We start from the raw sequence: 72,089 nt of genomic DNA, 5'->3' as shown, positions 1-72,089 counted from the left end.
TCAATCAACATAAAATAGAAAAGATGTAGAGTTTTGACACAAAGATTTTCTTAATTTTGATAAGGAATTGTATTTGACCTCAAATCTTCAAAGTCCTCAGAGTCAAAACCACATTTATATTTATGCAATGGGAAATCATTGTCCAGTTAATGAGGCAGAATATCTCCAAACTAAAACTAATTATCTCCTCCCAGTTAAGGTGGGATTTCAATACCAAATGCCTTAACCCAAGGGAAGTTCACTGAATGAGTTGAAAGGCTCAAACTCCATTCCTACAAACAATATTTTGTGAACAAATGTCTGTATTCAATTCCAGCTCTAACATATGACAACAGGAGTGCCTTAAAACAAAGATTTATCCTAAGTTTCTAGAAAGTCAGAAACATAAAATGGGTCTCTTTGGGCTACAATTAAGAGGTCTTCAGGGCTGCGATCCTTCTGGACACACCAGAGGAGAATTCACTCCCTTTCCTATTTCAGTTTTCAGTGGCTACCTGCCTTTCTTGTCTCATGGCCCTCCTTCAATCTTCAAGCCTGCAGCACAGAATCTGAAAATGTCTCTCAGATTCCAATTCTTTGTCCTCCCTCTTCCACATTTAGAGAACCATTGTTATAACATTAGTCCTTCTGGATAATCCAGGCTAATCTTTTTATATCGAGATCAGTGATTAGCAGCCTTATTCCACCTACTAGCTGCATTCTCCTTGCTTTATAAACAAAAGTGTTCAAAAATTCTTTGGATTAGGATGTGGACATCTTTTGGAAGTCCTTATTCTGCCTACTACAAAGTTTTCTTCTCATATAATTTATTTGATGTCATTCAAGATCCCTTATATAAAAGACTTGAACAGGGAATTTATCAACACCTATAGAGTTATGTGGAAACCTTTTCATCCAAAATTACAAACACAGAACATTCCTGGTGGAGAAGAACAAAAACTACCTACATGTGACTCTAACACAGGAACACAACCTTGCTCTCAAACTGTGCCCCTTACACCAAGACCTGCAGCATCAACACCACATGGGAGCTTCTTAGAAATGCAGAGTCCCTGGGCCCATATGAGACCTGATGAATCAGAATTTTCATTTTAACTACAAACTTTTGTGATTTGTATTTGCCGTGAAGGTAGAGAAATGCTGGTCTAGAATCATATTTCTCACCTTCTCACTGTTGATATTTGGGGCTGGATAAATATTTATATTGGGTGCTGTCTCAGGGATTATAAATGTTAAGCAGCATCCCTCCAGACATGGCCAAATATCCCCAGGGGCAAAATCATGTCTTGTTGAGAACCACTGTGCCAGAGTTTGAGAACTAGATGCACTGTGACAGAATTCCAATCAAAGCTTCTTTCAGTACTACAGTTATAAATGTGATACTGTGATTTACAGTTAAAATATATATATATAATATATGCATATTATATATACATACATACACACATTTGGTCTTCAGCTCCATTTCTGGCACAGAGCTTCTAAATGTCAAATTTCCTAAGTGATGAAAGCCATAAAAATGTTTTTTCTAAGTTAGGGGGGTGAATTTGGGAAAGTATCTATGGAGAAGGGCGGCTTGCCAGGAGGACCAGCCATGTGATTAGAGAACTGGAACTTTACTTCCCACAACCTGACCTCCTGGGATGGGAGAGGGGCTGGAGATGGATTCTAATCACCAATGGCCAATGATTTAATTAATCATGTCTATATCATGAAGCTTCCATGAAACCCAAAACGATGGAGAGCTTTCAGGTTGGTGAACTGGTAGAGTGGCATACCTGGAGAAGGCATTGAAGATCCACACCCTTTCCTTATACCTCATTCCTGATGACCTATACATCTCTTCCATCTGGCATCATCCCACCCAGAGGAAGCACAGTTAATGAGGGAAATACTCAAGACACCCCCATGAACCTGAGCCTGCACAAGCTTGCCTACTGAGTCCATCATGTGACCACCTAAGGTCAGACCTGAGGTGAGCATGAGGATTCTTGGTAGAGAAGGTCTAACAGTAATTATCCCTGACTCAAACACTGAAACACAGTCTTAATACTCAAAGAGTGGTCCACAAACCAGGACTGATGGCATCAGTATCAACTGGGAAAGAGTTACAATCACAGGATCTCTGAACCTCACCTACAACCTCCCAAATCAGATCTGAATTTGAACAGGATCCTCAAGTGATTCAAACACACATTAATGTTGGAGAAGTTCTGGTCTAGAAGAGTTTCTCAACCTCTCCACTGTTGATATCTGTGCTACATAATTCTTTGTATTGGGGGCCATGTGGGGGTAAGGAGCAAGGTGGCAGAAGAATAGAAGACCTGGATTTCGTCTCCTCTCAGGAATTCAGCTGGATAGGGATCAAACCATTCTGAACACCTACGAACTCAACAGGAGATCGAAGGAAAGAATAGCAACAACTCTCTGAACAGAAAAGCGACCACTTTCTGGAAGGTAGGACATGCAGAGAAGTGAATCCGAGCAATATTCAGGAGGATAGATGGCAGGGGAAGGGCCTCCGTCCGCCACTTCTGGCATTTGATAGAGCCACGGAGCACAAAATCAGAACTTTTAGAAGTCAGCTCCGCTGAGGGACTTTGCTCCAGTGGCTAAGCAGGGAATGGAAACCTCATGGGACAGTGTGGTCTCAGGACCCTCGGGGTCACAGAAAGACCGGGGCTGCCTGAGTGTGGCAGAGCTCCCAGGTATCGGAGCAGGGAAGCCGGCTGCAGAGATGGAGCCGAGGAGTGGGCTCTCAGCCCCGGGTTGCCATAAACCATGATCCGGGGCACAGTCGGACCACTGCTCGTCCAGCAGGGACCCAACAAGCGGCAGATCTGGGGAGACCCCCTTTCTCCCCCAGGAGGAGTGGCGCAGGAGTGCACGGCAGGGATCTGCTGGGTTTGGAGACTCCACACGGGGTCGGGTGCCAGAGATAGAAACGCTGGGTCACAGGCCGGGTGAGCACGGAGTGCGGCCAGAGACGGAGGAGGCAGGAGTGACTGACTGCTTTTCTCTGGGGGCGCACTGAGGAGCGGGGCCCAAGTTCTTGGCTCCTCCGGGTCGGAGACTGGGAGGCCGCCAATTTCACTCTCGTCCTCCAAAGCTGTAGGGAAAGCTTGCAGGGAACAAAAGCTCCCCATAGCAAACCCAAGCGCATTACTTAGCCTGGACCTGGCAAGGGCAGGGCAATTCCACCTCCGGCAAAGACATTTGGGAACCACGGCAACAGGCCCCTCCCCCAGAAAATCAGCCAGAACAGCCAGCCAAGACCAAGTTTACCGATCAATGAGAACGGCAGAACTCCAGCGTTAGGGGAATAATGCACATAGAACTCATGGCTTTTTTGGGTGCCTGGGTGGCTCAGTTGGTTAAGCAACTGCCTTCGGCTCAGGTCATGATCCCGGAGTCCTGGGATCGAGTCCCACAACGGGCTCCGGGCTCAGCAGGGAGCCTGCTTCTCCCTCTGACCCTCTCCCTTCTCATGCTGTTTCTCTCTTGCTTGCTCTCTAATAAATAAATAAAATCTTTAAAAAAAAAAAGAATTCATGGCTTTTTTACCATGATTCTTTAGTCTTTCAAAGTTAATTTTTTTAACTGTCTTTTTTTTTTAATTTTTCTTTTTCCCTTTTTCAACCAACATCTTATCAATCCCTTTTTTAAAAAACATTTTTATTTTTCATTTTTAGAGTCATATTCTATCCCTTCATAGTAGTTACCTGTATTTTTGGCATATATATATAAGTTGTTCTCTCTTTAAAATTTTGAGATACAGTTTCTTCTAACAGATCAAAATATACCCTAAATCTCTAGTGTATGGCTTTGTTCTAGTCTCCTGCCTGATCACATTCTCTCCCTTTTTTCTTTTTTTTTCAATCCTCTTCTTTCTTTTTTCAATCCTCTTCTTTCTTTTTTCAATCAACTTCTTATCAATTCCTTTTATAAAATTTTTTTATAATTTTCATCTTTACAGTCATATTCCATCCTTTCATCCTATTAACCCTTATTTTTGTACATATACAAGTTTTTCTTTCTTTAAAATTTTGGGAGGCACTTTCTTCTAACAGACCAAAATACACCCAAAATCTAGTGTGTGGCACTGATCTATGCACCAGCCTGATCATATTTGATCATATTCTTTTTGTTTTGCTTTGTTCTGTTTTTGTTTTTATCTTTTTCTTTTTTCTTTCTTTCCCTTTCTTTTCCCCTGGTTTCAGGTCTTTTCTGATTTTTTTAGGGTATATTTTCTGGGGACGTTGTTACCCTGTTAGCATTTTGTTCTCTCATTCATCTATTTTCCTCTGGACAAAATGACAAGACGGAAAAACTCATCTCAACAAAAAGAACAAGAGGCAGTACCGACTGCCAGGGACCTACTCAATACGGACATTAGTACCTTCTCAGAACTAGAGTTCAGAATCATGATTTTAAAGATACTAGCTGGGCTTGAAAAAAGCATGGAAGTTATTAGAGAAACCCTTTCTGGAGAAGTAAAAGAACTAAAATCTAAACAAATCGAAATCAAAAAGGCTATTAATGCAATCAAAACTGGGGGCGCTAACTGCTAGGATAAATGAGGCAGAAGACAGAATTAGTGATATAGAAGACCAAATGATGGAAAATAAAGAAGCTGAGAAAAAGAGAGATAAACAACTACTGGACCAGGAGGGCAGAATTCGAGAGATAAGCGATACCATAAGACAAAACAACATTAGAATAATTGGGATCCCAGAAGAAGAAGAAAGAGAGAGAGGGGCAGAAGGTATATTGGAGCAAATTATAGCAGAGAACTTCCCTAATTTGGGGAAGGAAACAGGCATCAAAATCCAGGAAGCAGAGAACCCCTCTCAAAATCAATAAAAATAGGTCAACACCCTAACATCTAATAGTAAAACTTACGAGTCTCAGAGACAAAGAGAAAATCCTGAAAGCAGCTCAGGACAAGAGATATGTAACCTACAATGGTAGAAACATTAGATTGGCAACAGACCTATCCACAGAGACCTGGCAGGCCAGAAAGGACTGGCATGATATATTCAGAGCACTAAATGAGAAAAATTTGCAGCCAAGAATACTATATCCGGCTAGGCTGTCTTTGAAAATAGAAGGAGAGATAAAAAGCTTCCAGGACAAACAAAAACTAAAGGAATTTGCAAACACGAAACCAGCCCTACAAGAACTATTGAAAGGGGTCCTCTAAGCAAAGAGAGAGCCTAAAAGCAACATAGTCCAGAAAGGAACACAGACAATATACAGTAACAGTCACCTTACAGGCAACACAATGGCACTAAATTCCTATCTTTCAATAGTTACCCTGAATGTAAATAGGCTAAATGCCCCAATCAAGACACAGGCTATCAGATTGGATTAAAAAACAAGACCCATCGATATGCTGTCTGCAAGAGACTCATTTTAGACCCAAAGACACCGCCAGATGGAAAGTGAGGGGGTGGAAAACCATTTACCATGCTAATGGACACCAAAAGAAAGCTGGGGTGGCAATCCTTATATCAGACAACTTAGATTTTAAACCAAAGACTGTAATAAGAGATGAGGAAGGACACTATATCCTACTTAAAGGGTCTATCCAACAAGAAGATCTAACAATTGTAAATATCTATGCCCCTAACATGGGAGCAGCCAATTATATAAGCCAATTAATAACAAAAGCAAAGAAGCACATCGACAACAATACAATAATAGTGGAGGACTTTAACACCCCCCTCACTGAAATAGACCACTCTGGAAAACAGTATGGAGGTTCCTCAAAAAGTTGAAAATAGAGCTACCATACAATCCAGCAATTGCACTACTCGGTATTTACCCCAAAGATACAAATGTAGGGATCCAAAAGGTTACAGGCACCCCGATCTTTATAGCAGCAATGTCCACAATAACCAAACCGTGGAAAGAGCCAGGATGTCCACTGACAGATGAATGGATAAAGAAGATGTGGTATATACATACAATGGAATATTATGCAGCCATCAAAAGGAATGAAATCTTGCCATTTGCAACGACGTGGATGGAACTGGAGGGTGTTATGCTGAGTGAAATAAGTCAATCAGAGAAAGACATGTATCATATGACCTCACTGATATGAGGAATTCTTAATCTCAGGAAACAAACTGAGGGTTGCTGGATTGGTGGGGGGTGGGAGGGATGGGGTGGCTGGGTGATAGACATTGGGGAGGGTGTGTGCTCTGGTGAGCGCTGTGAATTGTGCAAGACTGTTGAATCACAGATCTGTACCTCTGAAACAAATAATACATTATATGTTTAAAAAAAAAAGAAGAAGAAGAAGAAGATAGCAGGAGGGGAAGAATGGAGGTGGGGACATCGGAAGGGGAGACGAACCATGAGAAACTATGGACTCTGAAAAACAAACTGAGGGTTCTAGAGGAGAGGGGGTGGGAGGATGGGTTAGCCTGGTGATGGGTATTAAAGAGGGCATGTTCTGCATGGAGCACTGGGTGTTATATGCAAACAATGAATCATGGAACACTACATCAAAAACTAATGATGTAATGTATGGTGATTAACATAACATAATAAAAAAAAACTAATGATGTATGGTGGTTAACATAACATAATAAATAAATAAATAAATAAATAAATAAATAAATAAATAAATCTTAAACAAAAAGTGTGACTCTAATGAGGATCCTTTTCAGGTACCAAGAAGAGTTTGGAAGGACATGCATTTTTGTGGAGAGTAAATAGTGACCCAGAATCACGTAACTAGGTAGGAATTCACACTCTGTGTCCTGCAGAAACATCTTGATTTTAGCCCAAAGAGACTCATTTTTGGCGTTGACCTCCAGGACTGGAAGAGTATAATTCTGTTTCTATTAAACCCTCAGTGTGGTACTTGGTGATAGCAGCAATAACAAAGTGACAAAGACATTTCTCCAATAAAATTTTCTTTGAAGAAATCGAATTTAAACCTCTCAAATCATTCACTTATCTTCTTTGGGTAAGGGCATTTTGTGTTGAAATGCTACCTTAAGTAGAAGAAAACTCTAGTCAGTTTGGAGATATTTAGTCCTATTAGCTGGTACAGAGGAGTTCTCCTTGCATAATGTCAATGTGGTTACGTCTTTGAGGCCTCTGGGCACTTAGGTAAGAAAAGTGATCTGTTGTGAAAATTAAGGCCACCTGTTCTCTAAATGTTTTTGTCTAAATTTCTACATTCCTAGCATTCCACGTGAAAGCAAATGTTCATTCTTTTCATTTCTTTACCCTCCAAGTTTCTCTAAAGCTTTATTTCAACACAATAGATAAGTTATAATGAGTTATAATGAGTGGTATGAGCCTTGTGCATGTACATCCATGCATGTCAGTATGTTTTCTTGAAATAAGAATGTACATGAATATATATACATTTACATACACATAACTCTTAGTCTTGAACAGTCTTTGGACCCAACAAAGTATTTCCACACATTTCATCTTGCCTTACAACATCCTTTGAGGTTATGTTTATGATTCCACATTGCCTTCAGAAGAAAACGAAGGCTGGAGGGATTACACCCTAACAATTGCATAATGAAGTAGTTAGAGCTTACTGTGCACCTTCTTGAGTTCTATGAAAATGGAATCATACAGTATGTACCCATGATTTTTCTTTTTTTTATTTTATTTTATTATGTTATGTTAGTCACCATACAATACATCATTAGTTCTTGATGTAGTGATCCACAATTCATTGTAAGAGCATGAGTTTGTTTTTTGAAGTCTGTAGTGCAGTAATTTGTTACAGCAGAAATAAGAATGTAGTATAGACATTTACCCAATAAATTCGTTTTGGAGAAAGTGAATTTTAGTCTCTCAATTAATTCATTTCTCTTCTTTTGGGTAAGGGCATTTTGTGTTGAAATCCAATTTTAACCATAAAAAAAAATAATAAAGTGGAGCTTCTGCTCCATTGTTGAAATGGAATTCAAAAAGTGAATTCTCAGGAGGGGAAGAATGAAGGGGGGGAAATCGGAGGGGTAGACAAACCATGAGAGATGATGGACTCTGAAAAACAAACTGAGGGTTCTAGAGGGGAGGGGGGTGGGAGGATGGGTTAGCCTGGTGATGGGTATTAAAGAGGGCATGTTCTGCATGGAGCACTGGGTGTTATGCACAAACAATGAATCATGGAACACTACATCTAAAACTAATGATGTAATGTATGGGGATTAACATAACAATAAAAAATTTTTTAAAAAGTGAATTCTCCATTTCTAAAATATAAATGTGAGTTACTTTATTAGTTAGTTAGTTAGTTAGTTAGTTAGTTAGTTAGTTAGTTAGTTAGTTTTCATAGGGATTGCATTGAATGTGTAGATTGCTTTGGGTAGCATAGACATTTTAACACTATTTGTTCTTCCAATCTATGTCACAATCTAACCTTACATCTAAAGGAGCTAGAAAAGAAACAGCAAATAAAGCCTAAATCCAGAAGAAGAGAAATAATAAAGATTAGAGCAGAAATCAATGATATAGAAATTTAAAAAAAGCAGAACAGATCAGCGAAACTAGGAGCTGGTTATTTATTTACTTTTAAAGAAATCTCTACTCCCAATTTGGGGCTTGAACTCATACCCAGAGATCAAGAGTTGCATGCTCAGGCTGCCTGGCTGGCTAGTTGGTTGAATGCACCACTCTTGATCTCAGGATTGTGGGTTTGAGCCCCACATTGGAAGTAGAGATTACTTAAAAATAAATTTTTTTTTAAAAAGGGAGTTGCTTGCTCCACTGAACCAGCCAGGTACCCCATGACTTTAGATTTAAATAAAATTCTTTTTTAAAAAAATATAAATTCTGACTTTGAGCCCTCTGTGAATTAAGATTAAAAAAATTAATTCATTACTAAAATTAAGTTTGCCCATTCCACTTTATATCTTTTTGTCTAAATATGTATATTCTTTTAATTTCATGCTTTTTCAAACATTTACTCATTTGATTTCTATCCTCTCCAAATTTCTTTCAAATTTCCTTTCAACATAAAAGATGGGATTATTGGGGCGCCTGGGTGGCTCAGTCGTTAAGCGTCTGCCTTCGGCTCAGGTCATGATCCCAGGGTCCTGGGATCAAGCCCCACATCGGGCTCCCTGCTCCGCGGGGAAGCCTGCTTCTCCCTCTCCCACTCCCCCTGCTTGTGTTTCCTCTCTCACTGTGTCTCTCTCAGTCAAATAAATAAAATCTTTAAAAAAAAAAAAAGATGGGATTATTGAGTCAGTGTTGTACACACGTGTAAGAATGTTTTTGTATGAAGTAATGCACAAATGCACACATACATATATGTACATATGCTCCTTACCCATGAATGACTTCTTGGACTCACCAAATATTTTCAAACACTGTATTTATTCCTAACAATATCCACCTGAATTAGATATAATGAAACAGAAGTTCCATGTTGATTACATTTTTTACAATTGTATAATAAATCTTTAAAGCCTTTGTGCACTTTCTTGAATTATATATAAATGGACAAATGCAGTATGTACTCTTAATTTTTGTATGATTATGTCAGCAAATTTTGCATTTTAAATCTGTTTACTTTATTGTATGTCATTGTATTTTAATGAATTGTTTATTTTTTTCTTTTCTTTTTATTATGTTATGTTAGTCACCATACAGTACATCATTAGTTTTTGATGTAGTGTTCCATGATTCATTGTTTGCCTATAACACCCAGTGCTCCGTGCAATACATGCCCTCCTTAATACCCATCACTGAGCTAACCCATCCTCCCACCCCCCTCCCCTCTAAAACCCTGTTTGTTTCTCAGAGTCCATAGTCTCTCATGGTTCATCTCTCCCTCCGATTTCCCCCCCTTCATTTTTCCCTTCCTTCTCCTAATGTCCTCCATGCTATTCCTTATGTGCCACAAATAAGTGAAATCATATGATAATTGACTTTCTCTGTTTGACTTATTTCACTTAGCATAATCTCCTCCAATCCCATCCATGTTGATGGAAACGTTGGGTATTCATCTTTTCTAGATGGCTGAGTAATATTCCATTGTATATAGGGACCATGTCTTCTTTATCCATTCATCTGTAGAAGGGCATCTCAGCTCTTTCCACAGTTTGGCTATTGCGGACATTGCTGCTATGAACATTGGGGTGCATATGGCCCTTCTTTTCACTACATCTGTATCTTTGGGGTAAATACCCAGTAGCGCAATTCCTGGGTCATACTGTAGCTCTATTTTTAATTTTTTGAGGAACCTCCACACTGTTTTCCAAAGTGGCTGTACCAACTTGCATTCCCACCAACAGTGTAAGAGGGTTCCCCTTTCTCCACAACCTCTCCAACATTTGTTGTTTCTTGCCTTGTCCATTTTTGCCATTCTAACTGGTGTAAGGTGGTATCTCAATGTGGTTTTGATTTGAATTTCCCTGATGGCTAATGATGATGAACATTTTTTCATCTGTCTGTTAGCCATTTGTATGTCTCCTTTGGAGAAGTGTCTGTTCATGTCTTCTGCCCATTTATTGACTTGATTATTTGTTTTTTGGGTGTTGAGTTTGTGAAGTTCTTTATAGATCTTGGATATCAGTGCTTTATCTGTAGTGTCATTTGCAAATATCTTCTCCCATTCTGTGGGTTGCCTCTTTGTTTTGTTGACTGTTTGTTGACTGTTTCCTTTGCTGTGCAGAAGCTTTTTATCTTGATGAAGTCCCAAAAGTTCATTTTCGTTTTTGTTTCCCTTGCCTTTGGAGAGGTGTCATGAAAGAAGCTGCTGTGGCTGATGTCGAAGAAGTTACTGTCTATGTCCTCCTCTAGGGTTTTGATGGATTCCTGTCTCACATTGAAGTCTTTCATGCATTTTGAGTTTATCTTTGTGTATGGTGTTAGAGAATGGTTGAGTTTCATTCTTCTGTATATAGCTGGCCAATTTTCCCAACACCATTTATTGAAGAAACTGTCTTTTTTCCATTGCACATTTTTTCCTGCTTTGTCGAAGATTATTTGACATAGAGTTGAGGGTCCATATCTGGACTCCCTATTCTGTTCCATTCATCTATGTGTCTGTTTTTGTGCCAGTACCATGCTGTCTTGGTGATCACAGCTTTGTTTTTCTTTTTCAACATTTCCTTGGTGATTCGGGGTGTTTTCTGATCTCATACAAATTTTAGGATTATTTGTTCCAGCACTTTGAAAAATGTCATTGGAATTTTGATCGGGATGTCGTTGAAGGTATTGATTGCTCTGGGCAGCATAGACATTTTCACCAGGTTTATTCTTCCGATCCATGAGCATGGAATGTTTTTCCATCTTTTTGTGTCTTCAATTTCTTTTTTGAGTGTTCTGTAGTTCCTAGAGTATAGATCCTTTACCTCTTTGGTTAGGTTTATTCCGAAGTATCTTATGGTTTTTGTTGCTATTTTAAATGGAATCATTTCTCTTTCTATAGTTGCATTGTTAGTGTATAAGAAAGCAACTGATTTCTGTGCATTGATTTTGTATCCTGCCACATTACTGAATTGCTGTATGAGTTCTAGTAATTTGGGGGTGGAGTCTTTTGGGTTTTCCACATAAACTATCATGTTATCTGTGAAGAGAGAGAGTTTGACTTCTTCTTTGCCAATTTGAATACATTTTATTTCTTTTTGTTGTCTGATTGCTGTTGCTAGGACTTCTAGTACTATATGGAACAATAGTGGCAAGAGTGGGCATCCTTAACGTGTTCCTGATCTTAAGGGAAAGGCTCTCAGCTTTTCCACATTGAGGATGATATTCGCTGTGGGTTTTTCATAGACGGATTTTATGAACTTGAGGAATGTTCCTTCTATCCCTATACTCTGAAGAGTTTTAATCAGGAAAAGATGCTGTATTTTGTCAAATGCTTTTTCTGCATCAATTGAAAGTACCATATGGTTCTCTCTCCTCTTATTAATGTGTTCTATCACACTGATTGGTTTGCAAATGTTGAACCACCGTTGCATCCCAGGGATAAATCACACTTGGTTGTGGTGGATGATCCTTTTAATGTATTGTTGGATCCTATTAGCTAGGATTTTGTTGAGCATTTTGGAATCCATATTCATCAGGGATATCGGTCTGAAATTCTCCTTTTTGATGGGGTCTTTGCCTGCTTTGGGGATTAAGGTAATGCTGGCCTCATAGAATGAGTTTGGAAGTTTTCCTTCTGTTTCTATTTTTTGAAACAGCTTCAGTAGAATAGGTATTATTTCTTCTTTGAATGTTTGGTAGAATTCCCCAGGGAATCCATCAGGCCCTGGACTCTTGTTTTTTGGGAGGTTTTTGATCACTGCTTCAATCTCATTACTGGTTATTGGCCTATTCGTGTTGTTAATTTCTTCCTGTTTCAGTCTTGGGAGTTTATAGGTTTCCAGGAAGGCATCCATTTCTTCCAGGTTGCTAAATTTATTGGCATATAGTTGTTGATAATAATTACTAATAATTGTTTCTATTCCCTTGGTGTTAGTCATTATCTCTCCCCTTTCATTCATAATTTTATTACTTTGAGTCCTTCTCTTTTCTTTTGGATAAGTCTGGCCAGTGGTTTATTGATCTTATTAATTCTTTCAAAGAACCAACTTCTAGTGTCGTTGATCTGATCTACTGTGTTTCTGGTTTCTAATTCATTGGTCTCTGCTCTAATCTTAGTTATTTCTCTTCTAATTTGTGGCTTAGGCATCATTTGTTGCTTTTTTTCCAGTTCTTTAAGGCATAAAGTTAGTTGGTGAATTCGGGATTTTTCTATTTCTTTGAGTGAGGCTTGGATGGCTATGTATTTCCCCCTTAGGACTGCCTTTGCAGTATCCCATAGATTTTGGACCAATGTGTTTTCGTTCTCACTGGTTTCCATGAATTGTTTAAGTTCTTTGATTTCCTGGTTGACCCAAACATTCTTGAGCAGAGTGGTCTTTAGCTTCCAAGTGTTTGAATTTCTGCCAAATTTTTTCTTGTGATTGAGTTCCAGTTTTAAAACATTGTGGTCTGAGAATATGCAGGGAATAATCTCGATCTTTTGGTATCAGTTGAGACCTGATTTGTGACCCAGTATGTGGTCTATTCTGGAGAAAGTTCCATGTGCACTCGAGAAGAATGAGTATTCTGATTGTTTTAGGATGAAATGTTCTGTGTATATCTTTGAGGTCCATCGGTCCAGTGTGTCATTCAAAGCTCTTGTTTCCTTGTTGATTTTCTGCTTAGATGATCTGTCTATTGCTGAGAATGGAGTATTGAGGTCTCCTACAATTAACGTATTGTTATCAATATGACTCTTTATTTTGGTTAACAGTTGGCTTATGTAGATGGCTGCTCCCATGTTGGGGACGTAGATATTTACAGTTGTTAGATCTTCTTGTTGGATAGACCCTTTAAGAATGATAGTGTCTTTCTGTGTCTCTAACTATAGTCTTTAGCTTGAAATCTAATTTGTCTGATATAAGAATTGCTACCCTAGCTTTCTTTTGAGGTCCGTTGACATGGAAGATGGATCTCCATCCCTTCACTTTCAGTCTGGATGTATCTTTAGGTTCAAAATGAGTCTCTTGTAGACAGCATATGGATGGGTCCTGTCTTTTATGCAATCTGCAACCCTGTGCCATTTTATGGGAGTATTTAGGCCATTCACATTGAGAGTGATTATTGAAAGATATGAATTAATTGTCATCATGTTGCCTGTGAAGTCCTTGTTGCTATAGATAATCTCTGTAAAATTCTGTTCTATATCACTCTTGGGGTGTTTCTCCTCTTATAGAACCCCCCTTAATATTTCTTGCAAGACCAGCTTAGTGGTCACATATTCTTTTAGTTTCTGCCAGTCTTGGAAGCTCTTCATCTCTCCATCCATTCTAAATGAAACCTTGCGAGATAAAGTATTCTTGGCTGCATATTCTTCTCATTTAGTACCCTGAATATGTCTTGCCAGCCCTTTCTGGCTTGCCTGGTCTCTGTGGATAGGTCTGACATTATTCTAATGTTCCACCCTCTGTACGTAAGGAATCTCTTCCCCCTAACTGCCCTTAAGATGGTTTCCTTGGTTCTAAGATGTGCAAGTTTTACTCTTACATGCTGGGGCCTTGGTCTGTTCTCCTTGATCTTGAGAAGGGTCCTTTCTGCCTCTAGGACACGAATGTTTGTTTCATTCCCCAGATTAGGGAAGTTCTTAGTTACAGTTTGCTCAAATATATCTTCTAGTCCTCTTTCTCTCCCCACCCCCTCCGGGATCCTAATAATTCTGACATTGGAACATTTCATGGCATCACTTATTTCTCTAATTCTGTTTTCATGGATTTTCAGCTGTTTCTCCCAGGCCTCACCTCTTTCCTTCTTTTCCATCAATTGGTCTTCTAGATCACTAATTCTTTCTTCTGCCTTGCTTAACCTAGCTGTTAGAGTATCTAGATTAGATTGGATCTCATTGATAGCATTTTTAAGTTCTGCCAATTCAGCTTTCATTTCTGCCCTTAGAGACTCTATGTTGTCATTAATCGATTTCTCCATTCTAGCTATTTTCTTATAACTGTTACCCTGAAGTCCATTTCCCACATCTTGGTTATATCTGTATCCATTTGTAAATTTGTGGCAGAAGTCACAGTCTCTGAGTCTTTCCTATTTTGGGGGTTCCTCCTCCTAGTCGTTCTGTTGAGGGGTGGTTGAGGGAATGTATAGAGTCCAAATTATTGACCAGAACCCAAGCAAGATACACCTGTTTTCTAGGGAACTTAGGGTTGCTGGCCTCTTGTTTTCTTAGCCTGTCTTCTGGAGGAGGGGCCTGCCAGGTTGTTACTCAGGCAACCCTGTTTGGTCAGCATTGCCCTGCACCCCTGGTGGGGGTGGGGAATGGGCTCAGTGAAAACCAGATTTTGGGGGCTTTTTTCTCTGGCGGCTCTCCCTGGTGACTTTCTGCATCTCTTCCAAGAGTCAGAGCAGAAGAGACCATTTCCAACCCTCTGCCTCAGAGCAGAGAGATTGCAATCTGTTCTTCAGTGAGCTCTCCAGGCCACACTACCTCCATTTCTGTCTGTGCTGCTAAAAACTGCAGCATTTTGGGTTGTGAGCCCCTCAGCGGCACTCCCAGTCCTCACCTCCAGGTCGGGGCATGTCTCTGCCCTTTGTGCTTCTAAAACCCCCAGCTGCCCCCAGTTCGCATGCATGGCCCCACTGCTCCAGGTTTCAGGCCAGGGCTGCCCTAAAGTCCTTTCCCCACTGCTACTGGTTTGCAAGTCTGTGCCCTATCCCCAGTGTGGGAGGCTATTGCGCACCTATGGTGCAGGATCCCAAAGGCTCCCTTCCCCTTCCGTTTATCTTCCAATATCTGCCCACGGAGTCACAGCTCCCCACTTCATACCTCGAAACCAACCGCCTATGATATTCTGTTTGTAGAGATCCAGATCTATCTTCTTACATCTCAGGCTGATTTCATGGGTGTTCAGAGTGGTCTGGTAGATATCAGCTCAATTCAGGGAACCAGTAGAATACGGTCCCCTACTCCTCCATCATCTTGATAAAAAAAAAAAACCCAGCTGCATTTCTATACACTAACAATGTGACTAAAGAAAGAGAAATTAAGGAATGAATCCCATTTACAATTACACAAAAACCATATATACCTAGTAATAAACCTAACCAAACAGGTAAAGGATCTATACTCTAGAAACTACAGAACATTTATGAAATAAATGGAGGAAGACACAAAGAGATGGAAAAACATTCCATGCTCATGGACTGGAAGAATAACTATTGTGAAAATGTCTATGCTGCCCACAGCAATCTACACTTTCATTGTCATCCCTATTGAAATACCATGGGCATTTTTCACAGACCTGGAACAAACAATCCTAAAATATGTATGGAATCAGAAAAGACCCCAAATCACCAGGGGGAAATTGAAAAGAACCAAAGCTGGTGGCATTACAATTCCAGACTTCAAGCTATATTATGAAGCTGTGATCAAGACAACATGGTATTGGCACAAAACAGACACATAGATCAATGGAACAGAAGAGAGAGCCCAGATATGGAACCTCAATTCTATGGTCAACTAATCTTAAACAAAGCAGGAAAGAATATCCAATGGAAAAAAGACAGACACTTCAATAAATGGTGCTGGGAAAATTGGATATCTTCATGCAGAAGAATGAAGCTGGACCATTCTCTTACACCATACCTAAAGATAAACTCAAAATTTTTGAAAGACCTCAGTGTGAGACAGAAACCCATGAAAATCCCAGAGGAGAACAAAGGCAGAAACTTATTTGACCTTGGACAAAGCAACTTTTTCAAGACGCATCTCTAAAGGCAAGGGAAACAAGAAAAATGACCTTTTGGGACTTCATCAAGATTAAAAGCTTTTGCACAGCAAAGGAAACAATCAACAAAACTAAAAGGCAACCTATGTAATGGGAAAAGATACTTGCAAATGACATTTCAGATAAAGGGCTTGTATCCAAGATCTATAAAGCACTTCTCAAACTCAACACCCAAAAAACAAAGAATCTGGTCAATAAATGGGTAGAAGGCATGAAGAGACCATTCTCCAAAGAAGATATACAAATGACCAACAGACACATGAAAAACTCATATCACTTGGCATCAGGGAAATACAAATTAAAACCTCAATGAGATACCACCTTATACCAGTCAGAACGGAAAAATTAACAAGACAGGGCGCAACAACTCCTGGTGAGGATGTGGAGAAAGGGGAACACTCTTACACTATTCGTGGGAATGAAAGCTGGTACAGCCACTCTGGAAAACAGTATGAAGGTTCCTCAAGATATTGAAAATAGAGCTACCCTATGACCCAGCAATTGCACTACTGGGTATTTACCCCAAAGATACAGATGTAGTGAAAAGAAGGAGCACATTCACCCCAGTGTTCATAGCAGCAGTGTTCACAATAACCAAACTATGGAAGGAGCTGAGATGTCCTTCAATGGATGAATGGTTTAGAAGGTATGGTTCCTATATACAATGAAATATTACTCAGCCATTAGAAAGGATGAATATCTACCATTTACATCAACATGGATGGAATTGGAGGGGATTATGCTAAGTGATATAAGTCAATGAGAGAAACACAATTGTCATATGGTTTCACTCATATGTGGAACATAAGGAATAGTGCAGAGGACATTGGGGTAGTGGAGGAAAATGGAATGGTAAGAAATCAGAGGGTTATGTAAAGGGAGGGGAGTGGGAGGATGGGGTATCTGGGTGATGGGCATTAAGAAGGGCACATGATATGATGAGCACTGGGTGATATACTCAACTAATGAATCATTGAACATTATATCAAAAACTAATGATGTACTATACTTTGGCTAATTAAATTTAAATTAAATAAATGAAACATTTTTATGGCTAAAATATCTCCATAGAATTCAATAGAGAAACAAAAATCTGTAAAAATCATTTGAAATGCTGACAATTATAGAAAATGGACATATAATATATGGGATATAATAAGAATGGGCAAATCAAAATGGTGATCAAATATATAAATTTGCTCAAACTCACTGTTTATGAAAGCAACAAGAAATCCCTTCCAGGGGCGCCTGGGTGGCTCAGCCGTTAAGCGGCTGCCTTCAGCTCAGGTCACGATCCCAGGGTCCTGGGATCGAGCCCCGCATCAGGCGCCCTGCTCCAGGAAACCTGCTTCTCTCTCTCCCACTCTCCCTGCTTGTGTTCCCTCTCTCATTGTGTCTATGTCAAATAAATAAATAAAATCTTTAAAAAAAAAAAAAAAAGAAATCCCTTCCACACCCATCAGCCCATTAAAAATCTTAAAAGGCTGTCACTTCAATTGGGATTGGAACTCTTAAACAGGTAGCAAAGTGGTGTTCTTTAATTTTCATCACAGAAATGTGAGGTGCTATCACATTTTGGGAAAATAATCTGAAAACAGCTGTAAGTATTAAAAATATAGATATGTATTATTTACCTCAGGGTTTCTCATCTCAGCAGTATTGATACTCAGGCCCAGATCAGTCTCTGTGCTGGGGTTTGTCCTGGGCAATGTAGGATGTCTAGAGCATCCCTGGCCTCTAGTGACACCTCTCCTATCTGACAGCCTAAAATGCCTCTGAACATTGCTCGATGTCCCCTGGAGGACAAAATAGCCCCCAGTGGAGAACCAGCATTTTAACTCAATCTCAAAATATTTTTGTTTGATTGCTAAAATAGCAATTTAATGAGAAAGAATATGAAAAATCCTCAAAAGTGTAAAAGACCCAGCCACACCTTGAAATATTATGCTGAAATAATGAATTAGCATTATAATGAATTAGCATTATACTAGTTGATGGAGGCAAGTCTGTAAGGTATTATCGAGGGAGACAAGCTATAAAAAAAAAGACTGCACCGGAGCCTAAAGACCATTTACAATGTGCATAAGATTCTATTCATGAATTTGTATAAAAGTGTATGAATAGGAAAATGTGGGTAGCTCAGTCAGTTAAGTGTCTATCTTAGGATCAGGTCAGAATCCCGGGGTGCTGGGATCCAGCCCCCTGTCTAACTCCCTCCTCAGTGGGGAGCCTGTTTATCCCTCTCCCTCTGCCCCTCCACTCTGCTTGTGCTCTTACACGTTCTCTGTCTCTGTCTCTGTCTCTCTCAAATAAATACATAAAATATTTTTAAGTGTATGAATATTTGTGTGCGCATAATATAGAAACATAGTATTTTTTGAGAGAAAGAGAGAGTACAGAAGCTAGGTGGAAAAGGGACAGATGGAGAGGCAGAAAGACAACCTCAAACAAGCTCCACAATCAGCCCAAAACCCGACTCAGGGCTCTATCTCATGACCCTGACATCATATCATGACCTGAGCTGAAATAAGGAGTCACACTCTCAACCAACTGAGCCACCCAGGCACCCCTAGAAATGTAAGTTTTAAAAGAAACTAAGGGGCGCCTGGGTGGCTCAGTCGTTAGGCGTCTGCCTTCGGCTCAGGTCATGATCCCAGGGTCCTGGGATCGAGCCCCGCATCGGGCTCCCTGCTCAGCGGGAAGCCTGCTTCTCCCTCTCCCACTCCTCCTGCTTGTGTTCCCTCTCTCACTGTCTCTCTCTCTGTCAAAAAATAAATAAAATCTTTAAAAAAATAATAAATAAATAAATAAAAGAAACTAAGAGCTTATGGAACAAAGGATAGCAGTAGGAGTAAGAATAGGTTAGGCATGGAGCTATCTCAAACAACAGTCTGAAACACAATGACAATCTAAAACTAAGTTTCTAGACAGGCATAAAATAGTATTAATGTAATGACATCAACCTGGGTCACTAATTCAAGATTAAAGCGCTAAAAACTGGGAAACAGGGGTGCCTGGCTGGCTCAGTCAGTAGAAGCACAGCTCCTGATTTGGGGCTTGTGAGTTTGACCCCCACATTGGGCCTACAGATTATATTTAAAAAACAAAAATTAGATGTATGGGGATTAACATAAAAATAAAAAAATTTTTAAAAAAAACAAAAACAAAAATTAGAAATAAAAGAATATAACAAAAAAGTGAGTAGGCAGCATTATCTAAAGTGATGCTTTCACCTCATATAGAGATAATATTACTTCATATTTGTTTAGGAAGAAAAGGTGAATGTTAGTCAAATGATAAAGAATACCTTTCAAACGAGGGCTGCCAGTGACGGGACTTTGAGAAATAGATCTAATCACAAAAGGCCAAAAGGTACAACATGGAATAAAAGAAATGTGAAGATAGGTTGGAAATATGTGTAAATGGTGATTTATTTATTCAAAAGATGCAGAAGAACTTTCTACACTTAAACATGCAAGAAGGGGGAGAAAAATATGACCGAATGATAGGTTTGAACACAAGAATGTATTAACTTTCCTACTACCCTCAAATACATACACATACATAAAGGAACTGAAGGTCAAATAGCAAAGTTGATGGGAAAACTCCAATTCTTATGTTTGAAAAATGCAATCCACAACAGGAATACAAACAATCCAAACCCAACAAAGCACAAAACTGACACTGACAATTTACAATAGAGAAAGCAAATGTCTTAGAAACTCACAAATATATTCATCCTGGCCAGTAAGGAAATAATTGCAATGTAAAGCTTTTTTCATATACCCCTTTCACATATTAAATTTTTTTAAAAAATTGATTTGAATGTCCAGCAAAGAAAAGGACTGTGAAATGTACGTCTTATGATCCATTGGTCTGGATGTTTCTCACCAATATGGGAACATACTCAAATTTTCCCTGGCTTAAAAGAATAAAAGGAATGCCCTCCCTTGACTGCTTATCCCTCCTGGCTAATACCCTATATCTCTATTCCCTTTATTCACAAAGATTCTTGGACTTGTGTCCTGCTCTTATTGGGACCACTCTCTGCCACCCATCACCACTCTTCCATCTCCACTAGTTAATCCTCAACAATCTCCCCTGCATGACTGATTTGAACGTTTGCTTTTCTTTCTAGGATCGTAAGTAAATGTATTCATTAGTTAATCCAGCAAGCTAACAACCACAGTGATGTTCACAATGTTCATATGAAGTTATGTTTAGAATCCCACATTACCTTCAGAAATAAGGAATATGATGCTCAGAAAGCTTAAATTTTTAGTAATCACTTAACAAAGCAGTTAACACTTATGTATAGGCTTATATCATACACAAATAGAAACTTGAACTATGTACTCTTCATTTTTGTGTAGGTCCTTTAATTCGCCAAAGTGTATGCAGGTTACATATGCAGGTTATTGTGTATAATTTTACATTAATGATTTAATTCAGTGGAACAAACCTAATGGTACATGCCTATGGGTAGGATCTGGAGCACAGGTAGCTGGCTCTCACTTAAGAGGGATGGGAGATAGCACTTCTAATGGGGAAGAAAGCCAAGTGTTAATATGGATGTATGAACAATGGAATTAAATTTAGGTAATTCACATGATAAACCAATTTTTTATGAATAGAAGATTAGCCTACATTTGGAAATGTAGTAATAAGAGCCCATAAAGTTGCTGAGACCGAAGAGCACTACAGTCATACACAACACTATGGTTCAGCCTTAGAAAAAGTGTGTAGAGATTCACACCTGACTCCAGATCCATGAGAAGCCCAGGAGAGATCAGAAACAAGTCCCAGCATATAATTCCATTTGATTGTAAAGGTATTATGATATCCCATTTGAGAAGGACAGTCTGTTATACAGCAAGAACTGACTGACACAATAATCAAGTGAACAGACCTTAGACAATTACAACTTGTGCTCCTTTTTACTTGTGGCTTATCTGACCTTAAGGAGAGCAGTCATGATCATTCTGTTATTCAAGTTTACTTCCAATGACTTTATGAACAAGTGACTATATGTGGGCTCCCTTCTGGGTAACAGAGTGTTTGAAGGACATGCACATTTGTACAGAAGAACTGGTGATCCTGAACCACATGATCAGCAGGACATCCAGCTCTCCTGTGAAGCACCCTCTGATCATGCAGGTGGAAGAGATTTCTGAGCAGGAAGGAGGTATGAAATGGCTAATGTCGATATTGTTCATTCACCATCCCTTAGCATTTGAGACAAATATTAGGAAAAGGGAGTTATTTCGTGGAACAAGATAGAGAGAGTCGTATTAGTAGATAGCAGTGGAAATTTTCAAGTAGAAACAGGAATATAACTCTGTGATAAAACATAGAAGACACTAAGCAATCCTTCACCTCAAAGAATAAACCCCCTCAGTTGTGGACACTAATTATCTATGCTTCAATAAATAGATGCACACCATGAAAAGGAAATATTTTGGATAGTAATAAAGCTGGTGGCTTGAAATGTTGCACTCTCACAGTTCTTAAATATTTTTACTTTTTTAATGCCAGTATAATTAGCATACAGTGTTATATTAGCTTCAGGTGTACAATATAGTGATTCAGGAATTCTATAGATTACTCATTGGTCATCACGATAAGTGTACTCTTTTTTTTATTAAGGTTGTATTTGTTTGTTTATTTATTTATTTATTTGAGAGAAGGGCAGTATGGGGAGGGGCAGAGGGAGAGAGGATCTGAAGCTGACTCCTTGTTTAGGAGGAGCCTGATGCGGGGCTTGAGCTCACAACCCTGATATCATGACTTGAGCCGAAACCAAGAATCAGATGCCAAACCAACTGAGCCACCCATAAGCCCCTTGATAAGTGTACCCTTAAACCCCTTCACCTATTTCACCCATCCCCCTGCCCACCTCCCCTCTGGCAAACACCACTTTATTCTCCATATTGAAGATATGTTTTCCTCTGTTGTTTTTTTTTGTTTGTTTGCCTCTTTTTTCCTTTGTTTTGTTTCTTAAATCCCACATGTGAGTGCAATCATATGGTATTTGACTTATTTCACTTAGCATTATACCTTCCAGATCCATTCATGTTGCAAATGGCTACATCAAAATAAAAAGCTTCTGCACAGCAAAAGAAACAGTCAACAAAACAAAAAGACAACCTACTTAATGGAAGAAGATACTTTCAAATATATAAGACATCCAGATGACCAAAAGACACATGAAAAACACTCAACGACATTCATCATCAGGGAAATGTAAATCAAAATCACAATGAGATATCACCTCAGACCTGTCAGAATGACTAAAATCTACAGCACAGGAAACAACAGATGTGGGCAAGGATGTGGAGAAAGGGGAACGCTTTTGTACTATTGATAGGAAAGCAAACTGGTGCAGCCACTCAGAAAACAGAGTGGAGGTTCCTAAAAATTTAAAATAGACCTACTCTATGACCTAGGGATCCCACTACTGAGTATTTACTCCCCAAAAAATGCATCCACATATTTGTGGTCATCTCTGACACTAAGAACATATCAAGTCAATCTGTTTATTCAAATTTGTCTTTCCATGTAGACTCCACTGGGAAATATATGTTTGCTAATCAGTGTTTGCCAGTCTATGGTAGGCTTTCTGGACACCTAGGGGAATAATAGAATAAAACAAGGAGACTAGTTATAAAGCACAATAGCATGTTTGTAGAGAAAGTGACTGACATGAAGCTTTTAATTTCTGAAGCATGCATTTCAAGGGCAACCATGTTGAATAAACATATTGTCAGGTGTGTGACAATTACCAGATAAGCAGTCAGGCTGTCCCCAGCCACGAAGTATCTCTTCAGAAAGATCTGGGTAACCTCGATACTGAACCAGTAGTGACCCTGCTTTCCCTTTCCCTACCAGAATTTCACTCATGTTTTAAACTGGTCAATAAAGAGTGAAGCTAGGAACCACTAGCCACTCTGCCCATGGACCTCAATAAAGGCAGGGCCCCCAGTTCTGGCTTTCTCTCTCTTGTTCTGAATCTCTGACCCTCTGCACTTTCTGGCTGTGCCCTCCAGGACATGTGAGGAATAAACCTGGTTTTGTTAGAGTTCTCTGATGTGCATTGCTGAGGCGTGTCTTGCAATCACAATAAGAACCCAAGGGCAGGTGCAGCCACAGCAGACGCTCTGGTCCGGGAAGCATCTGTGGGAATGTCCACAAGCACAAGGGTGCAGGGGAGTGTCCGGGCTTTCCTAGTCTGAGCATCACTGTCAGCAGCCTGAGACTTAAAGGGAACAATGTTAGAGTCCACATTCTCAGGAAGAGGAGTGAGGATAGATATGTAAAAAGACTGACAGAATCAAGGTGAAAACTGGGGTTTTGTATTTTCCTCTACAAAAAAGTTATGTGAAGGGCTTAGTGGCCAAGGTAGTTTCTTCCATATGAAGAATACAGCTCATGATTATTCTTTTGGGAAATCTAGGGAAAATTTACTCGGCATGGTATGTCATTTGAAATGAAATTAGCCCGGTGATGGGTATTAAGGAGGGCACGTACTGCATGGAGCACTGGGTGTTATACGAAAACAATGAATCGTGGATCACTACATCAAAAACTGATGATGTATTGTATGGTGACTAACATAACATAATAAAATAAAATTTTAAAAAAATAAAAAATAAAATAAAATAAAAATTGTAGTATATCTTCTGTTGCTGGAAAAAAAAAAGAAATGAAATTAGTTTGAAGAAACTGAACTTGCCCCATGTAAGATACAGAAATTTCCAGGCACTTGTAACTGAAGTTTGGGGAAAACATTGGAACATATGAAAACGGACAAAGTGGAATACTGTCTACATCAGATAGAACAGAAGGTTAAAAAGTGAGTTACTTAAATGTGTGGAAAAGTTGAATTCAAACAATTGGAAATTCCAGGAAATAAATAGATGGTGCAGATTCCACTTTCGTAGTCAGATCGAAAAATAGCAGTTCCTGGCTCTGAGGCTGTGAGCCTGCAATCATGGACCCTTCTTCAGCCCCAGGATGATGGGCCCTCACATCACTGGAACCCCAATGATTCTTTTCAGAGCCCTCTTTATGTCTCTGTTCCTCAGGCTGTAGATGAAGGGGTTCAGCATGGGCGTGACCACCGTGTACATCACCGAGGCTACTGCACTTGCATGGGAGCTCTGGGGAGCAGCAGAGCTAAGGTACACTCCTAGGCCTGTACAATAAAATAAGGAGACAACTGAGAGGTGAGATGCACAGGTGGAAAACGCTTTGTACTTGCCCTGAGCTGATGAGATCCCAAGTATGGAGGAAACAATCTTAGAGTAAGAGTAAAGGATCCCAGTGAGGGGAGCTCCCCCCAGCAGCACAGTTGCAAAATACATCACCATGGTATTAAGAGAGGTGTCAGAACAGGCAAGTTGGATCATCTGATGGAGTTCACAAAAAAAGTGGGAGATTTCCACAGCTGAACAGAAGGAAAGCTGCAACACTGTCAAGCTTTCTAATAAGGAATTTAGGACACTCATCACCCAGACCACCAGAACGAGCAGTACATAGTAGGAAGGTTTCATGATAACCGTGTAGCGCAGGGGGTGACAGATGGCCACAAACCTGTCATAGGCCATCACAGTCAGGAGAAAGTCATCAAATCCAGCAAAGAGTATGAAAAAGTACATCTGCGTGAGGCAGCCTGCATAGGTTATGACTTTGCTCTGAGCCTGGATGTTCCACAGCATCTTGGGGACTGTGGTGGAGGTGAAACAGATGTCTACAAAGGACAGGTTGGAGAGGAAGAAGTACATGGGGGTGTGGAGATGGGAGTCTGAGCTGATGGCCAGGATGATGAGCAGGTTTCCAAACACAGTGATCAGGTACATGGAGAGAAAAAGCCCAAAAATGACTGGCTGCAATTCCGGTTTCTCTGATAATCCCAGAAGAAGAAACTCTGAAATTCCTGAATCATTTCCTGGTTCCACATGGTGGAGGTGACTACCAGGAAACAAAAAATAACATGATTAATTTTCTCAATAATGAACATTACAAGTATCATTGAAATTCTATTTTTATTTTACATTCACAAAGTCAATATCCATAGTTTTCTATAGAAATTGTCCCCTGTCAGGAACCCCCATCCCAGCTCTGAATAGGAATGGGCATCCCACACATGGCCTTTCCCCCAAGTACTCATGTATTTTATACTTTTAATGAGAAACTCTGTCACACGTTTGAGGAATAAACTTGAGTACTGACTAACCTCCAGGCAAAGAATATAGGTGTCAGGAAACAAGTCTGCACAGTTTAGTGAGAGAGAAGATAAGCAGATAAAAGATCAGATAGCATGTCAGAAGGTGACCTGTGCTATGAAGAAAAAGCCAGTAAATGGAAAGAGTGCATGGAGGTGTTATTTTTTACTGGTTGCTTGGGTAGGCCAGCACACATTTTTTTATTTAAATTCAATTAGCCAACTTATTAGTTTCAGATGTAGTGTTCAATAATTTATCCTTTGCGTATAACACCCAGTGCTCATCACAACACATGCCCTCCTTAATACCCATCACCAATTACCCCATCCCCCCACCCACCTCCCCTCCAGCAACCCTAAGTTTGTTTCCTAGAGTCAAGAGTCTCTCATGGTTTTTCTCCTTCTCTGATGACTTCCCATTCAGGTTTCCCTCCCTTCCCCTATGATCCAATGCGCTGTTTCTTATATTCCACATATGAGTGAAACCAGCACACATTTACACAGAGGCCTCAGGAAGAGACAGAAGGAGACACAAGGCTATCTGAGGAAGTGTGTGCCCATCAGAGGGAACAACCCTGCAAAGGCTCTCAGAAAAGACTTGCTTTTTTCAAAATTAATTTTTAAAAAAATTTGAGTGTGGTTGACTCACAATGTTACGTCAGTTTTGGGTGTATTTGAGTGATTCAGCAAGTTTAAACGTTACACCTGTGGAGCTTCCATCTGTCACCACACAACGTCATATAATATCACTGACTATATTCCCTAGGCTGTGCCTTTTATTCCTGTGACTCATTCATTCCTTAACTGGAAGCCATATCTCCCACTCCCCTTCACCATTCTGCTTTTCATTTGTTCATTTATTGGTTGAAAAATCACTCTTCTCGCCTCCAGCCACAATAATAAGGCAAACAGGGATACAAGGCAAGCTGCTGATATCAGACTGTCTTTCCCCAAAAAATGTAAAACGGCATCCAAATTCCAGGAGCTAAGTCTCCTATGAGCATGTAATCATGGGTCTCCATTTTAATAGGATCATTTTGTGTCCAGTAGTTAAAGAAACAAAAAATCAGTTCCAAAATCTTTGAGGAAGAAAAAGAGGGAGAAAGATCTAATAAGCTCAGGTGGCCCCTAGAGATGGTGAGGAGGAGCAAACGTCCTTAGTTCTGGCAACACTCCAACCCCAGTTACAGCACCTTGATGCCCAGAACAATAAAGCAGCAAGAAGCAATTTCTCCAAAAGAAAAAGTAGGGATGTCTTTACGTTATCAAGACATCTGACCCACTGAACATCCCACCAGAATAACAAGTAAAGGGAAGACACCCACAATTCACAAAAAGAAATACACACATTACAACAAAAGTGGGGGGTTTTAAAAGATTATTTGCTTAAAAAAAAAAAACTTTTCTAAACGATGTAAAATGCAAAAGTTTTATAATCAGAAACTTGGGTTTTGAATTTTGGATCTATGTATATTTGCTATTTGAATTTGGAGGGCCAACCAAACTGTCCTAAATGTTAAGATCCTCCCCCAAATAGGTCTCGAGGTGTCCATCCTCCTAACGTGGTTGACAGATTTAGTGAATATATGGAAAGACCTTAGCCTAGTTCCCACCTGTTGATAATGAATGCTTATCACTGGTGATGAGATCTGGCTAATTTTTCTTCTTTCAATGTCCCCATCGCTTCCCAACCTCTTGGGTCCCCAATTCCACAGCCTTATTTCAGTCCCTTGTCATCTCTACATCTACCACAGGGGGGCGCCCTCTAGCCAATATTCACATTTACCCAGAGAGCTCTTTCTATATTGCAGTTAAGTTACTGTCCAACTCTCCACCTTAACCCTTTCCAGGTGACTCCCCACTGGAGCCTGAACCCCAAATTCCATAGCTTCCAGCTCTTGGCTGGCCTCCCCTGATCCACCCACCAGCTTCCCACTCACGCTGCCTCACACACATCGATCTCACAAACATTGAACCTGAGTTGTAGCTTCACCTGAAGCCCCAGTCTCCAGGCTGAGCCGCCCTACACCTGCTGCCCTGATCTATTTGGGATTATTCACCATCTCTCTATCTTCAAAATCCCATCGCCTCTTTCAGACTGCAAAGAGTCATCTCCTTCATGAATTTGTTTTTGCTTTGTTTTGTTTTTTAACATTCCCCCAGAAAAAGGACAATTTCTCTTGCAACAATTTAGATGGAGGGATTATCACTTTGTAACTTTTATTTAATTCCATGTATATTTCCCTGCAAGACTGAGAGTGCGCTGGGGCATGTTATACAAACTCCTACCCTTTACCCCAGACATATTTTGGTTGGGAACAATAGGAGTAAATAAATTTTCATGAAGGAATGAGAGAATCTGTGCTCAGTGATGAGAGAGAGAACAGAAGCAGGGAGCTACTAGCACAGGAATGGAGGACCTGGGAGAGAAATGTTTTCCATATTCTGAGATTGGAAACATTTGTGGGGTCAGACTGTGGTTTTGCAAGAATATAATACAGTAGAATAAATAAGGCACAATAGAAAATATCAGAGTGCATCATATGCAGTCAGGGGGCATAGCAAATCATTTCATGGTTTTCCTCCTTGAGCCATATGACTGACTGATAGATTTGACCACTCACAATTTATAATCTCTCACACTAGCTACCAAATAGATCTGCACATACATACAAGAATTAAACAGCAAATGGCAAATTTGGCTTAAACGTTTGTAATTATTTGGTTGAAAGAATGCAATCAAAAAAAAAAAAGAAGAAGAAAGAAAGAAAAAAAATGATTCAGCAAGAACAACACATAAACAAAAACAAGAATAAGAACCCTCATACCCCAGGATATAGAGCAAAGAACTTGCACAGATAATTTGCCATAGATAAAGTAAATGGCTAATAAACCCCAGAATATATTCTGCCTCCAGGTAATGAAATGAGTGCAAAATAAAGCCCTTTAGAATAAGCCTGTTTATGTTTTAAATAAACTTTTTAAGTGAATACCTAATGTGAGAGAGGATTCTGTGAAATGTATGTCTCAAGAACAGCAGTTGCAAGTAGTGCCTGCCTCCATTGGACTGGATCTTTTTAATGAATACAAATTTGGTCCAATATACCCCATCCTAAATATTTTTTATTTTTATTTTTTTAAAGATTTACTCATTTATTTGAGAGACAGAGAGAGAGAGAGAGTGCAATCAAGGGGAGGAGTAGAGGGAAAGGTAAAAAAAAAGAATCTCAAACAGACCCCCCCCACTGAACAGAGACCTGGCACAGGATTTGATCCCTGGAACCAGAGATCATGACCTGAGTCAAAACCAAGAGCCAGAAGCTTACTGACTGAGCCACCTAGGAGCCCAGTAAAAGTATTTTATAAATGCCCTCACTGCTCTGCACCCACCTCCATCCCTAATAGTCTATTTTCATATTCCCCCTTACTGCAAATCTCCTTGGAAGTGTTCACAGTTTCCTAAAGAGAATGCCTCCCATTCCTTCTTTAGTCTCATCCAACTGGACTTTATTCCCACCACTTAATTATCTACAGTAATCCTTGTATTGCCAAGTTCACAGACATTTCTTCTTTTTTATTAACATATAATGTATTATTTGTTTCAGGGGTACCGGTCTATGATTCTTCAGTCTTACACAATTCACAGCGCTCACCATAGCACATACCCTCCCCAATGTCCATCACCCAGCCCCACCATCCCTCCCACCCCCGTCCCCTCCAGCAACCCTCAGTTTGTTTCCTGAGATTAAGAGTCTCTTATGGTTTGTTTCCCTCTCTGGTTTCATCTTGTTTCATTCTTCCCTCCCTTCCCCTATGATCCTCTATCTTGTTCCTCAAATTCCTCGTATCAGTGAGATCATATGATAATTGCCTTTCTCTGATTTCTTTTTTTAACATATTAAATAAATTGACTAGAAATGAATGAGTTCACCACACCAACAAACACAATGATCACTTGGCTCCAAGCTAGGCTGAATAGGCTGTCAGGTGACCTCAGGTAAAAACTTTCTTCTTCCATTTTCTCTGAACCTTTCCTGAAATACCTGCTGAGCTTTGAGACTCACCGGGATGGGGTCTCTGAGAGGAAGGTCTCCATGTGGAGGTCTGAATCCCCCCGGATAGTTGGTGATGGAGACCAAAGCTCTGTTTCCAGACAAGACAGCAGGAAGGCGTGAAGCATGGGTCCCCCAGCAGATGTAGGAATCCAAATGCAAAAACCGTATCTCCTCAAGCTCAAGGTTGAATATGTCCAGGGGCTGCATAAGAGATATTTACAACTCCTTATGTTTGCTATTATCTGTTCCCTGTCCCTGTTCATTAGACACTTTTCCCATTATTACTCCAACCTTTGAGCACATCTCCTCATGGGAACTTATCTGAACAGAATAGAATTTTTTCCTGTACATTCTTGTTCCCAAGAGACCAGGTTAGAATTCAAGTGCATCCAATGCTTATTACACCTCCCTGAACTTGCCTGGCTTCCAGAGCTCTAACATTGAAACTTTCCACAGCCCTGAGTGAAAGTTTTTTTCCAAATCTAAGACTGAGGAACCTGTCTTGACCATGCCCCTTGGGTCTCCAAAACGTTGACTCCTGGTGGGAGCACAACTCCTGATAGCTCTAGAAAATTGCTCTTCCTTCTTCAACAAGCAAGAGTGTGTTCCTTTGCTATAAAACCATGGATACAACAATCCTTTTGTTCATAATTCCTTTGACAAATCAATTAAGAGCTTAGTGATTTTAATACAGGTTAAAAGTTGACATTTAGTCCTTCACTTTTAAAAGAGTTGGGAGTATAAACAATGCATTTAGACCACTTAAGGGACCATGGGCTAAGCTTAGAATCTTATATGGATGGCCTCATTTATTTTGTGCAAAAGACATTCTATGATGACCATAAAATGATGAGCCTCGTTGCACATTTGTAGAAATGTGACTTGGAAGGGTTGAGTGATCGACCCAGAATTATGAACTGGGTCATTATGAACTGATGTGCTTTGACTTGAATGCAACAAGATAAGCCAGGGGTTCTCAACCAGGGATGATTTTGCCTCCAGAGGACACTTGAAAATATCTGGAGTAATTTTTGACTGTCATAGCATGGGAAGTGTTGCTGCTAATTTGGCATATCTGGGGTGGCCCAGAGGTTCTGCGTTTGTAACTAAATCCCAGTCATTGATGTTACCTTGTGTGTTAAGGCTGTGGTCCAGTGTCAGAGTCAGGTGTGTTCTTCTTCTCCCAGAACCCCCCCCACCCACCTCAGATCTGACCTTAGGTGGTCAAACAAGTTTACAGGTGTCACTTTTCCCTCATGACAGAAAATGAACCTTTCAAGCCTTTGTTCCCTTATCTGTAAACTGGAGAAATTCCATCTAAGGATTCAGTCTGAGAGGTTAGTAATATTTTAGAGCTCACAGGAAATTCCCTGGCACAGAGTTGGTGTTCCATCCACAGGGACTATAGTGACCATCTAAGTTCCACATTTCCTAAGCTCATTATGACACCAAAAAAGGTCTCCTTTAGGACAGGAATTAAGTCCAGGATTCCTCTGCCTCAGTTTTCTGGGTGGGTTGGGAATGAAGTGGGTGTCACTGGCAGCATCCCACACAGGTGGGGAAAACAGGTGCTCACTCACACACTCACATTCATCCACAGGAGAATCCCCTGGCCAAGAAGATCTCCTGTGGCACTGAGTGTGCTGCCTTAGGATATAGGGTATGTGGGTAAAGTGTAATTGTTCCTCTTACTCTCTTCAGTGTGTTCAATGCTGGCTGTATTTTGCTCCAATTTTAGGCTTGAGTTTCTTCATCGGACCCCTGTACTTCCACGAAGGTACTGTCACCCATGAGCTATCGTCAAAAATGGTGCCCTTGGGGAAAAGATGTGAGAAAACTCCTATTTCACCATTTTGAGGATTTTTTTTTTTTTCATTAGGAAAATACATGTTTTCCTAGACGCTCCACTAAGAGATTTCAGCTAACATACATTTGGGCAAATTTGTGTCATGTGGTATATTAGGCAGAATGATGGCCTTCCAAAAATGTCCACATCCCAATCCCCAGAACCTGTGAAAATACTAGGTTACAAGAGAAAAGGAATTAAAGTTATTGAAGGAATGAGGATTGCTAATAACCTGGCTTTAAAATAGTTTATCTGGGATTATTTGGATAAAGCCATTGTAATCACAAGGGTCCGTGAATGGATAAAGGAGGCAGCAATAAGAGTCTGAGAGATAAGACATGAGAAAGACTCAGCCAGCATGCAGGCATTGAAGATGGAGGGCAGGGCCATAGGACAAGGGATGCAGGCAGTCTCTAAAAGCTGGAGAAGGCAAGAAAGTGGGTTACCCCTTAGAGTCTCCAGGAGGGAGTGCAGCCCTGCAGACAACTTGATTTTTATCCCAGGGACACCGATTTTTGGACTTCTGATCTCCAGAACTGTTAAGTTAATACCTTGTGCTCTTTTTAAGCCACTAAGTCTGGGATCACTGGTTTCTACAGCAACAGGAAGCAAAGGCACATGATCACTCCTATACTGATGTTTTAATCTGAGTATATTGCCACCCCTATCAAATCAGCGTCCTGCTCCTAGGAAAAGCAGAGAATAAATATTGGAAGGTAACCTAGCCTCTGTTCATGATTAAAATGTGCAGTAAACTTCCGTTTATCAAAACATTGTGAAATTGGCTTAAACCTATTGGTGTCAAGACAGGAGAATAAGAAAACACAAATCCTATTAAGAAAAAGCTGTTATATTATAAAAGTGGAATCAAAATCAATGAGGAAAGCAAGGCTTTGGAAATAAATGGTGCTTGGATAGTTTGTTATTAGTCAGAAGTAAAATAACATTAAATTTCTATCTTTTTTTTTATTCTTTGTAGAAATCCACCTTTTCTTTTTTTTAATATTATTATGTTATGTTAGTCACCATACAACACATCATTAGTTTTTGATGTAGTGATCCACAATTCATTGTTTTTAAATTTCTATCTTAATGCCAACCACTTTTTGGCATTGAGTGAATTTGTAGAAAAATAAAATGACTAAAATGAACCTGTAGAAAAAATATAAAACTGCAGTGGACTTCTAAAAGAAAGATTAAATTAATCCTCTGAACATAAACCAGATGGAAGTAAAAGAATTGAGAACAATAATTGATGGATTCCAGCACATGAAAACCTACAGGTCCAACAATAAAGAAAATTTAAAAATAAGTATAAATCTAAGAAAAATATTTACAACACATTGGCTTTTACAAATATAAAGGGTAACCATGTAAAAACTTATTTTAAACCAATGAGAATAAAAATACCTAAGATGAGAAATGATCTAAGGGTGCAAATGAAAAATATAGGAAGAATACATGTGAATAAACATATAAATGCAAAAACGTGCTAAGCTTTGTAACAATCAAATGAAGTGAAATTATAATATTAAGGAAACCATAATAAATATCAGTGCAGAACATTTCTGAGCTGGGGAGCTGACTTCTAGAAATGCACATTTATGTGTTATGGGTTAAACTGTTATTATAATAAAATTTGGCTGGAGGCAAAATAACCTGATGCCTGAGAGAGCATCTGAACCAGGCAGCCCTCCACAGACCTCAGAAGGGGTGAGCCTTTTCACCACAGCCTTGACCTTGAGTGAGTCAGCTAGATACCATAAGCTCCACCTCCTCCATAACAATAGGGGAATGATACTAATCACATAAGTATTATTGGAAAACTTAAATTAGATAATGTGTATAAACACTTAATCAGTACTGGTAGAGTGCTATTATTACTTTTTGTTATCAAGATCCATAACAATAACCAAATTTCTTGAGGCACCTGTGTAGCTCAGTTAACTGACTGACTCTTGATCTCAGCTCAGGTGATGATCACAGGGTTCTGAGTTCAAGCCCTACCTTGGGTCCTCCCGGGACCTACTAAAAACAAACAAACAAAACAAAACAAAACCAAAACACCAAATTTGTTTTCTAGCTCAAAAGTTTTCATTAAATCAATACCTTTCATGTTCTGGTCCTGACTGTATTTAACCACCCACACATCTATTTTTCACTCAGCAAAAATTCACTGACCATAAACTCCATCCTGAGAACTATAGTAAGCACTGCAGTTTCAAAGATAAGAGAGAGTTCTAAAATTCAAGGAATCTATATTGTGGATGAGCAGAGAAATTTAATAAAGTTGATGTGACTGTATGGAAAGTGAATCAGATCAGGAAAAAGGGGGAAAGTCAGATCTTTGAGTTGATTTTATTCACATGACCTGAGAAAACATTTCTGTAAGTGAGTTTTCAGGACATTTCCAAAATAGGCACACATTGCATCACTCTGAGTATGGATATTAACTACATGAGATTTGACTTATTTTTTTTTTTTAAGAAATCCAAACGATTACCGAAGATTATTGAGAAAATACCAGGTTGTAGTCACACCAAATGAAAATGACTGGTTATAAAGTGAAAGGGGGAACCCAGGATATAACCTGAAGAAAAATAGAGAAGACAAATAGAAGACAAGAAGAAAAATAGAGAAGACAAGGAAGACCCAAGGAGAGAACTGCTTTAAAATGTGTACACCTGGGAAAAAATAAAAATAGTGAGATGAAGGAAGCCAGGATCTCTGGGCCTCCATATTGTGGGCCCAGCTACTCAGGAGAGTCCTATAATGGTTCTGACGCTGAGAGGCACCACCCTGCCAAGGAGCCTGCTCAGGGCCCCCTTCATGTCCCTCAAGCTGTAGATGAAGGGGTTCAGCATGTGGGTGACAATGGTGTACATCACCGAGGCCACCAGACTCATCCTAGAGGACGAAGTCCCTGCAGAAGTGAGGTCAACCCCAAGGCCTGTGCCATAGAACAAGGAGAGCACAGAGAGGTGAGACCCACATGTGGAAAAGGCTTTGTTTTGCCCACAGCTGAGGAAATGCTGGGTATGGAAGAAACAATTTGATAGTAAGAAGGAAGTATTCCATGGAAAGGAATCAAGGCCACACTCCCAGTTGCAGAATACACCACTATGTTATTGATGAGGGTGTCAGAATAGACAAGCTTCAGGACTTGAGGAAGATCACAAAAAAAGTGTAGGATTTCCATGTTTGTGCAGAAGGACAGCCTCAAAGACATCAAAGTCTCCAACAGGGAGCCCAGGACACTGATGCACCAGGATTCCAAGGTCAGCAGCCCACAGAGCTGGGGGTTTATGATGACCGAGTAGTTCAGGGGGTGACACATGGCCACAAAATGGTCATAGGCTATCACGGTCAGGAGAAAGACGTCCCACACAGCAAAGAGTATGAGGAAATGAATCTGCGTGAGGCAGCCTTCATAGGTTATGACTGCTCTGAGTCTGGATGTTCAGCAGCATCTTGAAGACGGGGTGGAGGTGAAACAGATGTCAACAAAGGACAGGTTGGTGAGGAAGAAGTCCATGGGCTTGTGGAGGTGGGAGTCTGAGCAGATGGCCAGGATGATGAGCAGGTTCTCAGTGAACGTGACCAAGTATATGGACAGGAACAACCCTAAGAGCATGAATGGAACCTCGGACTTCGCTCAAAATCCCAGGAGGAGAAACTCTGAAGTATGTGTTTGATTTCCTGATTCCATGTGGATGAAAGAACGAGCAGGAAAGGGAAAAAATCAGCATCCAATGACCATCACATGGACAGCACAGAAATGTGATTGCCTTTAATTTCCAGTGAATGGATTAATAAAGTACTACCCTGTTAAAATTGCCTTGGGTGGGGAATTTGAAATGCTTCCATCCTTCCCTCTGCTGCCACTGCCATCTGGAAATGTAGTCCTAGTTCCAAAGCAGTTGTGCCCCTTATAGCCTGGCTACTCAGAGTGTGGTCCGTGGACCAGCAGGAGCAGCATTGCCCAGAGCTTCTCTGAATGCAGAGTCCCAGGCCACATTCAGACTTGCTGAATCAGAATCCACATTGTGACAAGATCATGGGGGATTTCCCTGCTCGTTCATGACTGAGTAGTGCTGGTCTAGAACATCTGTGGGTTTCAGTCCTTCACCTTTCATCTCCTCACTTTCATTTTCCTCTATACCATCCCTCAAACTTCCTTACTTAATATGTAGGCAAAATAGGAGCTCAATAATTAGGGCTGTTTTCCGCCATCTGTGTAGATGTAATACTGTTTATACGTTAGTCTTAACTATTCCAAACACTGTGTATGAATCCTGTATTTAGTTTTTCAAAGCAAATATTTATAAATTTCATAATGATTTCCATTGCTTCTGTGACCCAGATTATATTATATTATTTTGCATGGTCATTTCTGACACACTGTTCTTTGTCATTGGAAAGTCAGACATTATGCCTTCTCTCTTTTATCTTTGAGTAGAATTTCTTTAAATATCATTCTTGAAAGTAAATAAGCACCACATATTATGCTGATGTTATATTTGGGCATGTTTTGTTTTTAAAGTTAGGATCAGAAATCCTGCACATTTCATGACTCCAAGTCAAGGCTCTTCTTACTCTGCAAGGCTGCCTCAGGCAGTCAGTGCTTCACAGATAAGAGGAATGGTGAACACTGGAATAAAGCAGGACCCGAGAGGTAAGCAGACATATGGGAGTGTCGTTTCCTGCTGCAGGAGGAGAGGGGCCCTGAAATGATGCTCTGAGAAGAGAAGCAAGAAGAACTGAGAAGGAATGAGGAGCAAGAATCCACTTCAAGACAGGTAAGATGGTGGAAGAGTAGGGGACCTTGTTTCATCTGGTCCCTTGAATTCAGCAGGGTATCTATCAGACCATTCTGAACACCCATGAATTCAGCTGAGATGTAAGAAAACATATCTGGAGCTCTACAGGAAGAAAAGCAGCTGCTTTTTGCAAGGTAGGAGGTGTGGAGACATGAATCTGTGGGGAGATATCGGAAGAGAGACGGAGCGGGGTAGGGAGCCTCCATAAGCTGGCTGGTGGAAAGTGATATAGCCCCAGAGGGCAAAATGAGAACCCTAAGAAATCTGCTCCAGTGAGAGACACCCCTTTCTGAAAGGGGCTCAGGAGATGAAAAGGGCAGAATTCTAAGGTGGGTCCGTGCAGTCTCAGGATCCCAGGAGTCACAGAAGGAGCCAGGCTGCCTGAGCCAGTAGAGTGCCCAAGCAGTGGAGCACAGAAACTTGTTGCAGGAAGCAAGCCCAGGAAGGGACTTTCAGCTTGGGTCACCATAAACCACAAACATGGCTGGTTGGGTGACAGCTCTCCCCTGAGCATGCTGATAAGGACTAGAATGCGCTATCTGCCATCTCCCAGGAGGCGCAAAACAGGGGTGCCCATGACCAGGCAACAGCTCTCAGGGCAGCGGCCCCAGAAAGGACAGTAGGGCGAAAGTCAGCCATCCCCCAGAATGGCGGAATGAGGAATGAGTGTACACACACACACACACACACACACACACACACACACAAGAGCCAGCCGGTGACCACTTTCAGCCCCACTGCACACAAAGGGCTGTGACGTGGGTCCCTCAACTCCTTCCCTGGAGGATTGCTGTGGGCACACACCACAGGAGTCTGCTGAGTTTGGCACACACAAAAATGAAGACTGTTTGACCCAGAGGGTTTACTGAAGAAGGGGTGACTGGGATCTTTCAGATCTGGGGCCGGATATTGGGCCACAGCCATTTTTATTCTGATCCTCTAAAGAGCAGCGGAAAGCCTTCAGGGAAAAAAAGCCACACAGAGGACCAACTTACACTGAGTCCAGCCTCCTGGCAACAGGCTGTGCAACTCTTACCAGGAAAAGATACCTGAGAACCAGCACAGCAGGCCCCTCCCCCAGAACACAAACTGGAAGATCATATGCAAACTACTTTATGGATCACAAGACTGTAAAACTCCAGTGCCAGGGGAATAGTATATAGAACTGGAGGTTTTTTCTCATGATTTGTTGATCTTAAGTCCAAAATTTTCCATTTCCTTTTTTTCTTTTTTCTCATTTCAACTAGTTTCTTATTTTACCAAATCCATGTTTTTAAGTCGCTTTTTAACTTTTATTTGTTACATCTACATTTTATAGATATATGCTTCATTTTTGGCCTTTTTCACTCTATTCAATTTTAGGTATATACAGAAGTTTTATATATAATTATATATATAAGTTTTTATTTCTTTGAAATTTTGGGAGGTAGTGTCTTCTAAGACACAGACCAAAGTATACTCAGGAACAAGTGGATCACCCTGCTTTGTCCACCTTATGAGATTATAGCCCCCCATCCCCTTTTTTCTTCTTCTTCTTTTTTTCATTCTCTTTTTCTTTTTCATTCTGTTTTACATTGATTTTGTTTGCTGTCTTGTTTTGGTTTCTGACAACTTCGGATTTCTCTAGTGTGTATTTTGTTTGGGACATGGTTGATATTTTGGATTCTGCTCACCCATTCTTCTCTGGGCAAAATGACTAGAAGGAGGAACTCACAACAAAAGAAAGAAGCAGACGTAATATCTCTGCCACAAATCTAATCGATATGGATATCAGTAAGATGTCAGAGATGAAATTCAGGATAGCAATTATAAAGTTAATAGCTGGGCTTGGTAAAAGTGTATAAGACAGTAGAGAATCTCTACGTGCAGAAATGAGATCTAATCAGGCTGAAATTTAAAATGCTATAACTGATATGCAGTCTAAAGTGGATGCTCTAACAGCTAGAGTCAATGAGGCAGAAGAGAGAGTAAGTGATCTAGAGGACAGGATGATGGAAAAGAAGGAAGCTAAGGAAAAGAGAGAGAAAAAAAAACTACTAGCCCAAGATGACAGGCTTGGAGAATTTAATGATGCATTGAAAAGAACCAATGTCAGAATCATTGGGATCCAAGAGTGGGTGGAAAGAGAGAGAAGGCTAAAAGGTATATTTGAGCAAATCATGACTGAGAACTTCCCTAATCTGGGGAAGGAAACAAGCATTCATGTCCAAGAGGCAGAGAGGACACCTCCCAAAATCAATAAAATCAAATCAATGCCCCATCATATAAGTGAAGCTTGCAAGTTTTAGAGAAAAAGAGAATCCTGAGAGCAGTTCAAGACAGGGGTTTTCTTGGGGTGCCTGAGTGGCTCAGTCATTAAGCATCTGCCTTCGGCTCGGGTCATGATCCCAGAATCCTGGGATCGAGCCCTGCATCAGGCTCCCTGCTCAGTGGGAAGCCTGCTTCTCCCTCTCCCACTCCCCCTGTTTGTGTTCCCTCTCTTGCTGTCAAATAAATAAATAAAATCTTAAAAAAAAAAAAAAAAAAAAAGACAGGGGGTTCCTTACCTACAGAGAGGGGAATATCAGATTAACATCAGCCCTGTCCACAGAAACCTGGCAAGCCAGAAAAGGCTGGCAAAATATATTCAGGGTACTAAATGAGAAAAACATGCAGCCAAGAATACTTTATCCAGCAAGGCTGTCATTCAGAATGGAACTAGATATGAAGAGTTTCCAGGACAGACAGAAAGTAAAAGAATATGTTAACCACCAAGGCACCCCTGCAAGAAATATTAAGGGGGATACTGTAAGCAAAAAGAGACCCAAAGGGTCACATAGATCAGAAAGTGACAGAAGCAATCTACAGAAACAGGGACTTTACAGGCAATAAAATGGCACTAAAATCATCTTTTTTTTTTTTACTGTGTTCAGTTACCCAGCGTATAGTACATCATAAGTTTTTGTCATAGTGTTCAACGATTCATTAGTTGCCTATAACATCCAGTGCTCATCCCAACACGTGCCCTCCTTAATGCCCATCACCTGGTTACCCCATCCCCCCTCCTCCATCCTTTCTGTAAACTTCAGTTTGTTTCCCATAGTCCAGAGACCCTAATGGTTTTTCTCCCTCTCTAATTTCTTACAATTCAGTTTTTCCTCCCATCCCCTGTGGTCCTCCACACTATTCCTTATGTTACACATATGAGCGAAACCGTAGGATAGTTGTCTTTCTCTGCTTGACTTATTTCACTTAGGATAATACCCTCCAGTTCCATCCACGTCGATGCAAATGGTAGGTATTCATCCTTTCTGATGGCTGAGTAATATTCCATTGTATATATGGACCACATCTTCTTTATCCATTCATCTGTTGAAGGGCATCTCGGCTCCTTCCACAGTTTGGCTATTGTGGACATTGCTGCTATGAACATTGGGATGAATGTGCCCCTTCTTTTTACTACATCTGTATCTTTGGGGTAAATACCTAGTAGTGCAATTGCTGGGTCATAGGGTAGCTCTAATTTTAACATCTTGAGTAAACTCCATACTGTTTTTCAGAGTGACTGTACCAGCTTGCATATCCACCAACAGTGTAAGAGGGTTCCCCTTTCTCCATAACCTCGCCAACATTCGTTGTTTCTTGTCTTGTTAATTTCTGCCATTCTAACTGGTGTAAGGTGGTATCTCAATGCGGTTTTAATTTGTATTTCCCTGATGACTAGTGATGTTGAACATTTTTCATGTGTCTGTTAGCCATTTGTACGTCTTCTTTGGAGAAGTGTCTGTTCATGTCTTCTGCCATTTCTTGACTGGATTACATGTTTTTTGGGTGTTGAGTTTGAGAAGTTCTTTATAGATCCTGGATATCAGCCCTTTATCTGTTATGTCATTTGCAAATATCTTCTCCATTCCATGGATTGACTCTTAGCTTTGTTGACTGTTTCCTTTGCTGTGCAGAAGCTTTTTAACTTGATGAAGTCCCAAAAGTTCATTTTTGCTTTTCTTTCCCTTGTCTTTAGAGACGTGTCCTGCAAGAAGTTGCTGTGGCCAATGTCAAAGAGGTTACTGCCTATATTCTCCTCTAGGATTTTCATGGATTCCGGTCTCACATTGAGGTCTTTCATCCATTTTGAGTTTATCTTTGTGTACTGGGTAAGAGAATGGTTAGCTTCATTCTTCTGCATGGGGTTGTCCAGTTTTCCCAGCACCATTTATTGAAGAGACTGTCTTTTTTCCATTGGATGTTCTTTCCTGCTTGTCGAGATTAATTGACCATAGAGTTGAGCGTCCATTTCTGGGCTCTCTATTCTGTTCCATTGATCTATATGCCTGTTTTTGTGCCAAAACCATACAGACTTGATGACTACAGCTTTGTAATATAGCTTGAAGTCAGGCATTGTGATGCCCCCAGCTTTAGTTTTCTTTTTCAACATTCCTCTGGTGATTCTGGTTTTTTTCTGATTCCATACAAATTTTAGGATTGTTTGTTCCAGCTCTGTGAAAAATGTCAATGTTATTTCAGATAGGGATTGCATTGAAAGTGTAAATTGCTCTGGGCAGCATAGATATTTTAATGATGTTTATTCTTCGAATCCATGAACATGGAATGATCCATCTCTTTGTGGCTTCCTCAATTTCTTCTTCTACTTCAATAGGATTTCAATACTGAATATCCTTATCTAAGAGAATATAAATGAATAAGATCCAAGGCTGAATTAATTTCTCTTGAACAAAGTATTATTGGATAAACATCTGGATTTGATTTTTATTGTGGTTGCAACAAATTACCATACTGCTGTCTTAAAACAAATCAATTTATTTTCTGATAGTTCTGGAAGTCAGAAGTCTGAAATAGGTCTCCCTGGGCTAAATTCACTCTGTCTGCATAGAAGAGTTCATTCTGGAGGTCTGGGGAGAATAGGTTTGCTTGCCTATTCCTGCTTTAGAGCCACCTATACCCTCTGGCTCATGTACCCTCCCTTTATCTTCAAAGCCAGCAAAATAGTATCTCAAAATCTCTCTCTGACTCCAAATCTTCTGCCTCCCTCTTCTACAATTGGAGGACTCTTGTGATCTATTTAGCCCAACTGGATAACCAGAATAACTTTTTCCTAGGGTCAGATGACTAGCAATGTTAATACTATTTGCAACCTTAATTCTCCCTTGCCATGACACAAGACATAACCAAAGATTCTGTAGATTAAGATGTGGAGATATTTTGGGGACATTATTCTGCCTACTAAAAGTCTTTTTGAGAGGTATATTTGATGTCAACTCAGGAGCCCTCACTTTGAAGAATCAAACACAGAATTTATTTCAGACTCCAGGCTGAGTACCTAGACATTCCTCTCCAAACCACACATGAAGAGGATCACATGGCTTATTTATTAACATCACCCCAAAACTGTAAATGGTGAATGTTTACAATTTTACCACTTTATACCCCAGAATGATGTTTACCATTTTACTTAAGTACTAAAGTGGTACTTACCACTTTACCATTAAATGATGTTTACCATTTTAACACTTTACACCCCAAAAGTATAAATGGTAAAGTGAACCCTCAACTAAATAAATTCAGTATCATCTCAAGGTTAAGGGAAAGCATAAGGAGGTTTGACCTCTGGAAGACAGGCAAGTTCATGAGAATGAGGAATACAAAACTGGATTCACCTGACTTCTAATCTGGTCTCCCAGGAACAGAGTCTCAGCAGGAAAATTGTCCTTTCTGTCCAGACCAGTGGCCTACTGGGAATGGAATGTGCCAAGGTAGGAGTAACAATGGGAAAAGTGCTTAATGAGCAGATATACAGAGCTTTAAATATCTCCTCTACTGCAGAACTTCAGCAGAACTTAAGCATGTTGAACCTTGAATTGGCCAGGACCTGGTTGTTATGGTTTTGTGTTCCTAAGTCTGGCTGGGGGACCCATGCTTCACTCCTTCTTGCTCTCCTGTCTGGGAACAGAGCTTCAGTCTCCATCATCAACTATCTAGGGATAAATTCAGGCCTCCACACAGAGACTTTCATCTTATACACCCCTCCCAGGTGAGTCTCAGAGCTCAACAGGTATTTCAGGAAAGGATCAGAGAGAATGGAAGTTGATAACTTTTATCTGAGGTCACCTGAGGCTAGGTAGACTCATTTATAATTATTTATGTAATGTGTTCATAAGAGAAGTGTCCATTAGACTCAGCAATACAGGCATCATCGTTGACGATACATGGTGGGAATGGAAGTCCAGTTGGATGCAACAGAGGAAGGAAATGGGGGACATAAAGTGGTTCCAGTGAAATGAGAACATATTGAGTTTTGCAGCTAAGGGGAGTAGGAAAACAGAGTATTAGCTTGGAGGCATGTGCAGTGAACTTTTTAAGATGTGGTGGTTTTGAGCATGTTCTTTATTTATAGAAAGCCCCAGGCCCATTCAGGTAGCTATTCCCTTGCAACAGCATATCTTGAGACATACATTTCTCAGCATCTTTTCTCACAGTGAGTATTTACATGAAAACTTGTGTTTCAAATGCAAAAAGGGGTATGCTAACTAGCTTTACTTTGTAATACTTCATTACCAAGAGGCGTGGAAACGATGGAGACATTTGTGAGATAGAAGAAAAAACTCAGTCAAATCTCTTCACCTGTGATAATCATTCATCTACTCACAGGAAGGAACTATATTATAAGCTTTTTACTTATACTGATGAATGCTGTCTGCCACCCTAGGAGTATGGATACTGCTATCCCCACTATTTGAGTAAGGATATTCATCTCTCCCAAGTTCAAACGGCATATATGTGGTAGATCTGACATTCAAAACCTGATTTTCTGATTCCAAAAGTTTTGCATTTATTTTTTTTAATTTTATTTTATTATGTTATGTTAGTCACCATACAATACATCATTAGTTTTTGATGTAGTGATCCACAATTCATTGTTTTCGTATAATACCCAGTGCTTTAAAGCATTCAGAAAAGTCTTTTATTATTTCATCTTTAAAAATCCCCTTCTATTATCCTACATTGTATATTTTCTGTTGTAATTTGCAGGTTTATTCCCTTTGCACTTTTTTCTAGAGGGATATTCAATCAGTAAAATGTCTTGACATCATAAAAATACCACTCCTTTCTTGTTTAGATACATTATTTTTGCCTGCTTTGTTAATTATTCTGGGCAGCAAGGGGATGTGGACTGGGGCTGGAATGCTGCCAGAACCAGGGAAGCTTTCTGCTCATCAGTCTCTCAGGGACCCCCTGAGCTTATTAGATCATTTTTACCCTTCGCGTCCATTTCTTTCCTCTCTGTGCTTTTGGAACTGCTTTTTTATGTTTCTTTAAATACAGGACACAAGGTGATCGTATGAAAATGGAGCCCATGTTTCCATGTCCGTGGGGGGCTTACAAACTAGAATTTAAGTACTATTTACACATTCGTCAGGGAAAAGGTAATCTGATGTTGACAGCTTGCCTTGTACCATTTATTTCAACATTATTGTGGCTGGGGGTGAGGAAAGCATGATAGTAACACAGTGCCAGGAGGCCAGAGTTCACTGTATGTGTGTGGTTATGTGTGTGCTGGTGCGAGTGTGCACGTGTGTGTGTGCATGTACGTGTGTGTGGCTGCATGAGCGGTCCTCAGAGAAAAGGTACCCAAGTTCATATGTTCCAATATGGAACCCTTAAATGCCAAAATGTTAAGCAACAGACGGAAATAAGGAAGGGATCTATCTCTATTTAAAGAATACTTTGGAAAAAAATCAATAGAATATAAAGAACACCATGTGAAGGAAGACTCCCCGTGTCTTGAAATTCCATCAGTGGTATGAAAGCCAACTCCTTCTTCACCACTCTTTGCCACCACCTCTCATCTCTCTCCCTCTTGCTCATTCCCTCACCAAACTGACTTCATACTGAGATTTGCATATCTGAGGTAAGTGCCTTCTGCAGGGGCTTTGCTGTGTTTTCCCTGCTGGGCACACACCTACCCCAGATATCCTCCTGCCTCCTGCTTAGTCTTTTGTTGAAGCCTCTATTAAAATGTGATCTTTTTTGCAGGTCTTCCTGAACTCCTTTAAAACTAAGCACCCTTCTCATCCATTCCTTTTTACAATGACTTTTTTTCCTTCATAGCACCTGTCACCATCTGACATGGTATATGATTTTTTAATCTTATATATATATTCCTTCTCCATCATTGGATTGTAAGGACTTTTTTTCTCTAAGTTTTTATTTAAATACTAGTTAGTTAACATTAGTTTTAGGTGTATAATTTAGTGATTCAGCACTTCCATACAACAGCGGATGCTCATCTCAAGAGCCCTCCTTAATCCCCATCATCAATTTCACTCATCGCCCACCAACCTCCCCTCCAGCAACCTTGAGTATGTTCTCTATACTTAAGAGTCTGTTTCCTGGTTTGCCTCTCTTTTTTCCCTCACTATGTTCACTTTTTTGTTTCTTATATTCCACATGTTTCTTATATATATGAATGAAATCATATGGTATTTGATCATATGGTATTTGGCTTTCTTGGACTGACTTATTTCGCTTAGCATAGTATACACTCTAGCTCCATCCACATCATTGCAAATGCAAGATTTCATACATTTGATGGTGGAGTGATAATTCCATTGTATATGTATATGCCACATCTTCTTCATCCATTCAACAGTCGATGGACATTTGGGCTCTCTCCATAGTTGACTATGTTGAAAATGCTGCTATTATCATCAGGGTGCATGTACTCCTTCAAGCTACTATTTTTGTTTCCTTTGAGTTAATACATAGCAGTGCAAACTACAGAATGTGGAATATATTTGCCTGTCATATATCTGGTAAAGGGTTCGTATCCAAAATATATAAAGAACTTATCAAACTCAACACCTAAAAACAAATAATCCATTTATGAAAAAGGCAGAAGACATGAATAGATATTTTCCAAAGAAGACATACAGATGGCTCACAGACACAAGAAAAGATATTCAACATCATTCACTATCAGGGAAATACACATCAAAGCCACAATGAGATATCACCTCACACCAGTTAGAATAGCTAAAATTAACAACTAGGAAGCAACAGGTGTTGTCAAGGATGCAGAGGAAGGGGAACCATCTTGCATTGTTGGCGGGAATGAAAACTGATACAGCCACTCTGGAAAACAGTATGGAGGTTCTTCAAAAAGTTGAAAATAGAGCTACCATACAATCCAGCAATTGCACTACTGGGTATTTACCCAAAGGATGTATGGATGTTTCTCTCTCAGCACCTTATGCTCTTTGTCTAGAAAATGTCAGTTCTCATCATATATTCTTCAAAGGCAGGAAGGCATTTCTCATTAAAACTGTAATACATGCCTTCTTAGGGAAAAGGCTGAATGGACAGGAATTCCTAATCAGAGATATCAGGTAATTTCCCTTAAGTGGGATCAGATCTATACAAAAAGTATATATTTCTTTCTTTTTCTTGATAGCAAAATATGAATTGTAGAATATCACTCTGTTAATAGTGCCCATTTGCTCCAAATCAAAACTGCAATGCTGTATCACCTCACAGCTGTCAGAATGGCTAAAATCAACAACACAAGAAACAACAGTTGATAAGGATGTGGAGAAAGGGGAACCCTTTGCCCTGACAGTGTTGTTACAAGGTTGCAGGGTTCTTGTCTCATGGAGTCAAAGAATGAATCTCATGGACACAAAAATATGAAGTAAAGTGGAAGTTTATTAAGGGAAGTAAGAACAGAAAGGAAAGGGGAAAAAAGCTCTCTAGAGTGAGAGGGGTCTGGAATGGGTTGACACTAAAGGCTTTTATGGTCAGTCTTTTATAGAAAATTGACCAGGGAACTTGGTAAATATCTCATCTATAAGATTTAAGACAAACAAAGTGAATTTGTAACTATCATGTGAATATCTCATCTATATTTGGGACAAACAAGGTGGATTCCTTACTTCCCTTCTCTCTGGTTAATATCTTGTCTATAACATTTCTCTGCATCTGGGATTTCTGTGAGCCTGGTTAAGTAGCCCTGCAGGAGCCTAGTCAGAGCATTCAGGGGCCTCCTACCTCTCCCTGCCTATACCTTAACCCTTTCCTTACTCAGGGGGAATGCAAACTGGTGGAACCACTTTGCAAAACAGTATAGAGGTTCCTCATAAAGTGAAAAAAATAGGGATGCCTGGGTGGCTCAGTCAGTTAAGCATCTGCCTTTGGCTCAGGGTCCTGGGATCCAGTATCACATCAGGCTCCCTGCCCAGCGGGGATCCTGCTACTCACTCTCCCTCTACCCCTCCCCCTCCTTGTGTGTGAGCTCGCTCTCTCTCTCTCAAAACAAATAAATAAAATCTTTTTTTTAAGTTAAAGATAGAACTGATCTATGACCCAGCAATTGCACTACTAGATATTTAACAAAAGAATACAGAAATATTAATTCAAAGAGATATATGCACCCTAATGTGTTTAGCAGCATTATCTACAATAACCAAACTATGGAAACAGCTTAAGTGTCCATCAATAGGTGAATGAATAAAGAAGATGTGGTATATATATGTACAATGGAGTATTTCTCATTCATAAAACAAAATGAAATCTTGCCATTTGCAATGACACAGTGGAACTAGAGAGTACTATGCTAAGCGAAATAAGTCAGAGAAAGACAAATACTATATGATTTCACTCATATGTGGAATTTAAGAAATAAAACAAATGAGCAAAGGGGAAAAAAAAAAACAAACAGAGAGAGACAAACCAAGAAATAGACTCTTAACTACAGACAACACACTGATGGTTACCAGAGGGGATGTGGTGGGGGGATGGAGGAAATAGGTGATGGGGATTAAGGAGGGGACATGTGATGATCACCATACTGTACACGTGAAATGAATATTACACTGGAGGTTAACAACTGGAATTTAAATAAAAACTTAAAAAATAAAAAAATGAATAATAAGTACATAAATGAAGCCCATTTGCTTGAAAATTATTATCTTCTTTTTTTCTTCCCTTATAGTCTCCACCACCACATGGAATCAGACAATGATACACAAATTTCAGAGTTTCCTCTTCTGGGATTATCAGAGGAACCAGAACTACAGCCCCTCATATTTGGGCTCTTCCTCTCCATGTACCTGATCACTGTGTGTGGAAATCTGCTCATCATCCTGGCCATCAGCTCTGACTCCCACCTCCACACCCCCATGTACTTCTTCCTTGCCAACCTGTCCTTTGTAGACATCTGCTTCACCTCCACCACCATCCCCAAGATGCTGTGGAACGTCCAGACTCAGAGCAAAGTCATAACCTATGCGGGCTGCATCTCACAGATATACTTTGTCCTACTCTTTGCAGGCTGGGATGATTTTCTCTTGACTGTGATGGCTTATGACCGCTTCGTGGCCATCTGTCACCCCCTGCAATACACAGTCATCATGAACCCCTGGCTTTGTGGACTGCTGGTTCTGGTGTCCTGGGTCATCAGTGTTCTGAATTCCTTGTTACAGAGCTTAATGGTGTTGCGACTGTCCTTCTGTACACCGGTGGAAATTCCCCACTTTTTCTGTGAATTCAATCAGGTAGTCGGGCATGCCTGTTCTGACATGTTTCTTAACAACATGGTGATGTATTTTGCAACTGTGCTGCTGGGTCTTGCTCCCCTGCCTGGGATCCTTTACTCTTACTCTAAGATTATTTCCTCCATATGTCAAATATCGTCAATTCAGGGCAAGTATAAAGCTTTTTCCACCTGTGCATCTCACCTCTCCGTTGTCTCCTTATTTTATTGTACAGGCTTAGGAGTGTACCTTAGCTCTGCTGCTCCCCAGAGCTCCCACTCAAATGCAGTAGCCTCGGTGATGTACACCGTGGTCACACCCATGCTGAACCCCTTCATCTACAGTCTGAGGAACAAAGACATAAAGAGGGCTGTGAAAAGAATTGTTGGGATTCCAGTAATTTAAGGGTCAGTGGTCTTGGGGTTGAAGAAGTGCCCATGATTTCAGGGCTCAGAGCCTCAGAGTCAGGAACTGCCATTCTTTGATCAGACTGTGGAGGTACAATCGGCTCCTTCTATTCATTTCCTGGAATTTCCATTAGTTTGAATTCAACTTTTCCATACATTTAAGTAACTCACTTTATTAACCTTCTATTCTGTCTGATACACAGACAGCTTTCACTTTGTCTACTTTCATATATTCCTAATGATTTCCCCAACCTTGAATCACAAACGCCTGGAAATTTCTGTATCTTACAAGGGGCAAGTTGGATTTCTTCAAACTAATTTCATTTCAAGTAAGTTTTCCCTAGATTTCCCAAAAGAATAATCATGGGTTGTATTCTTCATATGGAAGATACTACCTTGGCCACTAAGCCCTTCATATAACCTTACTGTGGAGGAGAATACAAAACCACAGTTCTCACCCTGAGTCTGTCAGTCTTTTTACATATATACCCTTACTCCTCTTCCTGAAAATGTGGTCTCTAACATTGTTCTGTTTAAGTCTCAGGCTACTGACAAGGATGCTTAGGCTAGGAAAGCCCAGACATTCCCCTGCACCCCCGTGCTTGTAGACATTCCCATAAATACTTCCCTGACCAGAGTTTCTGCTGTGGCTGCACCAGCCCCTCGGTTCTTATTGTGACTGCAACATACACCTCAGCAACATCCATCAAAGAACTTTAAAAAACCAAGGTTTATTCCTCAGGTGCTGGAGGGGCACATGGGATAACCAAAGGCCATTTGGGGAGGTCTCAGAGGAGGAGAGAGGCATTGAGAGGGAGAAAGAGAGAGCATCACTTAGGGATTTGTCTTTATTAGGGTTCATGGCCAGAGTATATAGGGGTTTGTGGGTTCATGCTTTATTGGAGAATCTTACATGATTAGAATTTGGGTGCTGAGTGGGGAAAAGCAAGGTCACTCATGTGTCAGTATGAAGGTTACCAGGGCTTTCTGAAGAGGTACTTCATGGCTGGGGGCAGCCTGAGGGCTTATCTGGTAATAGTGTTCCACAATTGTATTTATTCAACATGGTTGTCCTTGAATTGCATGCCTCAGAAATCAAAAGCTTAATTTCAGGCACTTATTCTACAAACATGCTCCTGTGTTTCCTAACCAGTCTCCTCCCTTTTTTCCCTCAGAGGTAGAATTTACTGATTCTCAGTTGCATATAACACCTAGTGCTCATCCCATCAAGTGCCCTCCTTAATGCCCATCACCTAGTTACTCCATCACCCCACCCACCTCCCCTCCAGCAGCCCTCAGTTTGTTTCCTAGAGTCAGCATCTCTTATGGTTTGCCTCCCTCTCAATTTTCATCTTATTCTATTTTTACTGTAATTCAGCTCAGTGTACAGAATTCCTACCATAGCCACTGGAAAACACTGATTAGCAAGAATATCTCTTCCAGTGCAGTCTACATGGAAAGACAAATTTGAATAAATAGATTGACCTTATATTTTCTTAGTGTCAGGATGACCATAAGTATGATGAAGCAAAATTTCAAAACACTCGTTTTGTTACTATGCAAAATATTTCTTTCTTTCTTTCTTTTTTTTTTTTTACATCACAGCTCATGCTGTGCATCTATTTATTGAAGCATGAAAGATTGATGTCCACAACTGAGGAGGTTTATTCATTGAGGTGAAGGGTTGGTTAGAGTTTTCTATGTTTTACCACCCATTATCTCCCTATTTCTACTAGAAAACATCCAATGCTACCTGCTAATATGGCTCTTTCTATTGTTACACAAAATAATTCCCTTTTCCTAATATTTGTCACAAATGCTAAGGGATGGCGAATGAATAGTATCAACATCATTCATTTTGTACCTTCTTCCTGCTCAGAAATCTCTTCCACCTGCATGACCAGAGGATGCTTCACAGATAAGCTGAATGTCCTGCTGGTCATGTGGTTCAGGATCACCATTTCTTCTGCACCAATATGCCTGTCCTTCAAACTGTCCCAGTGACCCAGAAGGAAGCCCACATATAGTCAACTGGTCATAAAGTCATCAGAAATAAACTTGAATAACAGAAAGATCATGACTGCTCTCCTTAATATCAGATCATATACCACAAATAAAAAGCAGCACATGTTCTAATTGCCTCATGTCTGTTTGTGAGATTATTGTGTCAGTCAGCTCCTGCTGTTTAACAGGCTGTCCGTGTCAAATGGGATATTATACTGATGTGGGGTGGTCAAACGCAATGGTCAAGAAATAATTCTTGAGACAGTTTTGGCGCAAAGATATGCTTTTATTATAGCACAGAGACAGGACCTGGAGGCAGAAAGAGCTTCACTGGGATTGTGAAGAGTGGCTGATTCTTGTGGAGGGAGGGGGGTAGAGAAAATGTAAGTTTCTAAGGAACTTCTGTATGCTGAACATGAGGTTTACAGGACCTTAGAGGTCAAGCTGTTGTCAAGATAAGGTTGCTGTCAGTCTCTAATGAAATATCAATATTAAGGCAGCCATGAGTTCCTCGGGTGGTGTCACAATCTGAATGTCTGAGGGATTCATCAGGAGCTGCAGATTGTAAGGAGATTGCCTTTTACCTACATTTCTCTTGCCTTTGTTCTCCTCACCAATAATGTCTTTACAGTAAAATGGCATTATATTCTCGGAAGCATTTCTGATCTCTGATGGGCTCCTCATGGGTCTGTGGTCAGGAGTGAGTCTCTAAATTGTGTTCCTAAGGTTCATCCATGGTGTTGTATGTGGCTGGAGTGCTCTTCTGTCTCAGCCAATTTATGGCCTTATTACTACATTTCTATATGTAAGATATTCTTCTATTTAGAAATTAAATGGAATTAAGTGAATTGTTTGAATTTCATCCCACTGTTCCTACATCTAAGGAAAATACTTGTTTTCCTTCCCTGTTAGAAGAGGTCTCTTCCAAACCTTCAATGGAGAATCAGCTACCTGTGCTCTAGATCCTACCCTTAGCCAAGCACCGTAGATATTTTAGACTTAATTCAATTATTGCAGTATAATGACATACAATAAACTGCATATTTAAAGTATAGAATTTGATGAATTAAAGGAGCTACACAAAAATGAAGAGTACATAGTGCGTATTTCAATTTGTGTATAATAAGACTGTTAGGTAAGCTTCAACTGCTTTTTAGGTAATTATTAAAAATTTAAGCTCCCTGAGCCTCTTTCCTTATTTCTCAAGGCAGTGCAGAATACTAACTATAATGTTAAATCAATCTTGTAAGAAAAGGATAAAATGTATGGAAATTCATTTTTACTCCTAAGAAAACATTCCAGTGTAGTGGTTGTGACTTGTGTGTGTGTGTGTTTGTACACATTTTTCTTTCAAATAAGCGCACTCCCAAATGTTCATACAATTTATGATATCATCTTTAATGTTGAAAGAAAACTTGAGGAAGAGGTGGAAAGGATAGCACTGAAAAAGAATGAATGGTTGAATTAACATGAAATAAAAGGGTGCAGATATATAGACACAAAATCATAAATTACAATGAGTGACCTTAATTTTGATTCTGAGTTCCCTTCCTATGTCACTGCCTCAAAGGCCCCAGAATCAGACCACAAGCACATTTATGCCACGAGGAATTCACCATACCAGCTGATGGGGCAGAATGTCTCCAAACTGATTTAATTTTTTTCTAATTAATGTGGGTTCTTCAAATGTAATTTGCCCTATCCAAGGGAAGTGCTGAATGAATTGGAAAGATTAAACTTAATATCCTCAAATAATTTTATTGGCTATGTCCATATGAGATTCCTCCTGCTGCTGTAAAATATCCCCACACTACTTGTTTAAAAAGAACACATACCTACTCTTAAACTTCTGGAAGCAGAAGCTTGAAAGGAGTCTCATACTGCCAATAGGGACATGTCTGTACAGTTAACTTCCTTCTAGAGGCACATGGGAGAATCTGTTTTCTTTCCAATTCTAGTCTCAATTTTTGGCCACCTGCATTCTTGGTTCATGGCTCTTCCTCCATCTTCAGAGCCAGCAGGGCAGCATTTTCAGTCTCTCTGACACCAACTCTTCTGTCTCCCTCATCAACATTTGGAGGACCATTATGATTACCTTGTCCCACCTGGACAACCATCGCTAATCTTTTTATCTTAATAGCAGCTGATTAGCAACCCTGTTCAATCTGCTACCTTAATCCTTCCTTGCTATAAAAAATAACACCTTAAAAGTACTAGTGATAGTTCTATTTTGAACTTTTTGAGGAACCTCCATATTGTTTTCCAGAGAGGCTGCACCAGTCTGCATTCCCACCATTGGTGCTAGAGGGTTCCCCTTTCCCACATCCTCACCAACACCTCTTTTTTCATGAGCTGTTACTTTTAGCCATTCTGACAGGTGTGAGGTGGTATCTCATTATGGTTTTGATTTGTATTTCCCTGATGATGAAGGATGTTGAGCACTTTTTCATGTGTCTGTTGGCCGTTTGTGAAGAGTGATATTTTTACTTATTCCTTGCTGATCTGAATGCCTTTTATTTCTTCTTGTTGTCTGATTGCTGAGGCTAGGACTTCCAGTACTATGTTGAACAACAGTGATTACAGTGGACATCCCGGTCGTGTTCCTAACCTTAAGGGGGAAGCTCTCAATTTTTCCCCATTGAGGATGATATTAGCTGTGGGTCTATCCTACATGGCCTTTTTGGCTTTTTTGTGTTTTTTTATTATGTTCAGTTAGCCTATGTATAGCACATCATTAGTTTTTGATGTAGCATTCAATGATTCATTAGTTACATATAACACCCAGTGCTCATCACAACACCTGCCTACACTGCCTTTTTGATGTCGAGGTATGTTCCTTCTATTCCTACTGTCTTGTGGGATTTTTTTAATTTAATTTTATTATGTTATGTTAGTCACCATACAATGCATCATTGGTTTTTGATGTGGTGATCCACGATCCATCGTTTTCATATAACACTCAGTGCTCCATGCAGTACGTGCCCTCCTTAATACCCATCACCGGGCTAACCAATCCCCCCCTCCCCTCCCCTCTAAAACCCTGTTTGTTTCTCAGAGTCCATAGTCTCTCATGGTTCATCTCTCCCTCCAATTCCCCCCCCCATTTTTCCCTTCCTTCTCCTAATGTCCTCCATGCTATTCCTTATGTTCCACAAATAAGTGAAACCATATGATAATTGACTTTCTCTGCTTCACTTATTTCACTTAGCATAATCTCCTCCAGTCCCATCCATGTTGATGTAAAAGTTGGGTATTCATCCTTTCTGATGGCTGAGTAATATTCCATTGTATATATGGACCACATCTTCTTTATCCATTCATCTGTTGAAGGGCATCTCGGCTCTTTCCACAGTTTGGCTATTGCGGACATTGCTGTTATGAACGTTGGGGTGCATATGGCCCTTCTTTTCACTACATCTGTGTCTTTGGGGTAAATACCCAGGAGTGCGATTGCTGGGTCATAGGGTAGCTCTATTTTTAAATTTTTGAGGAACCTCCACACTGTTTTCCAAAGTGGCTGTACCAACTTGCATTCCCACCAACAGTGTAAGAGGGTTCCCCTCTCTCCACAACCTCTCCAATATTTGTTGTTTCTTTCCCTGCCCATTTTTGCCATTCTAACTGGTGTAAGGTGGTATCTCAATGTGGTTTTGATTTGAAGTTCCCTGATGGCTAATGATGATGAACATTTTTTCATGTGTCTGTTAGCCATTTGTATGTCTTCTTCAGAGAAGTGTCTTTTCATATCTTCTGCCCACTTTTTGACTGGATTGTTTTTTGGGTGTTGAGTTTGAGAAGTTCTTTATAGATCTTGGATACCAGCCCTTTATCTGTAGTGTCATTTGCAAATATCTTCTCCCATTCTGTGGGTTGCCTCTTTGTTTTGTTGACTTTTTCCTTTGCTGTGAAGAAGCTTTTTACCTTGATGAAGTCCCAAAAGTTCATTTTTGCTTTTGTTTCACTAGCTTTTGGAGATGTATCTTGAAAGAAGTTGCTGTGGCCGATGTCCAAGAGGTTACTGCCTATGTTCTCCTCTAGGATTTTGATGGATTCCTGTCTCACATTGAGGTCTTTCATCCACTTTGAGTTTATCTTTGTGAATGGTGTTAGAGAATGGTCGAGTTTCATTCTTCTGCATGTGGCTGTCCAATTTTCCCAGCACCATTTATTGAAGAGACTGTCTTTTTTCCACTGCATGTTTTTTCCTGCTTTGTCAAAGATTATTTGACCATAGAATTGATCCATATCTGGGTTCTCTATTCTGCTCCATTGCTCTATATGTCTGTTTTTGTGCCAGTACCATGCTGTCTTGGTGATCACAGCTTTGTAATATAGCTTGAAATCGGGCAATGTGATGCCCCCAGCTTTGTTTTTCTTTTTCAACATCTCCTTGGCAATTCGGGGTCTTTTCTGATTCCATACAAATTTTAGGATTATTTGTTCCAGCACTTTGAAAGATGTCATCGGAATTTTGATCGGGATGGCATTGAAGGTATAGATTGCTCTGGGTAGCATAGACATTTTCACCAGGTTTATTCTTCCGATCCATGAGCATGGAATATTTTTCCATCTTTTTGTGTCTTCTTCAATTTCTTTCATGAGTGTTCTGTAGTTCCTAGAGTACAGATCCTTTACCTCTTTGGTTAGGTTTATTCCGAGGTATCTTATGGTTTTTGGTGCTATTGTAAATGGAATCGTTTCTCTAATTTCTCTTTCTACAGTTGCGTTGTTAGTGTATAAGAAAGCAACTGATTTCTGTGCATTGATTTTGTATCCTGCCACATTACTGATTTGCTATATGAGTTCTAATAATTTGGGGGTGGAATCTTTTGGGTTTTCCACATAAAGTATCATGTCGTCTGCGAAAAGAGAGAGTTTGACTTCTTCTTTGCCAATCTGAATACTTTTTATTTCTTTTTGTTGTCTGATTGCTGTTGCTAGGACTTCTAGTACTATGTTGAACAATACTGGTGGGAATGGGCATCCTTGATGTGTTCCTGATCTTAAGGGAAAGGCTGTCAGCTTTTCCCCATTGAGGATGATATTCGCTGTGGGTTTTTCATAGATGGATTTTATGAACTTGAGGAATGTTCCCTCTATCCCTATACTCTGAAGAGTTTTAATCAGGAAAGGATGTTGTATTTTGTCAAATGCTTTTTCTGCATCAATTGAGAGGACCATATGGTTCTTCTCCCTCCTCTTATTAATGTGTTCTATCACATTGATTGATATGTGAATGTTGAACCACCCTTGCATTCCAGGGATAAATCCCACTTGGTCATGGTGGATGATCCTTTTAATGTATTGATGGATCCTATTAGCTAGGATTTTGTTGAGGATTTTGGAATCCATATTCATCAGGGATATCGGTCTGAAATTCTCCTTTTTGATGGGGTCTTTGCCTGCTTTGGGGATTAAGGTAATGCTGGCCTCATAGAAGGAGTTTGGAAGTTTTCCTTCTGTTTCTATTTTTTGAAACAGCTTCAGTAGAATAGGTATTATTTCTTCTTTGAATGTTTGGTAGAATTCCCCAGGGAATCCATCAGGCCCTGGACTCTTGTTTTTTGGGAGGTTTTTGATCACTGCTTCAATCTCGTTACTGGTTATTGGCCTATTCAGGTTGTCAGTTTCTTCCTGTTTCAGTCTTGGCAGCTTATAGGTTTCCAGGAAGGCCTCCATTTCATCCAGATTGCTCAGTTTATTGGCGTATAGTTGTTGATAATAATTTCTAATACTTGTTTCTATTTCCTTGGTGTTGGTCATGATCTCTCCCCTTTCATTCATAATTTTATTAATTTGGGTTCTTTCTCTTTTCTTTTGATAAGTCTGGCCAGTGGTTTATCGATCTTATTAATTCTTTCAAAAAACCAACTTCTGGTTTCGTTGATCTGATCTAGTGTGTTTCTGGTTTCTAATTCATTGATCTCTGCTCTAATCTTAATTATTTCTCTTCTAATGCATGGCTTAGGCATCGTTTGTTGCTTTTTCTCTAGTTCTTTAAGGTGTAGAGTTAGTTGGTGAATTCAGGATTTTTCTCCTTTTTTGAGTGAGGCTTGGATGGCTATGTATTTCCCCCTTAGGACCGCCTTTGCAGTATCCCATAGGTTTTGGACCGATGTGTTTTCGTTCTCATTGATTTCCATGAATTGTTTAAGTTCTTCTTTGATTTCCTGGTTGACCCAAACATTCTTTTTTTTTTTTTTTTTTTTTTTTTTTTAAAGATTTTATTTATTTATTTGACAGAGAGAGACACAGTGAGAGCAGGAACACAAGCAGGGGGAGTGGGAGAGGGAGAAGCAGGCTTCCCACCGAGCAGGGAGCCCGATGCGGGGCTCGATCCCAGGACCCTGGGATCATGACCTGAGCTGAAGGCAGACGCTTAACGACTGAGCCACTCAGGTGCCCCTGACCCAAACATTCTTGAGCAGAGTGGTCTTTAGCTTCCAAGTGTTTGAATTTCTGCCAAATTTTTTTCTTGTGATTGAGTTTCAGTTTTAAAGCATTGTGGTCTGAGAATATGCAGGGAATAATCTCAATCTTTTGGTATCTGTTGAGACCTGATTTGTGACCCAGTATGTGGTCTATTCTGGAGAAAGTTCCATGCGCACTCGAGAAGAATGAGTATTCTGATTGTTCTAGGATGAAATGTTCTGTATATATCTTTGAGGTCCATCCGGTCCAGTGTGTCATTCAAAGCTCTTGTTTCTTTGTTGATTTTCTGCTTAGATGATCTGTCTATTGCTGAGAATGGAGTATTGAGGTCTCCTACAATTAATGTATTGTTATCAATATGACTCTTTATTTTGGTTAACAGTTGGCTTATGTAGTTGACTGCTCCCATGTTGGGGGCATGTGGAGTATTGAGGTCTCCTACAATTAACATATTGTTATCAATATGACTCTTTATTTTGGTTAACAGTTGGCTTATGTAGATGGCTGCTCCCATGTTGGGGGTGTAGATATTTACAGTTGTTAGATCTTCTTGTTGGATAGACCCTTTAAGAATGATTTAGTGTCCTTCTGTGTCTCTAATTACAGACTTTAGTTTAAAATCTAATTTGTCTGATATAAGAATTCCTACCCCATCTTTCTTTTGAGGTCCGCTGGCATGGAAGATGGATCTCCATCCCTTCACTTTCAGTCTGGATGTGTCTTTAACTTCAAAATGAGTCTCTTGTAGGCAGCATATGGATGGGTCCTGTCTTTTTATCCAATCTGCAACCCTGTGCCATTTTATGGGAGCGTTTAAGCCATTCACGTTGAGAGTGATTATTGAAAGATATGAATTAATTGTTATCATGTTGCCTGTGAAGACGTTGTTTTTATAGATTGTCCCTGTAAATTTCTGTTGTAGATCACTCTTAGGGTCTTTCTCCTTTTATAGAACTCCCCTTAATATTTCTTACAGGGCCAGCTTAGTGGTCACATATTCTTTCAGTTTCTGCTGGTCTTGGAAGCTCTGCATCTCTCCATCCATTCTAAATGAAAGCCTTGCCGGATAAAGTATTCTTGGCTGCATGTTCTTCTCGTTTAGTACCCTGAATATGTCTTGCCAGGCTTTTCTGGCTTGCCAGGTCTCTGTGGATAGGTCTGACGTTATTCTGATGTTCCTCCCTCTGTACGTAAGGAATCTCTTCCCCCTAACTGCCCTTAAGATGGTTTCCTTGCTTCTTAGATTTGCGAGTTTTACTATTACATGCCGGGGTGTTGGCCTGTTTTCCTTGATCTTGGGAGGGTTCCTCTCTGCCTCTAGGACGCGAATGTTTGTTTCATTCCCCAGATTAGGGAAGTTCTCAGCCAAGATTTGCTCAAATACATCTTCTAGTCCTCTCTCTCTCTCCACTCCCTCTGGGATTCCAATTATTCTGACATTGGAACGCTTCATGGTGTCACTTATTTCTCTGATTCTATTTTCATGGATTCTGAATTGTTTTTCCCTGGCCTCGTCTTTTCCCATTTTATCTATTATATTGTCTTCCAGGTCACTTATTCGTTCTTCTGCCTCACTTACCCTAGCTGTTAGATTATCTAGATTGGATAATCTAGATTGGATTGGATCTCATCGATAGCATTTTTAAGTTCTGCCAATTCACCTTTCATTTCTGCCCTTAGAGACTCTATGTTGCCATTAATTGATTTCTCCGTTCTAGCCATTGTCTTCACAATTGCTAGCCTGAATTCCATCTCCAACATCTTGGTCATATCTGCATCCATTTGTAAATCTGCAGCATAAGTCATAATCTCTGAGTCTTTTCTATTTTGGGAGTTCCTCCTCCTAGTCATTCTGTTGAGGGGTGGTTGAGGGAATGTATAGAGTCCAAATTATTGACCAGAACCCAAGCAAGATGCACCTGTTTTCTTGGGACCTTAGGGTTGCTGGCCTCTTGTTTTCCCAGCCTGTCTTCTGTGGGAGGGGCCTGCCACGCTGTTACTCAGGAAACCCTGTTTGGGTTGAGTTGCCCTGCCCCCCTGTGGCGGGGGATGGGCTCAGTGGGAATCAGTTTTTGGAGCTTTTGTTCTCTGGCGCCTTTCCCTGGCGGCTTTCCGCGTCTCTTCCGTGAGTCAGAGCAGAAGAGACCGTTTCCAACCCTCTGCCTCAGAGCAGAGAGACCGCAGTCTGTTCTTCAGTGAGCTCTCCAGGCCACACTGTCTCCGTTTCTGTCCGTGCTGCTATAAACTGCAGTGGCCTGGGTTGTGCACCCCTCTGCAGTGCCCCCAGTCCTGCCTCCAGGTCGGGGCATGTCTCTGCCCTTTGTGCTTCTAAAACCACCAGCCGCCCCCAGTTCACGCGCCCGCGACCCCGCCGCTCTGGGTTTCCATTCTGGGGGCTGCCCTAAAGTCCTTTCCCCGCCGCTACCAGTCTGTGAGTCTGTGCCTGTCCCCAGCGCGAGAGGCTGTCGCTCATCGGCAGTATAGGATCCCCACGGCCAGGCTCCCTCCTGCTGCTGTTTATCCTCCGATATCTGCCTGCGGAATCACCACTCCCCGCTTTGTACCTCAAACCAACCGCCTGCAATATTCTGCTTGTAGGGATCCAGATCTTCTTACATCTCAGGTTGGTTTCATGGGTGCTCAGAGTGGTCTGGTAGATATCCAGCTCAATTCCGGGGACCAGTTGAAATAGGGTCCCCTACTCCTCTGCCATCTTTCCTTCTCCTTACATCATTATTTTTTGATGTAGTGTTCCATGATTCATTGCTTTCGTATGGCACTCAAGGCCCACCACATACTTGGATAGTCAATGTGGACAGATCACTAGACAGCACCAAGCACCATGTCTACAATGCAGATTGGAGTTCATAAATGTACTTCCTCAGGGATAAGATGTTTATAAAATTAAATCAAACAATCCCTATGAGATGCAAGCTCATGTTATAGTACACAAAAATATCTAAACACATCTGTTATAATTATCAACCATTTTATGACAAAGGGCTACGTGATAGCTCTTAACTTATATAAAGAAATTCCTAATTGTAACAGCGAACATGTCTTGAAGCCAGTGTGTGTGAAGGACAAGGTTTATTATAAGATGAAGCCTCTTCTCTGCCTTTTTGAAAAGAAGAATAGACCCTGTCTTGAGACAACAGGACTGGGTCCCCACCACGTGTAAATTCTTTGAAGATAAAGAGACCTAATCCAGGCAGGTTACTAGGTCTTAGACTTGGAGAAAACTGTAACTTGGAGCTGAGATAAGATGCTAGGAGATTCACACATCAGGAAGGGGGCAAGTTCAGGGAAAGGGAGTAAAAGGAATTTTAAAAATTACCAAAAACTGGATTCACTTGACCTCTAACCCTGTCTTTTGGGAACTGAGATTCATTAAGAAAACATCCTTTCTATCCAGAGGACTTTTCCACTTGGGAATCATGTGCATAGAGACTGGACTCACAAAAGGGAAATGAGCCTAATGAGCAGATACAGGGAGCTGTAAATACCTCCTCATCTCCAGTCTTTCAGCCTCTGCAACCTTGGATGGGAAGGACCATGCTTCTTGTCTGTTTGTTCCAAGTCCTTATTCTGGCTGGAGTCCGATGCTTCACTCCCTCCTGCCTCGGATGAGGACAGAGCTTTAGGACCTATCATCTGCTGTCCAGGGAGGAATTCAGACTTCCTCAGGACACCTTCCTGCCAGACACCCCAGCCAGGTGAGTCCAACACCCCAGTGGACTGTGGATGACACGGTCAGAATGGAAGCCAAGAACATTGACCAATCATCACCTGAGAGCCAATTCAACTTAGCCCAGAGCAAAAGATCCCTGTGTTTGTTTGATTGATTGGTTGATTGATTGATTGATTGGTTGATTCAGAGCCTCCTGGGTTGTGTTATTCCCCTGTCTTTCTCAGCCCCACCATCCTGGTTATGTTAGGAATGGATCCAACCCAAGTATGCCAGGTAAGTGATCTTTCTCCTGTAAAGTGCAGAAATGCCAATTCTTAAGCCTCCCATGGACAAATAATATATATAAATATATATATATATTTATGTATATATGTATATATATATGCATATATATAATTGATTAATTTATTCAGAGCTAATGTCCATTTCACAGAGTGACTGCTACTCACATTTTTGAAGGTCTTTCATATTCTTTGTCATTAAATTGCTATTATTGCAATGCTAGAAAAAGTATGTTGAGATTGTTAAACTCAAAGTGTGGTTCTAATCCGGTATGATTTTGTCTCCTGAGGGTCATTGATCACTGTCTGGAGCCAGCTTTGCCTGTCACAGTGGAGAGGGGTGCATGGAGGTAATGTCTAAACACCCTACAATACACAGGACACCCCAGGGCAGGCTCTGGCCAGAATGTCCATGGTGCAAAGATAGAGAAACCATGAGGTAAAGAATATCAGTATTTGAATCATAGCTGCATTCAGGTTCTGCCTTCAATCTTGTAACAACTTACATTTCTGCCAGCAAATTCACAGTAACCCCTTGGACACCAGTTTAAAAGTTCCAACCACAAAGAATGTAACAACTCTATAAGTTTTTGTTCCCCAGGCTGCTGGTGATAGAGATGTTTCTTACTGTTCTTAAACTATCCCTCAGTTTCAGTGAACTTCATATATTTGATGATCATTCTTACTTGGTTTTATTATTATGTACTCATATGTTATTCTCTTTCTCGAGCTCTCTTTTATTTTTAAAACACTATCAGCATTTCAAATGATTTCTTCAGATCCTTATTTCTCAATTGACTTTTAGAACATATTTTTACCATAAAAATTTGACATTTTATTTAAATACATCTACCTGCTTACTTCTGAGTTTCTTGTTATATTTAAGTGGTGGTGTCCAACTGAAATTTTTGTGTGTAGTTTTCTTGATGTTCTAATATATGCTATGGTTACACCAATATCAAGGTCATAATCCTCTGAGTTTTAGTAAGATCTGAGAGAGGGGACCAATTTCATATTCTTCCAAATAGATATCCCTTTATGTCACCATTTATTTAGCAATTCAACCTTTTCCAACGAAACTGAAATGCAATCTTGCCATGTAGTAAATGTCCTTAGACACTGAGACCTAATTTCTGACACATATAACAAATAAAAACTGAGGATCTGTCATGGCCAGAACATTCTAGGAACATCACATGTTATTACATGTAATATAACATTACATGTTATATCCTTTCATATCTAGGCTTTTTCCAATTTAGTTATTAATCCATGTTGATATCATTGATGATTGCTATTTTATATCCCATTTCAATTTGCTTTGGTTTTTCATACAAATTCACCTAGGACAGTTGTTTTGAAACTACTCATTTTACATTTTAACCTGGTTTTGTGATCCCTTCATATTTTTCATTCTCTAATTTTTCATATTCTTAGGTCTTTTTATATTAAGCACTTATATTCACATAACTTGGTGAAAAAAACAAAAGTAAACCAGGAAGGTGAAGTCCGTGGACTTTTGAATCATGTATCATAACAGAGGACAGAGCACAATGAAATAAATGTGTGTATGATATGAAGTCTGCAGACAGAATTATCTGAAGCAAATTATTGAGTACAAAATGATTGAATTGTCATGGTGTGGACAGGATTACAGAGCATGGTCTGTGGACCCCTTTGCACATTGGATGAAATCCAGTTTGAGGATTAGAGTGTTCCCCTTGGGTTTGTCAAAGGAGAGAACAATACCCAAAGCTCAAGAATATCAATAAAAAGATGCCACATTACAGAAGGGAGAAAGGGGCTAACCTCATTTCCTATCAGACCACATATAAAGAATCGGCCAAATAATAATGCAGGAGGTACAGGAAAAATAAGTCTTCTATGCTCGATATAAAAAATGCCCAACTTTTGTTGTTTTGTATACACTTCCTTTTGTGGGGTGTTGGTTTAACCCTTTGCTAATTTGGGGGGGTGTACAATATAAATATATATATTACACCTAATTAGAACCACACAGTGAGTTTAACAATCTCAACATAATTTTTCTAGCATTGCAGTAATGGCAATTTAATGGTAAAGAATATGAAAGACCCTCAAAAGTGTGAGTAGCAGACTCTCTGTGAAATTGACATTAGCACTGAATAAATTAATCAATTATATATATGCATATATATATACATATATACATAAATATATATATATTTATATATATTATTTGTCCATGGGAGGCTTAAGAATTGGCATTTCTGCACTTTACAGGAGAAAGATCACTTACCTGGCATACTTGGGTTGGATCCATTCCTAACATAACCAGGATGGTGGGGCTGAGAAAGACAGGGGAATAACACAACCCAGGAGGCCACGGTGTCCTGTGTGTGTGTGACTAATAGAGTGTGAGCAGCCCCCACAACAGGGTGCCAGGACTCATAACTCCCAACATGACACAACACAGGGGCCAGAACTCGATCAAGAGAGGCCACTAAGAAGGGGATCTTGTTCAATTCATGGGATGCCTCTGCATTATGATGAATACAGTGAGAGAGGCAGTGTGGACAAGGAAGTCCCTGTGCCTTGAGGGTTCAGAGGTAACAGAGAGGCTACTTCCCTCCTCAGCATGTCTGACAGTGTCTCTCCTCAGTCTCCCTCCTGTTCATTCCCCTTGCAGCACTGGCTTTGCTTCTTTGACTTGAACCTTGGAAACAAGTACCTTCCTCAGGGCCTTTACACTGGCCATTCCCTCTGCTGGGCACACACTTTGCCCATATTCCTTCATCTATCCCTCTGTCTTACTCGAGGTCTGTGTTCCAGTGTCACCTTGTTTGCAGAATGGCCTACATACCCATGAAAATAGCATGCCCTATTCACTCTCTGCTTTATCCCTGCTTTCCTTTTCTTCATACCACCTGCCACCACCTGAAATACTATTTAAATTTCTTATTTGTTAATGTATTCTTTCTCCATCATTGAATGATAGGGACTTTTGTTCTTTACCACCCCATACTCCTTGCCTACACAATGCCTAAAATGTAGATAGCATTCAATTTATTTTTCAGAAACTTAGAATAATTTTTAAATTAAAATTATAGAATACATGGCCTTTGGTAAAAAAGTGATTGGAACAAAAATTCCAAAACTATGGGGGTATAGAAGTTCCCCTAAAGTGCACCATATGTAAGCACAACATATTAAAGTAAATTTCTAGAATATAAAATTTAAAAAGTAGCATTTAAAAACTGAGAGTAATATAAGATCGTGTGAAAATTAGTCATGCTATTTGCTTCTGTCCTTGAAGTCACCTCCACCACATGGAACCAGGAAATGAAACACAAATTTCAAAGTTTCACCTTCTAGGACTATCAGAGGACCCACAACAGCAGCCCTTCATATTTGGGCTTTTCCTCTCAATGTACCTGATCACTGTGTTTGGAAACCTGCTCATCATCCTGGCCATCAGTTCAGACTCCCACCTCCACACGCCCATGTACTTCTTTCTCGACAACCTGTCCTTTGTAGACATCTGTTTCACCTCCACCATCATCCCCAAGATGCTATGGAACATCCAGACTCAGAGCAAAGTCATAACCTATGCAGACTGCATCACACAGATTTATTTTCTCATACTCTTTGCTGTGTCAGAAATCTTCCTCCTGAGTGTGATGGCCTATGACCGGTTTGTGGCCATCTGTCACCCCCTGCACTACATGGTCATCATGAACCCCCAGCTCTGTGGACTGCTGGTTCTGGTGTCCTGGATCATGTCTATCCTGAATTCCTTGTTACATAGTTTAATGATGTTGCGGCTTTCCTTCTGTACACACTTCCAAATCTCCCACTTTTTTTGTGAACTCAATCAGATGATCCAACTTGCTTGTTCTGACACCTTTCTTAATAACTTAGTGATGTATTTTGCAGCTGTCCTGTTGTGTGGTGGTCCTTTTGCTGGGATCCTTTATTCTTATTCTAAGATTGTTTCTGCCATATGTAGAATATCATCAGCTCAGGGCAAGTATAAAGCATTTTCCACCTGTGCATCTCACCTCTCTGTTGTCTCCTTGTTTTATTGTACATTGCTCGGTGTGTACCTTAGCTCTGCTGCTCCCCAGATCTCCCACTCAAGTGCAGTGGTCTCAGTGATGTATACCGTGGTCACCCCTATGCTGAACCCCTTTATCTATACCCTGAGGAACAAAGATATAAAGAGGGCTCTGAAAGGAATCATCAGGGTTCCAGTGATGTGAGGGCCAATCATCCTGGGGCTGAAGAAGTGCCCATGATTGCAGGGCTCACAGCCTCAGAGCCAGGAACTGCCATTCTTTGATCAGACTGTGGAGGTAGAATCGGCTCCTTCTATTTATTTCCTGGAATTTCCATTTGTTTGAATTCAACTTCTCCATACATTTAAATAACTCATTTTATTAACCTTCTACTCTATCTGATACACAGATAGTTTTCACCTTTGTTCATAATATACTTTTCAAAGTTTTTTCCAACCTTGATCAAAAATATTTGGAAATTCTCATTTATTTCACAGGGTACCATGGATTTCTACTTGGGGCACCTGGGTGCCTCAGTCAGTTAAGTATCTGCGTTTGGCTCAGATCATGACCCCAGGGTCTGGGGATTGAGCCCTACATTGGGCTCCCTGCTCAGTGGGGAGTCTGCTTCTCTCTCTCCCTCTGTGTGCTGCACTCCCTGCTTATGCTCTCCCTCTCTCTCTCTCTCTCTCCCTCTGTCAAATAAATGAATAAAAAATCTTTAAAAAAAGAACACTTTCTACACAAAAAACATATATCATCCCAAGTAATTTTCTCTTACGTTAAAAAGAATAGTCATGAGTCATATTATTCATATAGAAAAAAACTAGTTTGATAACTATGGTCATTTATATAATTTTACAATAAAGGAAAGTATGAGATACCAGCTTTTATCTTTTTTTTTAATTTTATTATGTTCTGGGGGTTTTTTGTTGTTGTTGTTGTTTTTTAAGATTTTATTTATTTATTTGAAAGAGAGAGAATGAGAGAGAGCACATGAGAGGGGGGAGGGTCAGAGGGAGAAGCAGACTCCCTGCCAAGCAGGGAGCCCAATGCGGGACTCAATCCAGTGACTCCAGGATCATGACCTGAGCCGAAGGCAGTCGCTTAAACAACTGAGCCACCCAGGTGCCCATCATACAATACATCATTAGTTTTTTATGTGGTGATCCACGATCCATTGTTTTCGTATAACACCCAGTGCTCCATGCAGTACGTGCCCTCCTTAATACCCATCACCGGGCTAATCCATCCCCCCACCCACCTCCCCTCTAAAACCCTGTTTGTTTCTCAGAGTCCATAGTCTCTCATGGTTCATCTCTCCCTCCGATTTCCACCCCCCTTCATTTTTCCCTTCCTTCCCCTAATGTCCTCCATGCTCTTCCTTATGTTCCACAAATAAGTGAAACCATATGATAATTGACTTTCTCTGCTTCACTTATTTCACTTAGCATAATCTCCTCCAGTCCCATCCATGTTGATGTAAAAGTTGGGTATTCATCCTTTCTGATGGCTGAGTAATATTCCATTGTATATATGGACCAATCTTCTTTATCCATTTATCTGTCAAGGGCATCTCAGCTCTTTCCACAGTTTGGCCACTGCGGACATCACTGCTATGAACATTGGGGTGCATATGGCCCTTCTTTTCACTACATCTGTGTATTTGGGGTAAATACCCAGAGGTACAATTGCGGGGTCATAGGGTAGCTCTATTTTTAAATTTTTGAGGAACCCTCACACTGTTTTCCAAAGTGGCTGTACCAACTTGCATTCCCACCAACAGTGTAAGAGGGTTCCCCTTTCTCCACAACCTCTCCAACATTTGTTGTTTCTCTCCCTGCCCATTTTTGCCATTCTAACTGGTGTAAGGTGGTATCTCAATGTGGTTTTGATTTGAAGTTCCCTGATGGCTAATGATGATGAACATTTTTTCATGTGTCTGTTAGCCATTTGTATGTCTTCTTCAGAGAAGTGTCTTTTCATATCTTCTGCCCACTTTTTGACTTGATTATTTGTTTTTTGGGTGTTGGGTTTGAGAAGTTCTTTATAGATCTTGGATACCAGCCCTTTATCTGTAGTGTCATTTGCAAATATCTTCTCCCATTCTGTGGGTTGCCTCTTTGTTTTGTTGACTTTTTCCTTTGCTGTGAAGAAGCTCTTTATCTTGATGAAGTCCCAAAAGTTCATTTTTGCTTTTGTTTCACTAGCTTTTGGGGATGTATCTTGAAAGAAGTTGCTGTGGCCGATGTCCAAGAGGTTACTGCCTATGTTCTCCTCTAGGATTTTGATGGATTCCTGTCTCACATTGAGGTCTTTCATCCACTTTGAGTTTATCTTTGTGAATGGTGTTAGAGAATGGTCGAGTTTCATTCTTCTGCATGTGGCTGTCCAATTTTCCCAGCACCATTTATTGAAGAGACTGTCTTTTTTCCATTGCATGTTTTTTCCTGCTTTGTCAAAGATTATTTGACCATAGAATTGAGGGTCCATATCTGGGTTCTCTATTCTGCTCCATTGCTCTATATGTCTGTTTTTGTGCCAGTACCATGCTGTCTTGGTGATCACAGCTTTGTAGTATAGCTTGAAATCAGGAAACGCGATGCCCCCAGCTTTGTTTTTCTTTTTCAACATCTCCTTGGCAATTTGGTGTCTTTTCTGATTCCATACAAATTTTAGGATTGTTTGTTCCAGCACTTTGAAAAATGTCATTGGAATTTTGATCAGGGTGGCATTGAAGGTATAGATTGCTCTGGGTAGCATAGACATTTTCACAATGTTTATTCTTCCGATCCATAAGCATGGAATATTTTTCCATCTTTTTGTGTCTTCTTCAATGTCTTTCATGAGTGTTCTGTAGTTCCTAGAGTATAGATCCTTTACCTCTTTGTTTAGGTTTATTCCAGGGTATCTTACGGTTTTTGGTGCTATTGTAAATGGAATCGTTTCTCTAATTTCTCTTTCTACAGTTGCGTTGTTAGTGTATAAGAAAGCAACTGATTTCTGTGCATTGATTTTGTATCCTGCCACATTACTGATTTGTTATATGAGTTCTAATAATTTGGGGGTGGAGTCCTTTGGGTTTTCCACATAAAGTATCATGTCATCTGCAAAAAGAGAGAGTTTGACTTCTTTGCCCATCTGAATACCTTTTATTTCTTTTTGTTGTCTGATTGCTGTTGCTAGGACTTCTAGTACTATGTTGAACAATACTGGCGAGAATGGGCATACTTGACGTGTTCCTGATCTTAAGGGAAAGGCTGTCAGTTTTTCCCCATTGAGGATGATATTCGCTGTGGGTTTTTCCTAGATGGATTTTATGAACTTGAGGAATGTTCCCTCTATCCTTATACTCTGAAGAGTTTTAATCAGGAAAGGATGTTGTATTCTGTCAAATGCTTTTTCTGCATCAATTGAGAAGACCATATGGTTCTTCTCCCTCCTCTTATTAATGTGTTCTATCACATTGATTGATATGTGAATGTTGAACCACCCTTGCATCCTGGGGATAAATCCCACTTGGTCATGGTGGATGATCCTTTTAATGTATTGTTGGATCCTATTGGCTAGGATTTTGTTGAGGATTTTGGAATCCATATTCATCAGAGATATCAGTCTGAAATTCTCCTTTTTGATGGGGTCTTTGCCTGGTTTGGGGATTAAGGTAATGCTGGCCTCATAGAATGAGTTTATAAGTTTTCTTTCTGTTTCTATTTTTTGAAACAGCTTCAGTAGAATAGGTATTATTTCTTCTTTGAATGTTTGGTAGAATTCCCCAGGGAATCCATCAGGCCCTGGACTCTTGTTTTTTGGGAGGTTTTTGATCACTGCTTCAATCTCATTACTGGTTATTGGCCTATTCAGGTTGCTGATTTCTTCCTGTTTCTGTCTTGGCAGCTTATAGGTTTCCAGGAAGGCATCCATTTCTTCCAGATTGCTCAGTTTATTGGCATATAGTTGTTGATAATAATTTCTAATACTTGTTTCTATTTCCTTGGTGTTAGTCGTGATCTCTCCCCTTTCATTCATAATTTTATTAATTTGAGTCCTTTCTCTTTTCTTTTGGATAAGTCTGGCCAGTGGTTTATCGATCTTATTAATTCTTTCAAAGAACCAACTTCTAGTTTCATTGATCTGATCTACTGTGTTTCTGGTTTCTAATTCATTGATCTCTGCTCTAATCTTAATTATTTCTCTTCTAATGTGTGGCTTAGGCATCGTTTGTTGCTTTTTCTCTAGTTCTTTAAGGTGTAGAGTTAGTTGGTGAATTTGGGATTTTTCTTTTTTTTTTTTTGAGTGAGGCTTGGATGGCTATGTATTTCCCCCTTAGGACCGCCTTTGCAGTATCCCATAGGTTTTGGACCGATGTGTTTTCGTTCTCATTGATTTCCATGAATTGTTTAAGTTCTTCTTTGATTTCCTGGTTGACCCAAACATTCTTGAGCAGAGTGGTCTTTAGCTTCCAAGTGTTTGAATTTCTGCCAAATTTTTTCTTGTGATTGAGTTCCAGTTTTAAAGCATTGGGGTCTGAGAATATGCAGGGAATAATCTCAATCTTTTGGTATCTGTTGAGACCTGATTTGTGACCCAGTATGTGGTCTATTCTGGAGAAAGTTCCATGCGCACTCAAGAAGAATGAGTATTCTGTGGTTTTAGGGTGGAATGTTCTGTATATATCTATGAGGTCCATCTGGTCCAGTGTGTCATTCAAAGCTCTTGTTTCCTTGTTGATTTTCTGCTTGGATGACCTGTCCATTGCTGAGAGTGGAGTATTGAGGTCTCCTACAATTAACGTATTCTTAAATATGACTCTTTATTTTGGTTAACAGTTGGCTTATGTAGATGGCTGCTCCCATGTTAGGGGCATAGATATTTACAATTGTTAGATCTTCTTGTTGGATAGACCCTTTAAGAATGATATAGTGTCCTTTGTCTCTAACTACATTCTTAATTTAAAATCTAATTTGTCTGATATAAGAATTGCTACCCCATCTTTCTTTTGAGGTCCGCTGTCATGGAAGATGGATCTCCATCCCTTCACTTTCAGTCTGGATGTATCTTTAACTTCAAAATGAGTCTCTTGTAGGCAGCATGGATGAGTCCTGTCTTTTTATCCAATCTGCAACCCTGTGCCGTTTTATGGGAGCATTTAGGCCGTTCATGTTGAGAGTGATTATTGAAAGATATGAATTAATTGTCATCATGTTGCCTGTGAAGACGTTGTTTTTATAGATTGTCCCTGTAAATTTCTGTTGTAGATCACTCTTGGGGTCTTTCTCCTTTTATAGAACCCCCCTTAATATTTCTTGCAGGGTCGGCTTAGTGGTCACATATTCTTTCAGTTTCTGCCAGGTCGTGGAAGCTCTGCATCTCTCCATCCATTCTAAATGATAGCCTTGCCAGATAAAGTATTCTTGGCTGCATGTTCTTCTTGTTTAGTACCCTGAATATGTCTTGCCAGGCTTTTCTGGCTTGCCAGGTCTCTGTGGATAGGTCTGCCGTTATTCTGATGTTCCTCCCTCTGTACGTAAGGAATCTCTTCCCCCTAACTGCCCTTAAGATGGCTTCCTTGCTTCTTAGATTTGCGAGTTTTACTATTACATGCCGGGGTGTTGGCCTGTTTTCCTTGATCTTGGGAGGGTTCCTCTCTGCCTCTAGGATGCAAATGTTTGTTTCATTCCCCAGATTAGGGAAGTTCTCAGCTACAGTTTGCTGAAATACATCTTCTAGTCTTCTCTCTCTCTCCACTCCCTCCAGGATTCCAATTATTCTGACATTGGAACACTTCGTGGTGTCACTTATTTCTCTGATTCTATTTTCATGGATTCTGAGTTGTTTTTCCCTGGCCTCCTCTTTTCCCTTTTTATCTATTATATTGTCTTCCAGGTCGCTTATTCGTTCTTCTGCCTCACTTACCCTAGCTGTTAGATTATCTAGATTGGATTGGATCTCATTGATAGCATTTTTAAGTTCTGCCAATTCACCTTTCATTTCTGCCCTTAGAGACTCTATGTTGCCATTAATTGATTTCTCCATTCTAGCCATTGTCTTCACAACTGCTAGCCTGAATTCCATCTCAGACACCTTGGTTATATCTGCATCCATTTGTAAATCTGCAGCATAAGTCATAATCTCTGAGTCTTTTCTATTTTGGGAGTTCCTCCTCCTAGTCATTCTGTTGAGGGGTGGTTGAGGGAATGTATAGAGTCCAAATTATTGACCAGAACCCAAGCAAGATGCACCTGTTTTCTTGAGACCTTAGGGTTGCTGGCCTCTTGTTTTCCCAGCCTGTCTTCTGGGGGAGGGGCCTGCCACACTGTTACTCAGGAAACCCTGTTTGGGCGGAGTTGCCCTGCCCCCCTGTGGCGGAGGATGGGCTCAGTGGGAATCAGTTTTTGGGGCTTTTGTTCCCTGGCGCCTTTCCCTGGCGGCTTTCCGCGTCTCTTCCGTGAGTCAGAGCAGAAGAGACGGTTTCCAACCCTCTGCCTCAGAGCAGAGAGACCACAGTCTGTTCTTCAGTGAGCTCTCCAGGCCACACTGTCTCCGTTTCTGTCCGTGCTGCTATAAACTGCAGCGGCCTGGGTTGTGCGCCCCTCCGCAGCGCTCCCAGTCCTGCCTCCAGGTCGGGGCACGTCTCTGCCCTTTGTGCTTCTAAAACCGCCAGCTGCTCCCAGTTCGCATGTGCGACCCCGCCACTCTGGGTTTCCGCCTTGGGGGCTGCCCTAAAGTCCTTACCCTGCCACCTCGGGTCTGCGAGTCTGTGCCCGGTCCCCAGCAAGTGAGGCTGTCGCTCACCGGTGGTGTAGGATCCCCACGGCCAGGCTCCCTCCTGCTGCCGTTTATCCTCCAAAATCTGCCTGCGGAATCACGGCTCCCTGCTTCGTACCTCGAAACCAACCGCCTGCGATATTCTGTTTGTAGAGATCCAGATCTTACATCTCAGGCTGGTTTCATGGGTGCTCAGAGTGTAGATATCCAGCTCAATTCCGGGGACCAGTTGAAATAGGATCCCCTACTCCTCCACCATCTTTCCTTCCCCCTCCCATTCATACATCTTCTGATCTATTATGTTACTTAATGTTCTGTGCCTCAGCTTCCACATTTGTAAAACTAGGAGAATAGTAGTACCCACTTCAGAAACTAAACATGAGGATTAAATTAAGGGAGATGATGCTAGGGAGGGTTTTTTATTGTCTCTATCGCCTAGTGAGCACCTACACCTGTTCATTATTATCACTGCGTTACTGCAAACACATATTCGTTTGTGAAATAAAAATATAGTAATGAGGGGCGCCTGGGTGGCTCAGTCATTAAGCATCTGACTTCAGCTCAGGTCATGATCCCAGGGTCCTGGGATCAAGCCCCACATCTGGCTCCCTGCTCGGCGGGGGGCCTGTTTCTCCCTCTCCCACTCCCCCTGCTTGTGTTCCCTCTCTTGCTATGTCTCTCTCTGTCAAATTAATAAATAAAAATCTTAAA

The 72,089-nt window shown here is 40.4% G+C and overlaps 3 protein-coding genes and 1 pseudogene across 3 annotated transcripts; 2 read left to right on the top strand and 2 right to left on the bottom strand.

Annotated features, from left to right (window-relative positions):
• Positions 1 to 24,313: 24,313 nt before the first annotated feature.
• Positions 24,314 to 29,692, bottom strand: LOC118533694 (olfactory receptor 7A17-like). Its single transcript, XM_078059372.1, has 2 exons — positions 29,577 to 29,692; positions 24,314 to 25,259 (listed from the first exon to the last, which is right to left on the bottom strand). The coding sequence occupies exons 1-2, from the start codon at positions 29,690 to 29,692 to the stop codon at positions 24,314 to 24,316; spliced, it is 1,062 nt and encodes a 353-aa protein (XP_077915498.1).
• Positions 29,693 to 31,273: 1,581 nt separating this feature from the next.
• LOC118533666 (olfactory receptor 7C1-like) lies at positions 31,274 to 35,122 on the bottom strand (annotated as a pseudogene).
• Positions 35,123 to 47,215: 12,093 nt separating this feature from the next.
• Positions 47,216 to 48,163, top strand: LOC118533691 (olfactory receptor-like protein OLF4). Its single transcript, XM_036089093.2, has one exon. The coding sequence runs from the start codon at positions 47,231 to 47,233 to the stop codon at positions 48,161 to 48,163; it is 933 nt and encodes a 310-aa protein (XP_035944986.1). The 5' UTR covers positions 47,216 to 47,230.
• Positions 48,164 to 63,881: 15,718 nt separating this feature from the next.
• LOC118533665 (olfactory receptor-like protein OLF4) lies at positions 63,882 to 64,814 on the top strand. The gene has a single exon (XM_078061912.1). The coding sequence runs from the start codon at positions 63,882 to 63,884 to the stop codon at positions 64,812 to 64,814; it is 933 nt and encodes a 310-aa protein (XP_077918038.1).
• The last annotated feature ends 7,275 nt before the right edge of the window (positions 64,815 to 72,089 follow it).

The sequence above is a fragment of the Halichoerus grypus genome, chromosome 1 (genome assembly GCF_964656455.1).
Source record: "Halichoerus grypus chromosome 1, mHalGry1.hap1.1, whole genome shotgun sequence".
NCBI lineage: Eukaryota > Metazoa > Chordata > Mammalia > Carnivora > Phocidae > Halichoerus > Halichoerus grypus.
The sequence above is the reverse complement of the archived record's forward strand: the minus strand, read 5'-3'. Positions and strand labels throughout refer to the sequence as shown.

Bases quoted from the DNA above. Each gene is read 5' to 3' on its own strand.
- LOC118533665 (XM_078061912.1), top strand. From the start codon at position 63,882: ATGGAACCAGGAAATGAAACACAAATTTCAAAGTTTCACCTTCTAGGA.
- LOC118533691 (XM_036089093.2), top strand. From the start codon at position 47,231: ATGGAATCAGACAATGATACACAAATTTCAGAGTTTCCTCTTCTGGGA.
- LOC118533694 (XM_078059372.1), bottom strand. From the start codon at position 29,692: ATGCTTCACGCCTTCCTGCTGTCTTGTCTGGAAACAGAGCTTTGGTCT. The intron at 25,260-29,576 runs GTGAGTCTCAAA...GTTTCCTGGTAG, and splicing joins CTCTCAGAGACCCCATCCCG to TCACCTCCACCATGTGGAAC.